The sequence below is a fragment of the Apium graveolens genome, chromosome 5, assembly GCF_009905375.1.
Source record: "Apium graveolens cultivar Ventura chromosome 5, ASM990537v1, whole genome shotgun sequence".
NCBI lineage: Eukaryota > Viridiplantae > Streptophyta > Magnoliopsida > Apiales > Apiaceae > Apium > Apium graveolens.
The window spans coordinates 180,611,208-180,683,296 of record NC_133651.1 but is presented as its reverse complement, the minus strand read 5'-3'; the positions used below and the strand labels follow the sequence as shown (position 1 = coordinate 180,683,296).

The 72,089-nt window shown below is 32.5% G+C and overlaps 2 protein-coding genes, 2 long non-coding RNA genes and 1 other non-coding gene across 7 annotated transcripts; 2 read left to right on the top strand and 3 right to left on the bottom strand.

The window, feature by feature from the left end:
- The first annotated feature begins 3,688 nt into the window (after positions 1-3,688).
- LOC141662831 (small nucleolar RNA R71) lies at positions 3,689-3,795 on the top strand. Its single transcript, XR_012550931.1, has one exon. It is a non-coding gene; the product is annotated as a small nucleolar RNA R71 (small nucleolar RNA).
- Positions 3,796-14,343: 10,548 nt separating this feature from the next.
- On the bottom strand, positions 14,344-20,386 carry LOC141724649 (uncharacterized). Of its 3 annotated transcripts, none has more exons than XM_074526861.1 (3): positions 18,997-20,386; positions 15,739-15,974; positions 14,344-15,077 (listed from the first exon to the last, which is right to left on the bottom strand). In XM_074526861.1, the coding sequence occupies exons 2-3, from the start codon at positions 15,877-15,879 to the stop codon at positions 14,634-14,636; spliced, it is 585 nt and encodes a 194-aa protein (XP_074382962.1). In that variant the 5' UTR covers positions 15,880-15,974; positions 18,997-20,386; the 3' UTR covers positions 14,344-14,633. The 3 variants fall into 3 exon arrangements, with proteins under 3 accessions (XP_074382962.1, XP_074382963.1, XP_074382961.1); XM_074526862.1 differs by having other exon boundaries at positions 15,739-15,931; XM_074526860.1 differs by having other exon boundaries at positions 15,739-20,386.
- A 20,734-nt stretch (positions 20,387-41,120) lies between these two features.
- LOC141724648 (uncharacterized) lies at positions 41,121-43,651 on the bottom strand. Its single transcript, XR_012576835.1, has 2 exons — positions 42,355-43,651; positions 41,121-42,260 (listed from the first exon to the last, which is right to left on the bottom strand). It is a non-coding gene; the product is annotated as an uncharacterized LOC141724648 (long non-coding RNA).
- Positions 43,652-59,138: 15,487 nt separating this feature from the next.
- LOC141724647 (uncharacterized) lies at positions 59,139-60,459 on the top strand. Its single transcript, XR_012576834.1, has 2 exons — positions 59,139-59,308; positions 60,239-60,459. It is a non-coding gene; the product is annotated as an uncharacterized LOC141724647 (long non-coding RNA).
- Positions 60,460-61,148: 689 nt separating this feature from the next.
- LOC141724646 (uncharacterized) lies at positions 61,149-65,228 on the bottom strand. The gene is made up of 5 exons (XM_074526859.1): positions 65,077-65,228; positions 63,661-64,539; positions 62,728-63,211; positions 61,661-62,646; positions 61,149-61,430 (listed from the first exon to the last, which is right to left on the bottom strand). Exons 2-4 carry the CDS (start codon positions 63,966-63,968, stop codon positions 61,678-61,680), a joined length of 1,761 nt encoding a protein of 586 aa, XP_074382960.1. The 5' UTR covers positions 63,969-64,539; positions 65,077-65,228; the 3' UTR covers positions 61,149-61,430; positions 61,661-61,677.
- Between the last annotated feature and the right edge of the window lie 6,861 nt (positions 65,229-72,089).

Below are 72,089 nucleotides of genomic sequence, written 5' to 3'. Positions count from 1 at the left end.
CTGCCGTCTTCTCACCACCATAGTGTCCACCATAAACTGTGGAGTGGCAGTCTCGTAATATCCCCTCTGTCTCACAGAATGTGATACATCTCCTGATGATCTGGTCAGCTCCCTGTCTAAACAAATACGGTTCATCCCACATATACCACTTGACCTCATGCAGAAACTTCTTCTTTTGAGTTGTGGCCAAATTAGGAGGCATTATATTGCTTACAAGATAATTCACAATATCTGCGAACCATGGCTCTTCCTCCTGAACTGCGAACAACTGCTCATCCGGAAAAGATTCGTTGATCAATGTCTTATCATGTGAAGTAGACTCGGGATTCTCCAATCTAGAGAGATGGTCAGCTACTTGATTCTCAGTACCTTTCTGATCCTTGATCTCTAACTCAAATTCCTATAGCAAGAGCACCCAACGATTGAGTCTCGGCTTCGAATCCTTCTTGGAAACCAAATAGCGAATGGCCACATGATCCGTGAACACTGTCACCTTTGTCCCAAGCAAATAAGATCAAAATTTTTCGAAACCAAAGACTATAGCCAAGAGCTCCTTCTCAGTAGTGGTGTAGTTCATTTGGGCCCCATTTAAGGTCTTGCTAGCATAGTAGACCACATGAAAGAGATTATTCTTGCGCTTCCCAAGAACTACGCCCACCACACAATCACTCACATCGCACATCATCTCAAAAGGCTCTGTCCAATCAGGTGCTGTAATAACTGGTGCAGTTATCAAACTCTTCTTGAGAGTCTCGAATGTCGTCAAGCAGTCATCATCAAATTTAAAAGGCACATCCTTCTCAAGCATGTTGCACAACGGCTTAGATATCTTCGAAAAGTCCTTGATGAAACGCCGATAAAAACCCGCATTACCAAGAAAACTACGGATTCCTTTCACAGAAATAGGTGGTAGAGATTTTCAATGACTCCCACCTTGGCTTTGTCCACCTCAAGACCCTTGCTAGAGACCTTATGCCCAAGAATAATGTCTTCACGCACCATAAAATGACATTTTTCCCAATCGAGCACCAAATTAGTTTCCACACACCTTTTGAGTACTACACGAAGATTATTCAAACATTCATCATACGAATGTCCAAAGACGGAGAAGTCGTCCATGAACACCTCGACATTATTTCCAATCATGTCAGAGAATATAGCCATCATACATCTCTGAAAAGTGGTCGGTGCGCCACATAACCCAAACGAAACTCTGCGAAAAGCAAATGTGCCAAATGGACAAGTGAAGGTAGTCTTTTCTTGATCCTCTGGTGCAATACAAATCTGATTATACCCTGAACAGCCATCCAAAAGACAACAATACTCATGACCGGCCAACCTGTCAAACATCTGATCAATAAACGGAAGAGGGAAGTGATCCTTCCTCGTGACCTTGTTCAACTTTCTGTAGTCCATGCATACCCTTCATCCTGTAACTGTTCGAGTGGGGATGAGCTCGTTCTTCTCATTTGCTACCACAGTGATACCTCCTTTCTTAGGTACACATTGCACGGGGCTCACCCAAGAACTGTCAGAATTAGGATAAATGATTCCTGCATCTAGCCACTTCAGAATTTCTTTCTTCACCACTTCTTTCATGATAGGATTAAGTCTGCGCTGTTGCTCAACAGTCGGCTTACTACCCTCTTCTAGCAGAATCTTATGAATGCAGTATGAAGGGCTGATCCCTTTGATGTCTGTTATAGTCCATCCGATAGCCGATTTAAATTCTCTCAAGATCCTTAAGAGCTTGTCCTCCTCACTACCTGAAAGGTTAGATGCAATAATAACAGGTAAAGTAAATGCATCACCTAAAAAAGCATACCTCAAGTGTTCAGGCAATGGTTTAAGCTCCAAGATAGGTGTTTCCTCAATAGATGGTTTGAGCTTTCCTTCAGCATTTTTGAGGTCAGAAGTACCAAGAGATTCAAATGGCATGTCTAGCTTTTGCCTCCAGGGAGAAGCATTTAGATATTGTAGTTGCTCATTGCCATCCTCATCATCACTGTCAAAATCCCCCACTAAGGCCTTCTCTAATGCATCAGACATTACCATATGATCAAGTTCTGAAGTAACCGCAGAATCAATCAAATCCACTTTTAAGCACTCCTCATCTTCTATAGGGAATTTCATTGCTTTGAATACATTGAATGTCACATCCTGATCCTGCACCCGCATTGTAAGTTCACCTTTCTGCACATCTATCAAGATACGGCCTGTAGCCAAGAAAGGTCTTCCCAAGATTATGGGAATCTTCTTATCTACCTCAAAATCCAGAATAACAAAGTCTGCAGGAAAGAAGAGCTTATCCACCTTTACTAGCACATCCTCCACTATGCCTCGTAGGTATGTAATAGAACGATCAGCCAATTATAGAGACATGTAGGTGGGTTTTGGATCAGGCAATTTCAACTTTTTAAAGATCGACAACGGCATCAGATTGATGCTTGCTCCCAAATCACAAAGGCATTTGTCAAAAGACAACTTGTCAATGGTGCAAGGAATAGTGAAGCTACCTGGATCTTTAAGCTTTGGAGGTAACTTTTGTTGTAGCACAGCACTGCATTCTTCTGTTAGAGCAACGGTCTCAAGGTCATCCAGTTTCACCTTCCTTGAAAGAATACTCTTCATAAATTTCGCATAACTAGGCATTTGCTCCAGAGCCTCAGCGAAAGGTATATTGATGTGAAGTTTCTTGAACACCTCCAGAAACTTACTGAACTACTTATCCAGCTTTTGTTTTTGCAATCTCTTAGGGAAAGGTATTGGAGGATAGAGCTGTTTCTCCCCTGTATTACCCTCAGGCAGAGTGTGTTCAACAGTAGTCTTCCTTGGTTCCGCCGCTTTCTCCTTTTGCTTAGCTTCTTCATCACCAGCTTCAGCTTCTCCTTCTTTTGCTTTTTCAGCATCAGCAACTTTTCCAGACCTTAAGGTAATAGCCTTGACTTGCTCTTTAGCTTCCTTCCTGCCTGGCACTTCAGTATCACTGGGAAGTGTGCCAGGTTGACGATTGAGCACTGCATTGGCTATTTGACCGATTTGATTTTCCAAGGTCTTGATGAAACCGCCTGACTTTTGCACAACAGCTTAAGTTCCTCAAAATTAGCACTAGAGGGTGGAGCTGCACCTCCTTGTTGAGGATATGATTGCCTTTGAACATAATGATGCGGTTGCTGGAATCCAGGTGGATTGAACTGTTTACTTACGCCTTGCTGATATGGTTGCTGAATAGCATTCTGATTATTACTCCAGCTGAAGTTTGGATGATTTCTATTGTTAGGATGATAAGTAGCTGGCACAGGCTACTGTTGCCGCTGATAATTGTTCACATACTGAAGATTTATTAACAAGAGAACACTGATCCGTAGCATGAGAACCTACACAAAGCTCACAAACCATAGATATCTGATTGACCCCATAGGTGGCTAGAGAGTCGACCTTCATAGACAGCGCTTGGAGCTGTGCTGCAATAGCTGTAGCTGCATCGACTTCCAGAATACATGCTACCTTCCCAGGTATCATCTTTTGAGTTGGGTTTTGATGCTCATTTACAGCCATAGTCTCAATAAGATTATAAGCCTCAGTATAGCTTTTGGCCCACAAGGCGCCTCCAGCTGTTGCATCGAGCATGGGCCGAGATTGGGCCCCCAAATCATTATAGAAACCAGTGATCACCATCCAATCAGGCATTCCATGATGTGGACACTTTGTCAACATCTCCTTATAGCGCTCTCAAACTTCGCACATAGATTCTGTAGGTTGCTGCGCAAACTGAGTAAGAGCACTCCTCATACCCGCAGTCTTCGCCATTGGATAAAACTTAACCAGAAACTTTTGCACAAGATCTTTCCAAGTAGTGATAGACCCAGCTGGTTCAGAATGTAACCAGTCCTTAGCTTTATCCCTCAGAGAGAATGGGAAAAGCCTCAGCTTAATAGCCTCATCAGTCACACCATTATATTTGAAAGTACTGCAGATCTCGACAAAATTCCTTATGTGCATGTTGGGGTCTTCAGTCGCAGCACCTCCGAAAGAAACAGAATTCTGCACCATCTGAATAGTGCTCGGCTTGATTTCAAAGTTATTGGCCTCAATAGCTGGGTGCATGATGCTAGACTGAATGTCATCAATTTTGGGCCGAGAAAAGTCCATAAGAGCTGGATCTTCCGGAACTATACGATCATCCATGATTACTGGCTCTTTCTGCTCACTTCCTGAATCCGAATCTTCAAAATCTATCTTCTTCGGAATATCAAGAACTTCGTCTGTCTCCTCAGCCGTATCTAAAGTCCTCTTGCGAGTACGAGAACGATTTTGCATAAACGCTCGCTAAAGTGCCTGAAACACAACCGGAAACAATAAGTAACACGTCTTAATCAATGAGTCCTAATGACCAATGATGGTAAGTACATAAACTAAACAAATACACCGAGTCCCCGACAGCGGCGCCAAAAACTTGTTAGGGGAAAATACGCGCTAAAATACACACGCAAGTATACGCATTCGCAAGTAATATAGAATACTTTCTAGTTCGTTCCCACAGAGACCCGGACTAATTATGTTCAATTAAACTCACTCACCAATGTATGATTACTTCTCAATGTTAAGACAATAAAACTTAGATTTGATTAACTAATTATTAACTACAATTAACTACGAGGATTAAGCACTTAATTAACACTTGAATTAACAATATTAAAACACTCATGAGATCACAACTTCATTACTACTTCCTTCAATAGCTATTGTTAATACCCTTAGCATGCAATAGTGATGATATTAATCGAATAACACGAAACTGATAAAAGCCAACTTTCATTGTACTAATACCATTCTACCAAGCATCCACAATTAAGATATAAGTTGAATAGACATTAATTATGTTGAGTCCCTATATGTCTACAGAAATTGACAACATAACGGTTTAAGCACAAGTTATTCCTTTTGATTACACAGGGCGAATAAAACGGTTAGAGTTACCCACTAATCATGCATACTCGTACATGAACCTATGCTAGCATGGCAAGTTCTAAATCTTAAGATCCGCCGTCGCTTCACAAGAGATTGACACCCTATCTTATATGTTCGCGACGCACATAAGACGAATACGCATAACCAATACTAGATATCATACAATCATCACACACTAAGGTATTAAACAACTAACTAAAGAATTCCATAGTAAATCCGCTACGACCCCATGATCACGATTAGCCCATGATAGCACTCATCATCATCATGGGTTCATCATGGGTTCATATGAAAACATGATAATAACATACGAGAATAATAACTAAAATTACTTATATTCAACCAGAGTACGTCACAAGAGTAAATAGGTTCAAAGTAAAGAAAACTAGCATCCAACGTTACAACGAAATAAAGAATCACAAGAAAATATGCTTCCTCTTCGTTGCGGTATGCTAAAACGGTCTTCTTCCTTATCTCCTCGCTCTTCGATTAATACTACGATCCAACCTCTGTGAAACGTCTCTGAAATCTACTTATATCGGAGTCCCATAAAGCCCAGCTAACTCAGAAGTTGGAAGTCAAACAGAAATAGGAGTCTAAAATATTAATTCTGAAAATCCGACCCTACGCGGTCGCTCAGCATTCCTGAGCGGGCGCTCAGCTTCCTGAGCGGGCGCTCAGCCCCCTTCTGGAAACTGATCCATTTTTCTTCCGTTTCTTCGCTGTAATCTGCTCCTATCTTGCCACTTGCAATGCTAAACACATGCCAAGGCTTATTATTGATGAAATCTCTCCTGAAATGTAATTAATACCCTGAAATGCACAAACACTAGAAAAATGCATCAAATACACAAAATACTTGATTTCAAGACACCAATTCAAGCTATTATAAGACGTTCTAAGTGGTATAAAATGCCACTTATCAATTGGTGATCTTGAGATAAGCAAAAGCTCAATTTCTAAGTTGAGATCAACCAACTATCAGCTTGGAGAAGACACTGAAGAGAAGGGAGAGTTGAAGAAAAAGCTTGTTAAAGTCCTACGAGATAAGGAGGAAGAAAGATTGAAAAACTTTATGGGAACAACTGTCAGTTGTCTGAAGATACTGAAGTAAGCTTTACTCCTTGTACATTTTATAGATTGGTTTTGGCATCATTGAGAATGGAATTTATGCTTCATTGTATTATGGATAAATTGTGGGAGATTGTTACATATTGAATTCTCAATGATCAGAAGAAGCTCAGGATCTGGTTGTTCAGGTGTCATCAGGATCTGATGTATCATCAGGATTTGGCATGTCATCAGCATTTGGATGTCATCAGTATTAAAGACAGTCAGCATTAGAGGATTTGTTATGTTCCTTATAATATGGAGCAGATATCCTTTACGTCTGAGTTATAGGACTTTATCTATTCAGTTTAAGATATGTATCAGTTTCAGTTAGCTTTTGATAATGCATATCTTAGATTGATTTATTGTAGTTGTGTAGTATATAAACACAGTTTAGGTCATCACTTAGTGAATCGATCTCGAGTATCATTCGACCTAGCAGCTCTCAAGAACATCAGTATTTCTTGAGAGGATTTTGTAACAGTTTTTATCAGAAATATAAAAGACTGTTATATTTTATTACTTGTTCGAAACATTTATACAATTGTATTCAACCCCCCTTAAATAATTGTATCTTCACTGGGCAACACAATATAAAATCATATAACAGTCCAAAAATTACGAAAAAAATGTCACAATTATCTATATTTTATTATGGGCATAGTAAAATTAACACACTTTTACTTTACCACATATCAACATCCACATAACAACACCAATCGTCAAATAATTTAACAAAAATCACATAATAATCATTTATCGATAACAATAATTACACGCTATGTCCCGGATATTACAGTGTCATTTTCAGTTGTTGGAACAGCTGGTTGTGGAGAAGAATCAGATGAAAGGTTTGGAAATCTGGAAGATAGGGTAACATTGTCCTCCTCTAAATCTGATTCTAATCCTGCAAGTACAAGTTTCCTCTTGACAAGTTTTGAAGGTTTAGAAGAATGAGGAACTTGAGATGCATCATCTATTGACTTAGCTACAATAAGATTTGTAGCTCTCTTAGCCAATTCTTTCTTTCTTTTTACAACAGGTGTCTTTTGGGAGATACCTGAGGTGGCTTCTGCTAGAGATTGTTGTGGTGGTTTAGTTTGTGTTTGGATTTATGTTTGGGTTATTGTGATGGGGTGAGCTACAGGGGGTTTCCAATAGAAATTTCCTACAGCTTAGCACTCTGGCTGTTAAGCAAACCATAAGTCTCAGGAAGCCTTGCTAAAAGCAAGTTCCTAGAAATCAATGGTAACCTCAAAGGAGCTACATTCAACCGCTTTTCATCTTGTGAAATTAAGTCAGAAAAATCATTTTTTATCAATTTAAACACTGACACTATTTGATTAGAGGGGATAGAGGTATCAGGGAAACAACATTGAAAATCAACTGACAGAATCTAGCATAGTATACTATATTTCTATCAGCATTTATCATATCACCAATAAAAGACAAGACTACTCTACCATCATCATAATGTGAACAATGAATTAGAGAGTACCCTATCTGTTGTGTCATGATGGGCAAGGCATAAAAGTCAAAGATTTGTTGTTGAAAGCCTTTGTGATGCAATCAAAGAAGAAACTCTATTCCTTGCTTAGCCTATTCTTTTTTAATTGACCGAGGTTCTTCAAATCCTTGTCATAGCCGATCTCAGTAAAGAATCTCCTCATTTCAATATCCCCCATCAATCTTGTGTAGGAGGTATGAGTAGACAACTGTAATGCATCCCTTACAGTTTGAGGAGTTACAATCATTGTCTTATTGTCAAATTCAAATACAAGGCTTGGAGATCCATTTGCTCCTCCATCATCATAGACTCCAGTCCTCCAGATAGCAAGCACCTGGTCACCAGAGATTGTGGGTGGAGCTGTGAGAGCAAACCCAATCTCACTGGATCTAAGAAAGTCCTGAAAGATGTGAAAATCAACATTCACACTGTTGTTATGCAGGATAGAAGAATAGTTATTAGTCACAAACTTTACACCACCATAATCAAATGATTTAGAAGCGGCAGGTGAAGTCGTAGTTAATTTTTCAAGAAATAAATTTTTGAACAGGATTTAGGGTTTCAGAGTTTATGGCTTGAGAAATGTAAAGTAGCAGAGAGAAAATAATTAAGATAAGTAAAGTTTTATCTGAAATCAATAATTGATCTTATATAACACATCATTCCACTAATTTAGTCACAATTCAGTTTAATGGGACACATGGCAATATACTATTGACTCTAAAAGTAATCATGTAAACGTGTGTTACTGCATGCACAATTCCCGAGAATAAAGTTTTGCATTAAATGAACGTGTTTCATATCCTTTCGTTAATGTGTAAACATCTGTTACCATGAAAAATTACCTACTTGTGGCTAACTTCAAACCTGTGATTACAAGACTGATTAAAGCAATATTCGAATATTGTAAAGATAGTCAATCAAATTTTGACCATTAATTATCAGTATTTAATCACTACTATCAGGATTTATCAGTCAACACTAGTTTGACCAATATCAGAATTTAACAACTACTGTCAGAATCTATTAGTCAAAGAAAATTTAACTAATATCAGAGCATATATGCATAATCAGTAGTTCAACAAGCAGCTTTCAGCTAAGGATCATAGAAGTTAACTGCATGTTATCATGGCATCAACATTTAGCACGATAATCAGTATCTAACAAGTACTGACACATAATAAGATACCATGTTTTAATTATCAGCAATTATGTCTTAATTATTAGAGCTTGATAAATGTCTTGATATCACTCCCAATTTATTAACCAATCTTGTAAAAGTAGCTTCACAGAGAGGCCTAGTGAATATATCTGTTACTTGCTGATCTGTTGGAACAAAGACCAATTCCACTGTACCTGCTTCCACATGTTCCTTTACGAAATGGTACCAGATGCTGATGTGTTTAGTTTGAATGCTGCACTGGATTTCCTGTCCTTGCAATAGCATTTTGATTATCACGATATATAGCAATAGAAGAATAATCTAACCCATTATCCAATAACCAATTCTTCATCCATAAAATTTGAGCACAACAGCTTCCTGCAACAATATATTCTGCTTCTACAGTTGATGTGAAAATTGACTTTTGTTTCTTACTATACCAAGAAAACAATCTGCCACCAAGAAGTTGGTAGCTTCCAGAAGTACTTTTCCTGTCTATTTTGCATCCTGCAAAATCAGCATCTGGATATCCAATTAGCTTAAACTTTGAATCCCTAGGATACCATAATCCCAGATTGATGGTGCTTTTGAGATACTTAAAAATTCTTTTCACAGCTAATAGATGAGGTTCTTTTGGATCAGTTTGGAACGTTGCACAGAAACAGGTAGCATACATGATATCAGGTCTACTAGCAGTCAAATATAGGAGTGAGTCAATCATACCTCTGTAGTTAGTTATATATATACTGAAGAACCATTATTTAAATCTAACTTGGTTGCAGTGGCCATGGGAGTTTATGCAGTTGAGCAGTCTTGCATTCCAAATCTTTTGAGAAAATTCCTAGTGTATTTGGATTGATTTATAAAGATCCCTTCATCAGTCTGTATAACTTATAACCCCAGAAAGTAACTCAATTCTCCCATCATACTCATTTGATACCTGGACTGTATTAGTTTTGCAAATCTCTCACATAGTTTATCATTGGTAGATCCAAAAATGATATCATCAACATATATCTGTATTAATAACAAGTCATTACCATGGTATTTATAAAAGAGAGTTTTATCAATTATACCTCTTGTGAAACCACTTTCTCGCAGAAATAGAACGAGTGTTTCATACCAGACCCTTGGAGTTTGCTTTCAATCATGCTCCCCACCATTTTAAGGGAGCACTAAAGGCAGTAGTACTGTTGATAAGGAAAAGGATGTATATTTAATTTACAGATGGCCCATACAGGAAACTAGAAGCAAGGCCAGCAATAAGATCAAACTAGTAGTCCATATTGAAATCTTTACACGAAAACAAAGCCATGAGAAAAAGAATGGATCAAGAAATTTACTAATGATAATAATTGTAATCAATCTATTAATCTAGCTTTGCACATACATAATCATATAATTATTGCAAACTAAATACCCTGATGCAGTGGAAATGTAACAGATAATACACCTTTTCGAGGAAATGGCAACACTTGTTCCTGCGTTGGTTTTAATTAATTCGGAAAAAGAATATACTTATGGTAATCCATGTAGATTTACAAATACGGTTTGAATACAGTTATGTTTTCCTATAATGTGAAATGACAAATGCGTAATTAGTAAGAGTTTTATGGTAATGATAACCAATACAAGTCCCATGCACGTGAAGATAATAATAGGAAAGGCAATAACATCTAGGCGAAAAGGTCTGTCTGAATGCCTTGTCATTTTGGTCCAGACCTTTCCACTCAAGTTGTAATGCCTACCTTGTCAGTATAAATATGGCTACTTTCATCGCTGCACTTAGTTTGTAAATAGAAGTTTTCACTGCATCTCCTATTAAGACCAAAAACAAGTTGACCGGCTTTGAGAGGTCAACATGGTGGAATGCTAGCTGCGTCATTTGTGTTGGGTATGTAGACATCGAGAACATAGTTCATTTTTAGCATATCTGGCCAATGCAAGCAACCTTGTTCTTGAGATACATGCATTTTTCTCCTTCCAGTTCAGCCAACATTGTGACCAACTTCATGGCCACTAATTCAATTCATTATAAGTTTGTTATTAGATTATTCATCGCAAGTACTGAATTGTAGGTTTGGTTATAGTAATATTGCAGGTAGATATACTATATAACTTGGATAAGTCATCCATCTATGCCTTTCAGCAATATACTATCGTTAATAACTTCACTTGTACAAGTAAAAATTATATCCAGACAAGATCAAAAGTAGTGTTTTTTCTACTGCAAAAATTGAAACCACCTGGTAAAAAAAAAAGGTACATATGCAAACGGTGGCCACAAACAGTAGACAAGCCTGGAAAACAGAACCTAACAGAGCTATGAAAGGTCCAATTTCTGCATTACCTGTTGATAAGGGAATTGGCAAATTTGTATACACTTCAATTAGTATGGCATTTTAACATTCTACAATGACCTACAGTGGAGGTTATGAGAAACCACATGCACAAGTATTAATCTGGTAACAGATTTCATGAATGACAGAATTCATCTCATCACGCGACCGGACCTACATGTTTATAGTAACTCATATAGAAACATATATAGCCAGAGAATTACGAAATGAATAGTAACAACTTTCAGAAATACTAAGGAGATGATAGTTGACTTTTGTCGTGTGGATCGAGGATAATTGGGGATTGGAATGGGGCTTTGGCATATCCACTGCGACAATACTAATCTCCATCCCAATCTTCCTCCTTGGTTCCAATAAATACAGACAGGAATAGAGTTCCTACAGGAAGTGCAATTACAGCAATACTCAAGGTATGGTTAACTTAATCAATTCAGTCAAGCTCTAAACACCACATATTTTATTTTTTCGTTACTTGAATGATATAGTATTATTTTTAACAGGTCAGCAGTTTACAACACTTGCATGTGCACAACTCCTTGTAAGTTGTAATGCAGTTATGAGTATTAAACCTGGTGAGGAAGAAGTATATCATGCCAGTGAACATGAAGCAGCTCAGATTCCAAGAGAAACGGAGTTCCTTAACAGAGCAGTGAATGATAGACCTGATTACCCAGCACTTGAGTGCACTGTCAAAGAAGTAGAGGAGGTTAAAGTAGTAGTTAAAATCCTCCCAATCTTTATTTCAACTATCATGCTCAACTGCTGCCTTGCTCAGCTTTCCACCTTTCCACCTTGGCAACATCTCTCTCTCAGCTCGGTGCTAGTATCTACAGTGAATCACATCACCAGTACCTTTGGACACACACCTTGCCTCTACGGCATAAACTTAAACGATTATCAACTTGACAGATTTTACTGGTTGATGGGTATACTAAGTGGCCTAAACTTCCTACATTATCCTTTTTTGGGCTAATCGCTACAAGTACAGATCAACTATATCAGAATAGTATAATAAACCATCTTCCTAGGCATGCGAATTTAGTTATATGCATCTTTTGATTATGGTGGGACGTCCCTTGATTGTTAATATAATCCTAGATGAATTATATTGTATAATCTCTTGTGAATTACCTTTGAGGAATACCCATCCTCAGTGTATCAAGTGCATTAGCACTATGAATAAAAATGTTAATATTACTTACTGTGGAACTCTCCACATTCCAATAGTTTCGCACATCTATAGTTCCTGCAAGACTTTACGTCCTAAATATGATCATAACATAAGCTATATATATGGTATACCCCTGATTAATCACGGTCCTAAGAATGTTATGTTACTGATTTTGGATGCGTAGGTCTACCAAACCTTACATATTAGTGAGAACCACTTAATGAATACTATACTTTACTTTTTAACTTGAAAGGCTAACCAGCAGTTTGAGGACTGGAGGCTTTAACCCCAACTCACACCCACACATCCTTTCATCAACTGAAGCTTGAACCCTTGACTTGTTGCTACCAAAGAGAAGAGAGATATTGATGCAGGATAGTAACTAAATAACAGAGAAAACAGTAAAAAGAAAGTTTGGGTGATTTTTTAAGTGCCGAAAAACCATTTTCAACCAGTGTTGAGATTCCGAATCAAAACAATCTAACTAAGAGGCAAAATCTCACCAAGAGCAACAACAATAAAATTTGTCCACAACTTGAGAAATTACGGGGGACATAAGGGGAAAACATCTCCGTTCTCATTTCATGTTATATGACAAGCTTTAAAAAGCTAAATGTACTAGTTCAACCCAATGAATCTTTTAGTTGCAACAAGCACAAGGCAATACAGTTGGTTTGAAGTGATTCTGAACAAGGGGCATTATGGACATACAAGATGGCAGTAATGTCATATCAAATGCTATACACTAAACACCAATTGCTATAACATTATGTTGAGTGAAACTAACATTAATATATACGAATGGTAAAAGATAAGAAAAAGTTTGTCAACATGGATGGGGGGGTGTAAACGTGGGCAACACATAAATGTAGCTTGGACTGAGTTTAGAGAAATGTGGAGAGAATTCAACGAGAGCAGTGATAGTGTGATCGTGATTGATTATGATTAGCTAGGCATCAAAGTATATGTAGGAATCAGCATTTAATTGGAAGTGATTATGGTTAAACATGATCAAAATTATTGACGAAAACAAAGAAAAAAGTATGCAAATGAAGGTTGTATTGCCTCTCCTTTTGTTTTACAAGGATGACCATTGGTTGCCATTGTCAATCACATGATCATATAAATAGATGATTTACTTTCATTAACTGATATATCTCAAAAATCAAACAAATCAGATTCTAAGTAAATCAATGTATGAATGAAATACTAATCTAATACATTGGAGCAAAAACAGATACCAATTAGTATTAAACTTCCATTCTGCATATAAGCTGAAGAATCTTTAATTCAGTTAGCTTTGAGAAAATACAGTTACATACAGGTCGATATCCAGCATTCATGGACTGCCGCCCCCCACAACTTGAATGCCAACAAATATAATCATGCATCACTAGTCGCTACCCCTGGCACTTGTTGTACATACTACTTCCCACAGTTTCATGTTTAATAAGGAACATAATTTTGTTGAATTGCCACCAATCATGTTTGTCATTCGGGTTCCATGTTCCAGTCATACGAGGGATTCTACTAATATGTTATTTTCTGTAGACTAGTATACCTTTCAGCAATGTATTCCATCAATTCAATGGCGCCAAAATACTCAATGTTGATCGATAATCAACAAGCTGGCCTTGGATTCACGATCAACAAACAGCATGCATACAGATGCCTTTGCTTAAGCTCATAAGCCACATTTGATGATTTTCAATTGCCCTTAACCTGTGTATTGTTTTTGCTGTTATATCATTACAAAAGTTGTATGCGGATGGTGTATTCTACAGGCTTTTTCTTTTTTTTATAGCTTCAATTTTTTTGGAGGGGTTCAATACTTCAATAAATTAAATACCATTTTAAATTAGTCTAGGTATCAGAATCAGATTACACTTATATACATTCAAGAGGACAATTCTAGTAAGATACTAGAATACAAACACACAAGTTTTTTGTCTCCCATAGTAAAACTAATGATCAGCAACCGAAAAAACAAGTAAACTTGGAACAACAAAAGCCATCTGCAGCTATATGTAATAGGGAGTTTATATACCAAAAGGTTGCTCACTTTCCATAAAATTCTAACTTTCTTTATCAGTTAAAGATGAAAGTAGTTGTATATGTAAATATCTCAACTTGCCTAGTGCAGTATACAAGGAAATAGAGAACTACAAAGATATAGCAAACGAAGACAAAAGACAGGATGAAGGTTTTTTCACTGCACTTGCAGCTGTACATAAAATGGTTAACTAAAGAAAATGCACAATATGTGATATAATACATACTCATACCATCAAATAATCACATGTGAACTTGACATTTCTAGTGACTTCATGTTCGGGTTTAGCTCTAGAGCATTTAATCCGCCTCTTGCAATCCTTCTAAAACCAATGACCCAACAAACAACCCAACTGCCCCAACTCCAAGCGTTGCCGCAATGACATCTTGTAATACTACAAGAGCAGTTGAATCATCTGGTATTAATACAATAGCAAGAAGGGCTAATGCAAAAGCTGGCAGTGCAGCTGAGGCCAAGGCTGCAGGTGAGGCCGTTGCAAACGTTTCCAGCAAGGTCAGCAGTCCAAGGTCCTCAGCTTTAGACAACAATCCCAACTTCTCAATGGATGATAGAGTGACTCCTAGATCCTCAGCTTTTGACAGTAGACCTGCCTTCTCAACGTTGCTGAGGACTTTCTGCTTCTCTATTTTCTTGAAGACATCAACTTCAACTTGTTCACTACCTTCGTAAAATAATCCTGCACCAAACCATTGCTTGCTCCAGTTCTTATCATATTTGTTTACCTGCACCAGTGTGAATAAAATACAGTTTCACTTAAGAAATAGTAATTCATGGTACATAGCCACCTAAGTAATGCCGTATGGGTGAATTGAGTAGAATCTTTAAGGAAAAAGAAAATGACACAAGAGAATGACTAAAACAATTCTCAAGTCCCAAAAACCGATCTTACAGATCATTTGCCCACAGAATTGAACATGTTCCATGCTTAACTGTCATCTAACATCAAATTTGTTATGATGGGCTACAAGGAATGAAATACATGCCTATTAGAAACAGCTAGCGGGAATACAATTCTACAGGCATATAAACTTAAACTTTATCAAGCATTTAGAAGAGCAAATGTACACAGTACATAAGCAGCAAAAGAAGACTACAACCACCAACATCATTAATCTCAGTGCACAGGACTTCCGCATCAAAGGCATAACAAGTTGACGTTTGAAAGTAGTTTGATAATTGTTATCGACGTACCATTACGACATTATTTCTAAAATTCACATTAGCTTATATATTCCGAAAAATATACCAATTTTGTATCTGGTGGGTTGTACCATCCGGCACACATGCTACTATTATTACAAAACTAAAAACTACATGCTTAACAAATCATTACACCCTTAACTCAATATTTTACTTCCATAAACAAAGTACTTGTGCATATACCTTCTTTTGAGGTGCCATGGCAAGAAATCTTGGCGCCTGTTTGGCTGTGGGAACAACCCGAAACTTGGAAGAAAACAAAGACTGGTCTGCATTTCTTAGAGAAGCAATGGAATAGGCAGCTGCCATTGTTGTTGCAGCCATAAATGGTGATTAATTTTTTCTTCTAAAGGCTATTTTTTTCTCTTTGTGATATCTGTTAGTATCATATCAACCAATCAATATGTTCGCATCTCTATCTGCAACATATTTATAACATACACTTATATTACATTTACCCTTTTTTTCATTTTGTAAATTTACATTTACGTACCTGTACTTTGAATAATTTGCTACATTAGTGTATTTTTTAGTGAAGTACAGTGCGTGTGTGTATAAATAGGCACGTAGGGGTGAGCAAAACCGAAATAGAACTAAAAAACCGAATTAAATAGTGAAATTTAGGTTCGGTTCAATCCAAAAAATTTTAAATTTTCGGTCTATTTAGTACTGACCGAATTAAAATTTGGTTCGGTTCGGTCTGGTCCTTAATAAAAAAATTCGATCAGGACCAAATAGACCGAATTATATATTATTTATTTTTATTATATATATTTTATAACTTATTTATTAACTAATTTGTATATTTTTATTTATTTGAATATATTATTTCATATATTTTTTTTAAAAAAAATAGGGAACGGACTGAATGAACAGTACCGAACGGACCGAAATATTTCGATTCAGTCCGGTCCATAATATAAAGTGATTAATGGATAAAAGAAGCCAATGGATATTCAGTTAATGGATATTTATAGATGGATGCAAATCAACGGATGATTAATCAATGGATATCTAAAAGTATCAATTGATCTTCATCAACGGATAAAGTCTATCAAAGCAATCAACGGATAAAAGAGCAGTCGATGGATATCCATATATTCATTGATAACATAAGGAATCAACGGATAAGCTATCTATCGATGGATGAAAGCAAAGATTATCAATTGATAAGTTTCACAATAATTATTAATTTATTAGGGTTTCCTAATTTGGTTAAAGACAAGATGGATGAAATCTTTGCAGAGACTTATTTCAATGGAAGACAGTTTAGGTCAAAGACTGTGAAACTTTTCAAGAAACACAGTTTTCAAGGAAAGAAACATGAAAAAGACCTTTCAAGAAAAAGTCAAGGCAAATGAAGAGCTGTGAAATCAACTAATTCTATTCTTAAACAAACATTGTAATATGTGAGTGATCAATTGATATAATAGAATTAGATTATGTACTAGTATAAATATCTAGTACCGTGTAACTAGAATAGGGTAAAGAAAAATATCAATCGGTAGACAACCTAAAGCACCTTAGCAGATAGAATATTGTAAACATTTATCATTCGTCATTTTATTTTTGTAAGCAGCTTGGTTATTAGACCAAGATTACTTGAAATCAATAAATTAACTTGTTAGTGGAACAACAAACCACTAGTAATTTTTAATTGTTTGTCTTTCATATTTGATATCCTATTTTTATCTTTATGTTATCTCTGTTCTGGATTAATAAACACTCAAACACTTTTAAAATGATCAACTTACATCATACAAATTCAAGGTAAATGAAGAAGATGAGTTCACAAACGAATTTTCTTTTCACAATGATTGTCTATTGGTTGGTGTTGATGAGGTAGTGACCAAAAATATTGATCAAGCTCAAGATTTAAAAAAGAGAAAGTTGCTCAAGAAAAGGAGGGGAAGAGAAAGATTGAGAGCTAAGGATGTTGAGGAGAAAATTGGCACAGATTGGAACGTGGCCGGACAGTTTTTTAAGAAGAAAGAGATTACATTGCAAGAAAACAACAACAGAGAAGTTATGGACACTGTCGGTGAGTTAAGAGGTCAAATTCCAAAAATTCATGATTTCTACGAAATTTTGATGCGGAGGTTTTTAGTGTGTCTGTGAGTGCACAGAGAAGTGGATGGAGGATGTATATCAATTTTAAAAATAAAGGAGTTCTGATGATGTCAACAAAAGCTTTTGTAAAGACGAACATAGTTGAGTTGTATGTCCTACAGAGGAAAGTAATCAAATGAGGAGAAAAGATCAATGAACTGATGATGGACTACATTGTAGACATAATGATAATCATTAGTGTAGAAGCATTTCTTGATCCTCTAGTTGTGAAGTACTACAAGACTTTAATTTTACATAATTTAATGTTGATTGAAGAGAGCCTTGAGAGAAGTCATCTTGAATTCATGAAGAAGGGATGCTCAGAGGCAAACCTAACAGAACGCCAAGTGATGTAGCTACAGCAGAGGTGATCTATGTATTCAGATTGAATCATGCAGTAGATATTTCACAGACTTATCTTAAGAAAGAATCCGGATTCTATTTTAAATTAGTTCTTGTAACAGGGGCAAATGAAAATCTAGTTCTTGAAACTGTTCTAGATAATGAACCATGCATTAAAAAAGAATAAGGAGGAGCTAGTGTAATGTTACAAGAAAATGAATGGTCAGTAAATAAATGTACTAATTAGTAGATTCAACAGGAGTAATTCAAAAGCAATTAGAAAGGTACTTTTAATAATCAAGAAATCTACAAAGAAAGATGACAAGATTACAATCAAGCCTATCACTGAGATCTACAATGAGAAAAAAAATCAAAAACTGTAAACAACATTACAAGAGTCCAACATTTTCCGAAGAGGATTTCTGTGTTTGTGTTTGCAAAGAAGGTGTCGCTTGTGTTTGAAGGTATAACAAAGATCAACGGTATGTCTTATCTCAAAGAATTTTTAAAGAAACTTAAAGATTCACCTCCAGTCAACACTCTTGAAGTTGAAGCAAGAGATTTAGTGAAAGCAAGATTGAATCAGAAGAAATAAGAACTCATAAAGGCCCTAGAAGAGAATGCTCAGGCAAGGGAAGAAAGAAGAAGACAGTAAAATAGAAGAAAATAAAATATATATCTTCAGACTAGAGGAACAATAATTTTTTTTTTAATTGTCTAGATTTTAGAGAATCTGGAAAAGTATATTTAATCCAGAACTCAGTCTTTATTACTTATTATCTTTAACATTTACTTTTTCTTATTGTCAATTGAGTTATCATGTATAGATTTGTTTGTCGAACTCTATCAACCAAATAGGGGAGATTTTAAAGCATAATGTAATATAAAAAGTAATCATGCCAAACGATAACTCAACTCTTAATGAAACTCAGTCGGTAACAAAGAATACGAAGCACATGAATTCAGAAGAACAAAAGATAGGATACATACATGCATCACTAAAGGGAATCAAACTTTGAAATCTTCAGTGTTGTCACAGAAGGAAGTTTATTAACATGTTCGAGCCTCTATGAAGAATAAAAGTTTAAAAGATTTCAGTGTCAGAGAAATATGGTGGTACAAGTATAAATATTACAGGATCTTAGTGAACAGAAGAAAAGAAACAGTCGAGGCAATGTCAATAGATATTAAATGAGAGTGAAGGGAATTCAACTCAGGATTTGTTGTATGTGAACTAGACCAGTGCATTAGACGTCAGTGCGACAAGAAAATAATTATCTTTTACAATACAAGGCTGCAAATAGAACCAATGTCATAAAAAAAATATACTATAAAGATTCAAGCGACAAAGGCACTTAAATTAATTGCTACTTGGTGGATTTCTCTAATGGCATTTTTGAGGCTTGAAGTGCGCATACCCCATTTTTGAGGCTTGAAGTGCGCATACCCTGTATCTCTACAAGGGAAGTGCACCTCATTAATAGGATGTGAAATTAAAGTCTTTTGACTTGAAGTGCGCCCGCACAAGGGTGTTTTATGAGCAAGCGTGCCTCAGGTCAATATGTGATTATTTATTATGTATGCATAGTTGAAGTACGCCCTCTCAATTCTTCACCAAGAGAAGCACACCTCACAAGTGGTTTGAAAGGGTAAAGGACTTGAAGTGCACCTTACCAAGGGTTTCCCCTGTGTAGGCGCACTTCATGTGTAGTTGATTAATACTAAGGCAATTTAAGGTATGAAGCGCGCCCATACAAAACTATAGACTGAGTAGGCACACCTCATACTATATTTAATTACATGAAGTGCGATTCTATAAGGAGTACAATGGGAAAGCACACGGCAACACTTGTTCATTTAAAATTTAATCAATTTCATTTGATTAAGAAGTCTACACTACACAAGGAATTCAACAGAAGCAAATACTGTTGGAAATTATCACAATCGCAACGATGGCAGTTATATTCACAAAATAAAATACGACAATACAAGAATCAAGGCAATTAACACCAATTAACGAAACAAACGATGAATGGCGAAACCAAACACAAACTCAGTAACGATAAAATAACAAGAGAGAGAGAAAAGAATGGCTTAGCTATCACTGTCGCTTTAATACAGTAATATAAACAGCTGAGTTGCCAGCCCTCGAAAAGACTTCACTGTTCTTGAAGAGTTTATCGCCCCACCTATCTGTGTTGGGATGCCGGGATATCACTTGCAGAATAAAACAGCTCAGTGCAATTCCGTCACAGCCCGGTAAAGCACAATGGCGACCACACCTCAATTCGCCCTGAAAATCTATGTATATACGCTATGTGTATGTGTGGGAGAGAGATGGGTTTTAGAGAGATGGAGATGGCTGCTCTTTATTTTTCCCTTTTACCCTTGGCTCAAAACAATGTAACTGATAATATATATTATATCTTATTAAATATAAAATATAATATTTCTTCTCAAAATAAAGTAGAAATTAGATTAAATATTATATTATATTTCTGATTTATTAATATTAATATTCAGAATATAATTAGAGTTAACACATCAGAATTTAATCTGAAATTAAACTCATATATTCATATTAATATTATTTAAATCAATATAATATAAATATTTAAATAACATATTTCAACCAAGCAACTTTGTCTTCATTTCTTTATTAATTTCACTAAGAAATTTCCTTAGACTATCCATGAAAGTTTATGTCCTCGTAATGAGGAAAAACCTCCAACCAATAGATTTCGGAAATTACATCAAGTACCTGAAAAAAATAGGCCTTAAACTTTCCAATTTCTAACAATCCCCCACAAATCCATAACAGAAATGCATATTGAATTTCAATCATAACATGTTTTTCAGAGTTGGTACCCTTCTGAGTTTGAACCCTCCTTGGTCCTCTACTTCAAAGGTCACCGGATCTAGATGGAATATTTCACCTTGAATCTCTATCCGTTTTGTGTAACCACTCTCCATAGATGATGACATGTCAAAGGCTATGGTGATGATCTACGGCTTTGAGACGTTAATGGTCGTGTCTCGATCCTATTCGTCGAATGCTTCGAGGAATAACCTTTTCCTCTAATTGCGACCTCACAATAACATTCGCTTAGCTGGGCATCTTCAGAGATGTACTGCTACCATCTCGTCATAACGACTTGACCCCATTTAGAGTTCTAAAACTCTTGTTATACTTGCAGTATCATACCTTATAGGTTTTCAGGGGATAGACTCCAGATACATAAGTATCAATCTATTTTAAGGTATAACTAACTCACCCTTACGACTTGTTAATATCACATTGAATACACTTCGAGGGATCTCCTCTCATGTGTATTGGGTTCCCGTCGTAGATGAATCATGATGGGTTATCAGTCTCATCCCCAACCTCGACTTAAGGACTACAGCATGCTCAAGCCCTTTAGTCAAAGGATCAGCTATATTATCTTGAGTTCCAAAAAACTCTATAGCTATGATCCTATCAGACACTAAACCCCTTATAGACTTTAATCTAACTTGGATGTGCCTCTTTGTCTTTGCGTTATACTTTCTACTGCTGATCTTGTCGATAGTTGTACGACTATCACAATGAACAGCAATAGCGGGAAGTGATTTGCTTACTACAGGTATAACCATTCAGCCTCTGTCCCCATGGCATCTAATGCACACAACTCAGCCTCAAAAATAGACCAAGTTACTATAGTTTGTATAGTAGACTTCCAGGATACTGCTCCACCCGCTAAGGTAAACATATATCCGGTCACTCCATTTGAGCCAGACTTCTTAGCTATCCAACTTGCATCACTATACCCCTCAAGCACACCAGGAAATCTCCTGGAGTGCAATCCAAGGCATATGGTACCTTTCAGATATCTAAGAACTCTATCAAGTGCCTCCCAATGAGTCTTGTTCGGACAACTTGTATATCTTGCCAACTTAGACACAGAGTATGAAATATCTGGTCTAGTACAGTTAGCAAGATACTGCAAACTCCCAATAATTTGAGAATACCTTAACTGAGACACGGGTACCCCGACTTATTCTTGACAAGTGTAACTTTTGAATCATATGGTATGCTCGAGATTCTACAATTTGAATAACCATATTTCTCAGGTATAGATTTCTCTATATAATGAGATTGTGACAAGGTTATTCCATCAGCTGATTGAGTCAACTTGATACCAAGAATCACACTAGCATCACCCATATCCTTCATTTCAAAGTGACTTTTCAAAAAACTTTTTGTCTCGTTAATAATCTCAATATTGGTTCCAAACAACAATATGTCATCCACATACAGGCACAAAATAACATTATCATTACCTTTAACCTTGTAGTAGACACACTTGTCACTTTCATTAACTACAAAATCAAAAGCTAAAACAGTTTCATCAAACTTTTTATGCCAGTCTCTAGGTGCTTGTCACAAACCATAGATGGACTTGACTAATTTACAAACTTTTCGTTCATTACCAGATGCAACAAATCCCTCAGGATGATCCATATAAATATCCTCCTCAAGTTCACCATGAAGAAAAGCTGTCTTTACATCCATTTGATGGATGATAAGACCATGTACGGAAGCCAATGCTACAAGCATTCTAATTGTTGTCATTCTAGCAACTGGATAATAAGTATCAAAATAGTCAATGCCTTCTCTTTGCTTAAAGCATTTAGCTATCAGCCTAGGCTTGTACTTATCTATTGAGCCATCTGATCTCAATTTCCTCTTAAAGATTCATTTACATCCAATAGTAGTACACCCAGGAGGGAGGTCAACTAATTCTCATGTCCCGTTAGAGACAATAGAATCCATTTCACTCTTTATAGCGCCTTTCCAATGCCTTGATTCTGCGGAATCCATGGCTTGTTGGAAAGTCAAAGGTTCATCCTCGACATTGTAAGTGATAAAATCACTTCCAAAGTCCTTGACAACCTTAGCACGCTTACTCCTTCTAGGTTCCTCTACATAATTATGAGCAAAGCTACTGCCAGGATCTACCCCCATATTTGTCATCATTTCCACATGATCTGGAATGGAACTCGATGTGCGAGTAGGATCATCTTCAGAATTACTCTGAGGTATACCATCCTTCATAGGAAATACTTCCTCAAATAAAGCTGCATCACGAAATTCAACTATAGTGTTAGCCACAATACCATTTATGTCAGATTTTAAAATTAAAAATCTCATAGCGGTTGAGGTTTCAGTATAGCCCAGAAAGATAGTATCAACAGTCTTGGGTCCTAGTTTCTTTCTCTTGTGTTCAGGTATAAGGACCTTTGCAAGGCACCCCCACACACGAAGATATTTTAAACTAGTTTTCCTGCCTCTCCATAATTCATATGGAGTCTTTTTCATGTGTTTCAGAGGGACTCTATTTAGAATATGGCAAGCCGTATTCAAAGACTCTCCCCACATGTACTTAGGCAATCCAGAATTAAGAAGCATACTGTTGATCATATCTTTAAAAGTTCTGTTCTTTCGTTCTGCCATCCCATTAGACTCAGGTGTGTATGGTGGAGTTACCTCATGAACTATACCACTGCTTTTGCAAAATTCATCAAACGAGGTACTCGTATACTCACCACCTCTATCGGATCTCAATCTTTTAAGTACTTTACTAGTTTGTGTTTCAGCTTCGGTTTTGAATATAATAAATTTTTCAAGTGCTTCATCTTTATGCTTAAGCAAATAAACATAACAATATCTACTACAATCATCTATAAAGGTAATAAAATAGCGTTTATTATCTTTAGTCAATATGCCATTAAACTCACATATATCAGTGTGTACTGAATCCAATATTTTAGAATCCCTTACAATATTATGAAAGGGTTTTCTTATTTGTTTAGCCATCACACATACTTGACACTTAGATTTTCTTATCAATGGCATGTTTTCGAATCAACTCTAAATTCATCATATTTTTTAGAACACCAAAATTTAAATGACCAAGACGAGAGTGTCATAAATCAAATGATTCAACACAATTAACAGAAGGTGCAACACTTTCATTAATTAAACCACCATGTAAAGGTTCAACATTAATTAAAAATAAACCATCAGACATCTCTTCCATATATAATAACACAACAAGGGGATAATTTTTTGAGATTAAAAAGTCTCATTGAAAAGACTAAACTACCCCTATTTTTAATATTTATATAAAAGTTGTATTTTGTGAGAATCGAACTCGGGTTGCTTCATTCTTCTATACAATCTCATACCATCACATCATATTGTCACATGTGCTTTTTATCATACACATAATATGTAAGTGTGCTAAAGGAATATTTTATTTAACCTTAAAGATAGCTACTTGAATTCCGCAAAAAAAATGATAGTTACTTAAATATTTGTACAATTAATTTTAAAGAACTGAATTCCAGATATAAAGTTAGGCATAATACATAAATGGGTTATTATTTTATTTATTATTATTATTTAGTTTGAAAATATATCTCATATATTTTTAACAATTTTTTATTATAAAAAGTAATTAAAATGTATATATATAATTTTAAAGAAAATATTGAAAATAGAATCGCCTATATATAAATAATCTAGATTGGTATTAAATATTTAGATAAGTTCGAATTATAATGAGTCAATGAATTTTAGTTTATTTTGAATTTGAAATCAGAATTTGGCTCATTGTTCAAAAAATACTCGAAATTTGACTATATGACTAGCCGAAAAACATTGTCACATTCTACGTTTAGTAAATTTAAATTACAAGTTCGACGAGAATATCTTACAAATAATGTGAAATTTTTTGATATCTTATATTATTATAAATTAATGTGTTTGAGGTATTTATAGGATCAAGTCAATTGATTATTTGTATTAAAATTACTAACTTTACTGATAGCGCAATAGTGTTTTGGGACTTGTCCCGATTTTAAAAATATTAGAAATTTGATATGAGATCTCACGAGATTTGTTAAAACTACGATGATATATTAAATCGATTTATTTTTCATTTTTCACTTTAAAAAAACTAGCATTTTAAAAAGAATTCTTTTAGATAAACAATATTTATTGATCAAGATAATATTGTACAAATATTTTGAATTATTCAAATAAAAGTTATATCTATACAATATTGTAGCATTTGATTCAATACATTTTATACTATTTAAAAAATATATATATTTGTTCAATAATTTGAAGGAATTAACCAGTTCAACTAATATTTATAAAAGTTTATTGAATTGAAAAATATTTAATTTTAGGAAAACAGTATACAATATTATCAAATTATTATATGAAGAAATATTAGAGTTGTAATGAAAGAAACTTAAAAATAGTTTAAATAACAATATAATTACAATATCCTTCAAATTCTTGAAAAAAATCATGAACATCAATAATAAGTCTTACAATATATAATTTATTTTTATATTAAATGATTGATACTCGGTAGCGTAAAAAACAGATATGGATTGTTTGTCAGTGATAATGTGAACACGCCCAGAAGTAAACTTCAAGTCCACGTTTCATATTCCATGCACTTGTGCAGCACTTGCATTCCTCATCGTCACTGTCTTCCCATGAGTCTGTTGATAAGATACAAATAGAGTTTTATCAGCACATATGTGCACATTAGCTCCAGTATCAACCAACCATTTATGAGACAGATAAGTGGATAATAATACAGGCTTGTAGGTAACATACTCATCATCGGTTTCAGAAGCAATAGCTTCACCAACAACCATGTTAGCTACAGGCCCAGCAGTGGTTCCAAGTCCAAGCACGGTATTAGTTTGAGCTACCACATCAGATTTCTTTGATTTCTTATTTGGGCAATCTTTGCTCCAATGACCAACCTGCCTACAAGACCAACAAGGTTTGTTTGCCTTCGGTTTCTTAGCCTTGTTCTTGTCTGTACCAGGTTTAGTGTTACTCTTCTTATTGCTAGACTTTCTTTTCTGTCCAGCCGTTACCACATTCACCTTCGGATTCCCACCTTCAACAGGCACCACATGTCCCTGTTTGGACTTGTGTTGTTCCTGTACAGAGATGTCTAACATCAGGTTTGTCCAGGTGATCTCTCCCTTTTGTCTTTTTAGGGATAAAGCAAATTCCTCCCAAGACTTAGGGAGCTTTTCAATCACATACATAACCTTAAACTTTTCAGGAAGATCCATACCAGACTCCTTCAAAGCATGTACCAACATCTCAAATTCATGCACCTGCTCTGTCATGGATTTTGTATCCACCAGTTTGAAATCAAAGAATCTAGCCACAGAATACTTTTCCAGACCCTGAGAGTCAGTATTACGTGTCTGGTCCAGCTTCTCCCACAACAACTTAGCATTGTAGGCATTTGATGAATAAACATCAAACAGAGTGTTCGCTAAGGCTGCCAATATTGCAGCTCTAGCTACCCCATCTTTTTCAGCCCATATAGCATAAGTCGTCACAGTTTCAGCCTTTCCTTGATCAACAACTGGCGGATCATACTGTACCACCGGCCATAGACCCTTTATCGTTAACCACAATTTCATCTTTTTCTGCCATCGAGAAAAACCAACACCCCCATTGAATTTCTCAGGCATGCCTGATTAATCAATGGGTTGTGAAAAACGGTACGTAGTCCAATCAATGGTGGGTACGGTAACACCATCAGCAGCGGTAGCAGAACCAATAGGAATCTCAGTTTCATTAACCATCTTGAAAAAACGTAATTAACAGAATATAACAATAATCTCTTCAAGACTGTTGGAAATTATCACAATCGCAACGATGGCAGTTATATTCACAAAATAAAATACGACAATACAAGAATCAAGGCAATTAACACCAATTAACGAAACAAACGATGAATGGCGAAACCATACACAAACTCAGTAACGGTAAAATAACGAGAGAGAGAAAAGAATGGCTTAGCTATCACTATCGCTTTAATACAGTAACATAAACAGCTGAGTCGTCAAGCCCTAAAAAAGACTTGACTGTTCTTCAAGAGATTATCGCCCCACCTATCTATGTTGGGATGCCGCGATATCACTTCCAGGATAAAACAGCTCAGTGCAATTCCGTCACAGCCCGGTAAAGCACAACGGCGACCACACCTCAATTCGCCCTGAAAATCTATGTATATACGCTATGTGTATGTGTGGGACAGAGATGGGTTTTAGAGAGATGGAGATGGCTGCTCTTTGTTTTTCACCTTTGGTTCAGAGAATGTAACCCTTTTACCATTGGCTCAAAATAATGTAACTGATAATATATATTATATCTTATTAAATATAAAATATAATATATCTTCTCAAAATAAAGTAGAAATTAGATTAAATATTATATTATATTTCTGATTTATTAATATTAATATTCAGAATATAATTAGAGTTAACACATCAGAATTTAATCTGAAATTAAACTCATATATTCATATTAATATTATTTAAATCAATATAATATAAATATTTAAATAATATATTTCAACCAAGCAACTTTGCCTCCATTTCTCTATGGATTTCACTAAGAAATTTTCTTAGATATACATGAAAGTTTAAGTCCTCGTAATGAGAAAAACCTCCAACTAATAGATTTCGGAAATTATATCAAGTACCTGAAAAAAATAGGCCTTAGACTTTCCAATTTCTAAGAAATACAGTTGGTCATTTTCAATACATCCATACAAACTTACGAGAAGCCATTAAAGCAAGCCATATATTGTATTTCTTGATATTCACTGCAGCTAATTCTTTAGATTAGAGTGGAGTATCTCAAGGATTTATTAAAATAAATATATTTCCCCTAACTGATTGTGTTTGTTTACAAATTAGCTAAAAATTTACCGACATCATATTCAACCCTCTTCTATGATGATTTGAGATCTAATAGAATTCTCTCGAAATCCTTGTTGATCCCTTTCTTTATGCCTTTATTTTTCTCTCTGCTGCACTACGATTTTGAGCTTATTACTCACGATTCCTTTGTGATTCATCTGGATTCAGAGTTTCTCTCTAAAAAATTGAGAATCTTAATGGTTTTAATCAATGTTTCATCTCATTCAATTTGTTCGTGTATGTATAAAAATATATATTATTTTGGGTTACTTTTGTCTTCGTGAGTGGTATCTGAGTTATCAGTCTGTCTTCTTTATTTTTGATGTTATCCACGATTTTTTTTCGAGGAGAGCAGTTACTCGATGCTTTTTTTATAGCGGCGTGCAAATAGTCGTGGTCACTGAAAACTTCATCCAACTATTAAAAAAATCAAATTGTTGTGTGAACGGTCATTGTCATTGACTCTCTATTTATATTCAAATAAAAGTTTAATAAATAATTTTTTTTATAAATTTATTCTACCATTTCTCTTCAAAATTTAGGATCTAATTCATTCGCAAACTCTTCAGCTAAATTTGGCGTTCAAACTTGATTTACATATTGATTCAAAAAAAAACTTCGTTTTTCTATTCTAATCAAATTTATGGGTTTTTAAAAAAAATTAATAAAATTTATAGTGAAATTACACGTTTTAAAATTAATGAGGAAAAAATCATATTCCCAAACGTTTTTTAAATTTAAGTAATAAAACAAAATTACCTAAAACTATACTCCTTATGATGCGAAATGTAAAATCATTAACTTTTTTTACTTAAATTTATCTACTTATAATTAATGTCGTAAAAAGTGGGAATCAAACTTAATCAATAGAGACCATGGATTAATCTAATAATCAGGAATTAATTGGATCATTAATTGAAACTAATTTAATATTATTTCAAAATAAAAATTATTAATAATATATGTAATTATTTTATTATTTATATTATACATATATAATTATTATACTTTTATACAAATAAAATTAAAATATATAGCATTATTAAAGTAAATATAAATTTTAAGATCTAATTTTTGAATTGGGGTTAATATGAGAAAAAATTTGATAATCTTCATGATATAACCGTTTAAAATAGTAATTACGTATATAGGAATAACATTTTTTTTTAAATTTATTCAATTTTAAAATTTATTCAATTTTATTATTTTTCTACATATTTTTCAATTTTTTTACCGATGAAGCCGATTTTTGACTGATTAACTCGATTTTTGACCAATTAATCCAATTTTGACCGATTTTTCAAAAAAAAAAATGATCAATCAACCGATTTTTATAAAATTAATATGGTTGCCCTTCGAACAACGATTAATTCCAATTAATCACTGACTTTTAAAACATTGTTTATAATTATTATTTTTCCCTTTTTTTTCTTAAATAAAAAGATATTGCCATATTGCTTGAAACATGAGAAGTTCTAATATCAGAAGGTAAATCCGATATGTATAATCGCTTGAGCTCAGGTAAAATTTATTCTACCAAATTACATGAACTAAGAAAATTAAAAAATTTTGATATGATATATATGAAGTATCAAGTATGTTATCTTGTTAAAAGTATCTCCAACGCTAATATAAAATTTATGTGACATATATTATACCTAATATCTAAAATAGATGCAGGGTCGGCCCTTGAGGGGCTCAAGTCAAAATTAAATTATGTGGCCCTTACAAATTAAAAAATTAAGCAAAATATATTTATTGAAAACTATAAATGCACTAATAAGAGAAACAACAAACTCTTTATCCCAACTAATCTTATTATCTTACTTATATATAACACAATTTGCATAAATGTAAAATAATAAATACACATGTATACTATCGATAAATTATTTGGGGTCCTTTGATTGTAGGGGGCCCTAGGCAGAGGACTAGTCGGCCTAGGCCACCCACGTTAGTAATAATTTTAGATCACATAAATATAGCACGCTACATATATTGAGTTTGATATTATTATTTAAATAAATTCATGTCATCTCCCACTTAAAATATCTTCAAATCATGTCATAACCCTAACCCTAACACTTAGCTCTAACCCTCTTTTATATATTATTATTTATTTATACATGTGACATATTAGTTTAAATTATATTTAAAATATTTAAAATATATAAGACACTTTTTAAATATATAATATTATAATATAAGAATAATATCATATTTATTTTTGTATTATTTTTATTTTTATTTAAAAATATTAATTTTAAATAATAGTAGGTGTAAAAGTATTATTTTATTATTAACCAAATTTATAAAAATACTAATATTCTAATATAATAAAATATGTTTTAGTTATATGTTTTATAATATATAAATGTAAGTAATTGTGTTTGTTAATTTATTTGAATTTATTGAATTTATATATATATATATATATGAAAATAATAATAAAATGATATATTTAAAAATATAGCTAATAAATATACATAATAACATTGGAGCGTAAACCTTACGGATTCAATAAAATTTTAAATAATGACATTTTAGCTAAGAGTTTTAACCTTTACCGTTGGAGATGCTCTTATATGCCAATATATTTGTTGATAGTTTTTTATTAGATCTTCTTTATTATATGAAATATTTGTTGATAATTTTCTATTAATATGTTACACGTGTACACACACAAGTGGGGGTTTTTGAAAAACAACCTCTTGATTCGTTTGAATGAGGGTAAGGGTGCGTATATCATATCTTCCCAGACCCTTTAAGCGGAATATGTCGGGTATTTCTGGTTTGGTTAGGGTATTTTGTATCAGATTAGCAAAAAAATTATATTCAAAACTCAAAAGATAGTAACAAAGTTTTTATTAATCGTAGAGCTAGCCTAATGTCGTAGTAACAATGCAATCTTGAATCTCTCTCATTTCTTCCCGCCGGCTCTAATCTTGCAATCCATTTTCGAGCTCCTCACGCCTCTCTCTCTTTATCTCTCTCTTAAAGTTTTAATCTTCTGAATATTATTATGTGTGTATATATATATATATGAGGGGGCTTGATCTAAAACAAACGTTTGCTATGTAACATTAAGTAACAAATGTTTTTTTATCACAATTGGATCAAGCACGTACGGTTGAGATTAAAACTTTTTTTTTAACGAGCCTCGGTTAATAAGCGAGACCCGCTACACGGACCTCGGTTATTAAGCGAGGCTCGGTCGAGCCTCTCTTATTATATTTAATTAATTCAAATGTAATAAATTTGAATTTAATTAATTTCGAATTTAATTTTAATTTCCTAAAATTAATTTTTATTTCTATTTTAAATTCCATTTCCCCTAATTTTTCCTAAATCTATAAGCTTAATTTCCAATTTCCCTAATTTCCTCTATTTCTCAAACCCTAATTTTTACTTTTCCTAATTCCCTAACCCTAAATTCAAATTCAATTTCTAATATCATTACAACAACATAATATTCGAATCATATACTACAACACAATAACATATTAACAAATTAAAATCTTATATTCGAAGGAAAATTCAAATCATATATTCGATTTTTTTAATCATATACATACAATAATACACACAATAACTCAATAAGATGCATACCTTTTACTATGATTTTTGGATTGAAGTTTTAGATATATTTGATAGCTGGAAGCTGACTGCAATCGCCGAAATAAGAAGTAAGATATATATTTGCTGTGTTGCTGTGTATGTTGCGTTTGTCGACGGGTCTCGCTTAATAACCGAGGCTCGTACGAGTCTCGTTTATTAACTGAGGCTCGATCGGGTCTTAGTTAAAAAGAGAGGCCCATACGGGTCTCGGTTATTAAGCGAGACCCGTCTTAAAAAAAATTCTAATCTTAACCGTCCACGGTATCATCCAACAGCTGCAGAATGATTTGTTGTCTAAGCGGTCCACAACAAACGGAGCGGTCCACAACAAACGGTTGCTGTGGATCCGCCCCCATATATGAATATCAAGAACTACAAATCCATGTACTACATATCTTTATTTTTAACTATGGAGCATTGGTAGTAACAAAGAGAGGATGCATGTTTATATAGGATGTGGTATTTTATAACACTAGAAAAGGGTTTATAGGAAAATGCAGATCAATACTTTATTTTTTGTGTATATAAACGATCCAGAAATTGGTTCCCCCAGAAATTGGTATCAGAGCCAGTAATAGGCGGGAAATGGACAGTAAAACACTGTAGCAAAAGTAGCCGCGAATAGTAGACAGTGAATAGTAACTAATGAATAGTAAAAGGTACATGAATAGTAAAAATGAAATAAAATTTGAAGGTTAAATGAGACCTCCGACAAGAATAAATAGAGAAAGAAATAAAAGATATAAATCTAAAATAATAGCAACTCTATTAATTTTATTTATAGTAGAAAACAAAGTAACACAACAGATGTGTAAGAAAATTTTATACAGACAATTAATCTGACTTATGGAAGATTTAAGGATACGATCAATTCAGTATATAGCTGATAAAGAACCAACATATAATAGGCTAATAAATCAACATATTGAAAGTTGTAAGATAAGCATGCAAATAATAAATGAAAAATTAGATATTATAGCTATATTACAAACAATATTGGAAGAAAGAGATGAAAAAATTAGGAGACTAGAGGAAGAAAAACTTTTATTAAAACGAGAAAAATTTATTAAAGAAACTAATTTAGAAATCTAAATAAAAGACTTAAAAGAAGTATTAACTGAACAATATAGATTAATAGACGATTTAAGACAAAAAATTAAAAAATGAATTGGACAGATCCAAATGCAATAACTAGAAATAATAGAAAACTAAAGCAATTAATAAAAAATCAAGAAAAATTAGAAATAGATCTGGAAAAATTACTAGAAAGAAAAAATAAAATAACATGGACAAGAGAGAATAACGAAGAAATTATGAGAATTTACCAACAAGTTGGAAATATGATAATAACATTTAGAAATGATAAATTAAGAATACAAGGATTTAAAAGAATAATTTTAACAAATAATATAACTGGATAAAATATAGATGGATAAAATGTCATTAGAAGAAATAAGTGAAAAACAAGATATATATTATCAAATGGATGAATACGAAGGAGGAACATCACAAACCCTAAGTTTTAAACTAGATATATATAATCAAATTCAAAGTGAAACAGAAGAATTAACAATAAAAAAGATATTCAAGACATCATATTTTGAAAGAAATAAGGAAGTTAGGTATATAGCCCAAAAACATGAGAATGTAATAGATATAGATATAATAAATGGAAAAACAAGAATAAATTTAATAACAGATGGATTAATAAAAAGAGAATTATCCAAATTAAAACAAAAGGAAGCAAATAAACTAAAAAATATATATTTTGGAGCATTAGAATTTACAATAAAAGCATATTTTCAGAAAAATATCGATACTCGTATACAGATATATGTATTGGATGATAGAATAATAGGAAATATACAAGATTCATTAATAGCGGTAATAAAAGGAAACTTGATATATCAGAAATTAAAATTTATAATACAACCCGATTTCAGTATATCACTAAGGGATGAAAATAAAGAAAGATCTTTAATATTATACTATAAGTTAGATGGAATAAAAATACAAAAATGAAGTAAAGTTATTAGTATAGAAACCAAAATGGTTTACGCTATGACTGGAAACCATCACGTAAAGAAACAAACGGAATTAGGAATAATAGTACCAAAGTTATATAATGATATATTAGAAAAAATTGAACATAAAGAAGAATCTCAAATAACAATCCCAGAAAAAATTATAATAGATTTTAGTAATAGACAAATGATTCCAAGGCAAAGAATTAAACCAATATTAGAAGGATCTAGATTAAGTTTTAGAAAAGAACAAAACCCTATAAGATTAATTAGATCAATGAGTATGACGAGTAGAAAGATAGATTTAATAAAAATAGATACTGATAGTTTGAAAATAAAAATAATAATATTTGACGAAACAATAACAAGAGACTGTATAGCAGAAATTAATACCGGAGCTACCAAAAGTTTTATTCATATAAGCAAGGTAAATGAAGAAAATTGTAAATGGATAGAACCTCAGACTTACAGATATGCAGAAAATGATAGAGAAATATTTATTACTAAATGTACTAATTTAAAGTTTAAAATATTAGACTTGGAATATAATATAAATATAGGAGTAATAGAATATGATAGTTCGAGTGAATTATTATTAGGAAGCGACTTCTTAAAAATGATAAATTATAAAATTAATAATAATGGAATAAAGATAGTAGATCAAGGAAAAGAAAGATTTATAGAAAAACTATGAATATACAAGAAAAATTAAGGAATAAGAAAGAAAAGTTAAAGAAAATACAGAGTATGTTAGAAAGCGAAATAGATTCACAAATAAAATACTTAGAATATAAGGAAAGACAAACAAAGTTAGAAAATGATATTAAGAAATTAGAAGAACAAAGTAAAAATACTAGTAAATATTGGATAGATGTTGGAAATGGTTGGAAGAAGCGAATCAACAAATAATAAAATGTCAGACTCAGAATTTATAAAAAAATTATGGGAAGAATTAATAGTTAAGGAAAAACTAAATGCAATAATGAGATTGGTAGAAAAACAAGATAATCAAGAAAATTTGAGACAAATAATAAGAGAAGAGTTAACAAGCTTATGGAATAATTCTGAAATACCTACTTTAAAAATGATACTAGACAAGTTAATAAAATTAGAAGAAGGAAAACAAAAAATTATACCAGAAAAAGAAATTACAAATAAGCCAGAACTAAAAGCCATAAATGCATGGAGAAGAGTTAATGAGCCAATGATGATAGATATAAGTAAAATGAAACCTAATATATCTGAACCAATAGGAAAGGTATTAGATAATTTGGGACAACTTAGTAAAAAAGGAAAGTTCTAATGGAAACTAAAGAACAAAAAGAATACAACGTGATAACATTTTTAAAGAATCATGGAAAAGAAATTTTAGAAAGAGAAAAATATAAGTATGAACCATTAAAAAAGGAAACAACTAGTGAAAACAAAGCTGAGTTTAAGATTGATACAACTGTGATAGAATATTTAAAGTCAAAATTAGAACAACAAAAGGAAGAAGTAGAAGAAATAATGACGGAGAATAAAAAACTACGATTAAATACTAATGAAGAATGGTTAGAAAAATATAAAAAATATAAAAATAAATATAAAGAAACTAAAAAGGAACTAAAAGAGGTAAAAAGAGATTTAAGACAAACAAAAAAGGAATTAAATGAAAAAACAGAAGAAAATAAAAAAGAAATAGAAATATTGAAAAGGCAATTAAATAAGTTAAAAGTAAAAAAAAAGATACAAGTGAAGTTTCTAGTACTGTATCTACAAATAATAATACAAGTACTAGTGAATCGTAACAAGATAATTTAGGAAAAACGGTGAATATAATAGAAGAATATAACAGTAGTTATGAGGAAAATTCTGAAATGGAAATAGAAAATAAAAATATAATAGAAGCTTTAGAAAGAATGAAAAAAGTAAATGCAGTAATAAAACAAGAATCGAATAGTGACCAAGAAGATAAAAATAATTATACTGATATAGAAACTGAAGCAATAAAAAATGAGGAGATGGATAACTACCCAGAAGAAGAAGTAACCGACCATAATATGGAAGTTATAACAAGATATAGGAACACGATACCAAAACACATACCAATAGGACAACATAATGAATTTAAATAATTTATAGGATCAATGTCACAAGGCGTAAACTTAAATGGATACTTTTTAGACTTAGATAATGTATATGAAGAACAAGAAATTAGCAGGAGAATAACTGATTGGAATTTAGGAATGTATATAGCATTAATGAATTCCACTCATACAGATGAGTTAGAATATACTTATAACTTGATCTCAAAAACGTTAATTGGAAAGGTAGCATATTGGATAGAATCCATAGAATATCAGTTAAAAACTGAAGTACTAAGGTATGCAACGGATTGGAAATCAATGTTACAAATATTTGATATGATATGAAAAAGAGAATTCCTAGGAGAACCTTGGATAGTAGCTAGAGACCAAGTTCTGATAGAAAGAAAAATAGAAATAATAATGAATCTAAATAACATGAAATGCTGTAAAATTAACAAGTTACCAGAATATACTATAAGTTTTACTAAATTCTTTTATGAAGCTAGATTCTTACCCGAAGAAGGACATATATATCAACAATTATATTATGATCATTTACCAGAACCTTATAATACTGAGATAACTAATGAATATAATAAGTTAGAACCTCGTGAGAACACTCTGGGTGAAAGAATAAGAGTACTAAGAGGATATCTAATGAGAAAATGTGAAGAATATAGGGTACAACAGAAGGTTAAAAAGGATAAAAAACTAGGATTAAGAGAAATATGTGGATTCACTGAAAGAAGACTAGTATTTGGATGTGAAGATAAAAAAACCCTATAGGAACTATAAGAAGAGGTATAATAAGAAAAAATCATATGATAAGTACAAAAACAAACAAAATAGAAATAATTATCCTTATAAATACAACAGATATAAGAGAAAAAGATTTAGGAAATTTAGAAATATACCAGAAAATAGGAGAAGATATAAAAATAAGAGAAAGTTTAGAAGAAAACCTTTTAAAAAGAAAGATATAAGTGAATGTAAATGTTGGAATTGTAATGAAAAAGGACATTATGCTAATAAATGTCCTAAACTGAAAGAAAAGAAAGTAAAATATATAAATACATCACAATTCATAATGGAAATAGAACAAATTAAAGAAGATGACAATAGATGGTATGAATATGAAGAGTTTTATATTAGTGAAACTGATAATGAAATAAACTTTATAAATTATGAATCATCTAGTGAAAATAATTGGGAGGAATGGTAGCAATATACATAGAAGCAGATGTAGAATATAAAAAATATAAATTCCTAAAACAAAAAATATTTATAGATAGTGGAGCAGATCTATGTCTAGTAAAAAAGGAAGTTTTAGCTTCATATAGATGGGAAAAATCTAATGCACATAGAACTAGGGTATCAGGATTTAATGAACAAAAGAAGGAATTAGATGTAATAGCAGAAAACATGAGAATAAAGCTAAATAAAACATTATTCAGTCTACCTATTGTATATCAGAATAAGATGAAGCAATCTATATTATTAGGAAATAACTTCTTAGATTATTTTAAAACACATATAGTAACTTCAAATACCCTATCATTACAAACTCCGTGTAATAAGTGGATAGTATTAAAAAGAATTATGCCAATAAGTACTATATGAATAAATAATCTAAGAATAGAAAGAAATAATAATCTACAAGAATTAACTGAAAAATATAATAATTTATTAAAATCCAACTTCGGAGAAAATCCCATGAGTTTATGGGATAAGGAAAAGATATATGCTGAAATAAAATTATTAAACCCTAATGATATAATAAGATCTAAACCTATAAGGTATAGCCCTTCAGACCAAAAAGAATTTGATAATCAAACCAATGAATTATTAAAATTAAAATTAATACAAGAAAGTAAAAGTCCATATAGCAGCCCGGCTTTTCTTGTAAGAAAACATAATGAACAGAAAAGGGGAAAAGCCCGTATGGTAATAGACTATAGAGAATTAAATAAGAAAACTATATTTGATGGATATTTCTTACCATATAAAAGAAATCTTATAAATAGACTAGAAAATAAGAAATGGTTTAGTAAATTCGATTGTAAAAGTGGATTTTGGCAAATAAAATTAACCAAAGAATCAAGGCCTTTAACAGCCTTTAGTGCTCCGCAAGGACATTATGAATGGATAGTATTACCCTTTGGATTAAAAAATGCGCCACAAATATTTCAACGAAGAATGGACCAAATCTTTAGAAAATTAAAAGATTTCTGCATAGTATATGTAGACGATATATTAATATATAGTGAAACTCTAGAAGAGCATATAAAACATTTAGAGCAATTTATAAAAACAATAAACCAGCATGGAATATTATTATCTGAAAAGAAATCTGAAATCTTTAAGAATAAGATAGAATATTTAGGATACAAAATAGATAAAGAAGGTATACAATTACAAGATCATGTAGTAACAAAGATTGTAAATTTTAAAGATAAATTAGAAAATAAAAAAGAGGTACAACAGCTTTTAGGAATAGTAAATTATGCCTCAGATCATATTAAAGACTTACCTAAATTAAGAAAACCATTACAGGAACTAACAAAAAATAAACCTTTTGAATGGACAAAAGAACATGAAAATTGTATAAAAATTCTTAAGGAAAAGGTGAAAGATTTACCAAAACACAGAATACCCATAGAAACAGATCATTTAGAATTATATACTGATGCTAGCGATATATGATGGGGAGCAGTCCTAATAGCATATGAGAAGGATGACATAGATAAGAAAAGCCACATATATGCGGATATGCAGGAGGAACTTGGAAACCTAATGAATCAAACTACCACATAAATGAAAAAGAACTATTAGCTGTAAAATATGAGATTAAGAAGTTTCATTATCATTTATTGCCTGTTAAATTTGTAGTAAGAACAGATAATACTCAAGTAAAAGCCTTTATTACTAATAAAATAGAATTATTACCAGAATTAAATAAAAGAATAAAATGGCAATCTTTTTTTCTGTTGTTATGATTTTGTAATAAAAAATATATCAGGAACAAAAAATGTGTTAGCTGACTATCTTAGTAGAGAAAATAAACAATGAAAATAGAATATACTAGCAGACAAGCTCAACCATGGAAAATAATATCGGGATCTTTAATAATATGGACTACTACTTCAGAAGCTGTAGAATTCATAAAAAAATTTGCTCTCGAAGGATTAGATGAAAATAATACAGAAAAACTAGAAGAAGCATATAAAGGATTTCTAGAAATAGAAAAACACATTGGTTATTATTTCACTCCTAATAGAAGGTATATTGATGAGTTATTAATATCAATTATTAGAAAATTAAATGCCATTGAATGTCATGCATTTTGTTTTTGTAAAGGGAAAATTTAATTGTTTGTTGTTCTTAGCAGGATATGGAAAATTTTGAGAAATATATCACTGATGTCACTTCTCATATATCAACCAATAATGAGAAAATCACCAAACTCCAAAAGGAGATAGAAACCCAACATTTTCTGAAACAAATTATGGAAGCTATAAAAGACAAAACAACTCTACAAGCTTCAGTTGCAATCCCTACAATAAAACCTATAACATTTTCATCAAAGCTTGCAACCATGCCATCACCTTCAACCAACATATCAACTACTCTGTCAAATTTATCAATGAGTGATAGGCTGAAACACTCACCTGAGATAGTGAAAACATATGAGCAAATGATGAAATATTATGATTATAAATCTAACCCTGATGTTTGCAGACTGACAAAATCTACAAAATATCCCAGATATATTTGTTGTGAAAATGCAAAACCTGACATAGTCTATAACCTGTTTATACATGGTTTTGTTGACAAGATCTTAACAAATGAAACCATGTATTGTATATCAAAACTACCAAGTATAATTGTCAAATCCATGGAAGCTATGGTACGGGAAATGGGAGCAGGCTCATACGGAATACAAGTTTTTGATGCATTAACTGATCTAGTTGGAAAACCCATAATAATATGTCAACTATTTAAATTGGGAAGGAATATGGTAGATATTGTGGGAGAAACCAAAAGCTTGAAATTGCCAAATCCCTGTGATATTAACAAATTCCAGGAATGGTTATGTGAAAAACGAGCCATTGGTCTAGCTACCCTCAGGTCCAAAATACAAGATATACTATGAGCTCGGAAAGTTATAATCATTTCTGAAAGCCATGGTGGAGGTTTCACCGAAAGTATAATAACCTTATATTATGATAATACTATACAAAATTCAGGTACTATGGCATTAGAGATAATGCTTGAAAAATAGAAAACCTAAAATATAATCATGCAAAACATACTACTGAATATTATCAAAGAATAACAGGTCCTAGAAAGAGACCTATTATCAGTCTAAAAGATAATGATAAAGGGAATTCTGATCCCTTTGCATGATACAAAAATGGTGTGATACACCAAAACACTGTAAATTGAATGGTGAAAACCAAAAAATATGAAAGAGCTATATTACTAGAAGATAAAAGATTCCTTTCAACAACAAAATATCAAGGAAAAATGACAAAAATGGAAAAAGAAGAAAAGGAAAAGCAGATTCCCTGAAAAAGATGACAGATCCTGCAAGATATCATGGCAGACACAGAAGATAAAGATGAAGAAAATATGAAGAGACGACAAAAGAAGAAATGGCAGACAAAGAAAATAAAAGATTCGTGGAAAAAACCTACAAAAGAGAATTATTAGTAATTATGTAAAAGAAACCGGTTATCCCGGTAATCTGTAACCATATAGAAGGACTACTATAAATAAGTCCATGCATATGATGTAAAGGATATCAAAAAAATTTCTGAAGTTCAATTCTCTCTTTGAATATGTCTGGCTAAACTTCTTCACTCTCTATAAACTCTACTAAGAATATATCATAATAATAGAAAAGATTATTTTATATGTATCATATACAATCAGGATTAATTCCGGAAAACAATACCTTGAGAAATAACAATATGGAAGAGACCGTGTGAGGACTCCTGCATCCAGCCAAGAATATCCAAAGGAGCTTGGAGAGCGTTGAGGATAATAGGGCAAGGGTGAGTTGAGACTTCCGGTGACCAGAAAGCTATTGTAAGAGGTAAAAATTCTGATTTAAATCTTATTGTGTATGATAGCATTATAAAATAATGTTCTCTAAGATTATGATGTTTAATTAGTATGAGGTTATAGGGATGATTTCATTTAAAATAATGAATTCGTTTTTGTCTACTGCTTACTACATGCAAATATTAATCGATATGAATATGTATTTTAATGCGTCTTCCCTCTTTAGGGTTGTGAGGTATATAAACGATCCAGAAATTGGTTCCCCCAGAAATTGGATGTCATTTTATAAGTAGTTGTTCATATCTTGATTGTTTTTTTGTTTGAATTAACTAGTTTGTTGCTCATGGGGATTGTTTTTTAGTTTTCTTAGCCGTGTGAGTGCATAGAGTTTCATGATCAATATACTGACAATTTAAGCAGGCTTACATATCAATCTATTATCTATTATATATTACTGTATTTATATATTTAATAGAGCAACATGAGTCATTACAATAGAATATAATTCAGAACAATCCTCTGGGGAGAAATAAGAACCTCTAGCAATGTAGTGGGCGACCTTATTTGCAGATCGTTTAATTAATGTAAAGTTATATTATGTCTAGACTTTAAGCTATTTCAATAGTCTTCAACAAGCAGACCAAAACGAGATGGTATGAACAGAGTACTATTAATAGCTTGGATGCAAACCAGACTATCCGATTCCATAACAACATTTGACCAAGAGTGACCATCGATCCAACTCAACGGCTCCTTAATCCCAATAATTTCAGCAATCTATGGTTGAACACTTCCAATCTTGCCCGCCATGAAAGCCTGCAACATTCAAATATCACTACCGCGAGCCAAGCAACCCATACATCTACCTTAAATATTGCTCCATCAACATTAACTTTGATCTGATTAGTAACCTGTGTAGTCCAACGCTCTATCTCCTTGCCTCCATCCAAATGTAGGGACAAGGAAATACCTTTTCTAAATTGAGCATATGTTAGACCCCCAATTATCATGACCTATCATATAAAGCCAACTTATTGAAAGATAAGAAAATCAAAACTTACCATAGGCATGCAAAGAAAAGAAATCTTGTAGTTACATAATTAGTGGGTCAACTTATTGATTATCTGGGACAAGATAACTTGTGGTAATTGATAAGAATAAATGGGGAATTAGATATTATTCAGGAAAATATTCTCTGCATGATTCGGGGGATTAGATTTTGGAAAATAAAGTTTTTAATTTAGCATTTGTTAGTAATATAGTTATTGAGTTATATCTACAAGTGTTATCATAGCAGAGAAGCTCCGCCTTGATGGTATAGTACCGTCTAATATAATTCTGGTGTAGCATCAGAAGATATCTTAACTTTATCCGTCCTATTCCAATAAACATTATTAATTATCTTGGTCATCTAGTTAGAGTATCTAGATACATAGAAATTGGTATCATGATATCAAGGCAGTTTGTGCAGTAGATGGTCAATACCAGAATGCAGGGAAGAGGGGACAATGTCGAGAAAGAGGTAAAGTTGTTACATGACTTGTTATAGAAGGAGAATCTGGAGCGCAATAATCAGTTCGAGTATTAGAAGGAAAATTATCGGAGATATCTTCTATCCATCATATGCTTGTGAGCCTGAAAGAAAAGCTTACGGTAACCGATAGTTAGTCAACTGAACCTGCATCACAATTTAAAGAACATCAGGATGAAAGGGTGTCATCCACTATAATAAAGCCACTATTGTATCAGGAATATGATGAATTCCAACTTGCCGTCAAGAAGGTGGAACTTCCGAACTTTAACGGGGACGGTCCGATAGGATGGGTGTATCGAGCTGAACAATATTTTGAAGTTCAATAGGATGAACTAGCACCAGAACTAATGAGAAGATTTGGAGGATAGAAGGCTGGCAACGCATACGATAAATTGGTGAAGCTTCATCAAGAATCTACAGTTGAAGAATATATTGAAGCATTTGAATATGTGGCAAACATGATTCAAGGTCTTCCAGAATAGGCATATATGGGAAATTTTATTAACGGGTTGAAGGACAACATTAAAAGGAGGTTGCACGTACATGATCCACAAGAGTTAGTCCACACTATGGAGTTGGCAAGAGACATTGAGGATGAGTTAGGTGAAGAAATCCAATTCAGGTCGGTAGTTAGATTGGGAGACCTATATGCCCTTCAAATCCAATCCCACCCAAGGCGAGGTACATGGTGATAGAGCCAACTGCAGCATCAGTACACAAAGGTGACACACAAGTGAAGTCCGGGATATAATTGCCAGCAATGGTAGCATCATCAAACCATCAGCATTATCGAAGTAATAGGGGAAATTTGAACATATCCCCGACTAAAATAAGAGCCCGACATGCGAGAAATCAATATTTTAGTTGTGAAGGCCAATTCTCACCAGGCCATGTTTGCCCGAATGCCTGTCTAAGAGTTATGATTGCTGTTGAGAATCCAGAAGATGAGTTACTAACGGATGAGGTTGCAGAAGATGGCATTACTATGCTAATATTCCACACAGAATGTCAAATAATGGAGTTGCATCTATACTCTATAGCAGGCATTACACGACCAAGCACTATGAAGATTCAAGGATTTGTATGAAAATATCCATTTGTAATCCTTATTGATAGTTGCGCTAGTAATAATTTTATTTCAGCTGATCTAGTAAAAAGAATGAGTTTACCAGTGACTCCAACGAAAGAATTTGGAGTGAAATTAGGTGATGGACATACAGTACTTTGTACAGCTTATGTAGAGCAGTGGTTGTGACTATTGAAGACCTAAAAATTACAACTGATTTTTACCCATTCCAGTTAGGAGGGGTAGATCTAATTCTGGGGATTGCTTGGCTAGAAACATTGGGAGATGTCAAAGTAAATTGGCAGAAATTGAAAATGACATTTGCTGCAGGTGGGTCTTTACGATGATTACAAGGCAATCCAGCTCTAACTACATCACCAGCATCTTTGAAGACCATTCTCAATACCTCAGAGGTTGATTTTTGTTTCATGTTATGGGCCACATCTATTGTAGAACCAAATAGCTTAGAAAGTCAGCACTGGAGTGAACAACAAAAGCAATCACTAAATCTGGTCTTAGAACACTATGCTGCTGTTTTTCAGGAACCAAATTGTTTACCTCCTTAAAGAGATCGGTCACATGCTATTATATTGAAGTCAGGTGTTACAGCTGTAAATGTGCAGCCTTATAGATATGCTCACAGCTACAAAAATGAGATTGAACGCTTAGTACACGAGATGTTGAGTGTTGGAATCATTCAACCGAGTAGAAGTCCTTTCACTAGTCCGGTCATTCTGGTAAAAAAAAAGGATGAGAGGTAGCGATTCTTGGTCGATTATTGTGCTCTCAACGATGCGACTGTTCCAGATAAGTATCCAATTCCAGTCATAGATGAATTATTAGATGAACTCAATGGTGCCCGTTATTTTTCCAAAATTGATCTTAAAGCCAGGCATCATCAGATCCGCATTCATTCTGAAGAAATACTAAAAACTTCATTTCGCACTCATAATGGCCATTACGAATTTTTAGTGTTACCATTTGGACTTACAAATGGCTGACTACCTTTCAATCAATAATGAATGATTTATTTAAGCCTTACTTGCGAAAATTCGTGTTAGGTCTCAAATCATCACAGAGGGGGTGAATGTGATGTGGTTAATTTTCGAATTTAATTGCGGATAGTTTAGTGTTTATTTTGGTGGCTTGAGTATGTATTATAAATAGACACAAATCAAACACAAGATTCAGAGAAATATAATTGTATTAATAAATCCCAGAGGTGCTACACTCTAACATGAAATAGATTAGTTACAATAAAAATCATTCAATATTACAACAACTTGGTTGGTGGTGGTTATGATCGTCTTTAATGGAGCTCCCTACTTGTGTGTTGAAAATTGATGAAGATACTGAACTGAATGAATTCAATTTCCTTTTAGTGCTGCTGCCTTGTTGAATTACATGGCTTGATGTAAACCAAGTATATAATTTAGCATTTTGTTAGTATGATTAATTTGGGGGCGCTTGTACTCTTGTACCACTGTATAGGCGCTCAATAGAGTGTTGGGGCCGCCTATACTCTCATTTTCTTGTGTATGCGCCACTTAGATATATTCTGTAATATGTCAAGATTTTGGGGGCGTTTGCACTAGGTCCGTGTAGGCGCCTTAACCAAATATAAAATAACATTTAGGGGCACCTATACACTAACATACCTAGTGTAGACGACCTTAAGTGCCAACAAAAACTTAGATAACAATACAAAAAACTCTTGGAGGGGCCACAAGAGTATTACTTTGTGTAGGCGCCCTCAAGCTAGTCTATTACAATAAAATGACTCTAAGTAAAGTTTATGGGTGCCCATACATTGCATTTACGCTTGGGGGTGCCCAATAGCACTTAAACAAATTCATGATTTATTTTCTATACATAATTGACTTTGTTTGACTTGAATCTTGACCTTGACCTTGACCTTGAATTTCTTGAGCTTAAATTTGACTTGGAAATACCTTTTAATATTTACTTTGATTTATTTCTATGTTTAATGTAATCAACTTTAGTTCAATGTATTCTTTAGAATTTGTAAGATAATTCTTTTCTAATATAATGACGTTTAGTGCACTGGTCTGGTTCACAAACGACTAACATAGAATTGATTTTTCTTTGCCTTATATAATGATAGTAGACCTATTCCAAATTAATTCCATTGCTTCTCTTCACTGAAATCCTTTGATACTGAATACTTGAATCATTGTTGTTCCTTGTCATAGATAGACTTTTGAACATTTATTAATCACTGAGGGCTAAACATATTAATGAACTTCTATCGGTGATTCTTCACAAGTCTTCATTCTTTAAATCTCTAAACTGATTCAGTATTTTATCCCATCTTCTTTTATTCTGGAATTCTGTGCTTCGTGATTATTATTATTATTATTATTATTATTATTATTATTATTATTATTATTATTATTATTATTATTATTATTATTATTATTATTATTATTATTATTATAATTATTATTATTTGTCTTTATTTACTGTTTGAGTTATCGTTACCACTATCACATGTTACGTTACATTATTCTTTACAATCTCCCCCCTATTTGCTTTATACATTTCGATAAGCAAATCTTGAAAGATAACTCAATTGTTAACAGAAAAAATAAGGGAAAATGAATTTTTTCGTCACCCAACTTATGGTGTTTTTAGAAACTTACCACTCAACTATAATTTTTTTTTATTTTACTCACTAATGTTAGGTTCGGATTTTTTTTAGTCACTAACGTTAGGTTCGGATTTGATTATTAGTATTTTGTCAATTTTCTATAGCATTATTAAAATATATTGATAACTAGTACAAAAAATGTCATATGTGTCTTATAAGAAAGCTTAAATGTGTCTGAGTTTGCTAGATGCATATGGAGGAGTCGTGTAATGTCTGAATTATATACGTATGTTATAGGAAGGACTCATATTGTTGTTTTAAATATCTGGTCAGAATATATGTATATACATTGTAAACAGACGCATTAAATCAGTTCATATACGTCTGTTACTTTTTAGGTGGGGTACTAAGCTCAAAACCAAAATTATTAGGAAGAGCCATCGCAATCCGTACTAAAATTATTGGAAAATAAAAAAATAAAAAATTTAATATAATCAAATTAGCAAACTGATCATAAAGTACTTATAAAAAAATAAAAAATTACATATCAATATTTTATCAAACGACACTTTCAAAAACCCAATGAAATCACCAATCACAACTCCTTCATACAACTCTTACCGACCCAAAATCAAAACTATAAACTCATACATTCTAATAGAATTGTGAAACAAGTATATATATAAACACAAAAATATAATAATGTTGTAATAATGTGAATTTGGTATTAAATCAAACAACTCTCACAAGATATTTATCTTACAAACATAGTTTTATAACTTACTTTTAAGATTTTTTTTTGTATATAAAAATTTAAACGTTAAATTATTATTTAGAAGAAAAAAAATTAAAAATAATTTATGAAACTACATCTTTTAGGAGAAATGCTTGTCAAACTCTCATCACCAAGGTAAACGTCTTGAGGGACATATGGAGTACTATATATAAAGACATAGAAATATATCAAATCATTAAAATATTACAGACTGCTACTGTATTTTAATAATGCTACTAAAAATTGACATAATGCTAATAATCAAATCCAAACATAACGTTAGTGACTAAAAACAAATACGAACCTAACATTAGTGAGTAAAAGAAAAAAAATAATAGTAATCAAATCCAAACCTAACGTTAGTGACTAAAAACAAATACGAACATTAGTGAGTAAAAGAAAAAAAATAATAGTTAAATGGTAAGTTCCTAAAAACACGATAAGTTGGATGACGAAAAAATCCATTTTCCCAAAAATAAAGTGCGGAGATAGTAAATAATAATAAGCACTGAGTTCTGGATTCTATATACATTTCCAGATTCCTTACAAACATTTCGACAAGTAGAAAATTTTCATTGTTCCTTTATCCTGAACATATCTATCAAGTTCTTCTGCTTTGCTATTTTTTTCTTTGATCCCTTTCCTTTGCATCTTCTTCCTAAGTCTTTTTGGGTTTCTCTTTTCTCAATCACCCTTGTTTTCACTAAATCCCTCGCTTCAAATTCTAATGCATTCTCCAGAGGAGGATCTTTAAGTTTATTTAGAAGTTCTTCAAGATATTGAACACTATTAATCTTCGTTATTCCTTCAAAATATAGAGAAGTCTTGTTTATAAATACAAACACATATATTCTTTTTGGATCATCTTGTACTCGTTTGGTGTTATTTACAATTTCTGACATCCTATTTCCATTATAGATTTTTGTGATTGGCTCAATAGTGATCTTGTCAGATTTACAAGTGGACCTCTTGATCAGTTTGAGAATTGATTCCGAGATGTTTTTTTGAAGTGCTTTAGTGCCATTCTGTTTGGTTGACCATTGGCTTTCTTGAAACAAAATGCTAACTCTTCTTCATCAATTTTCTTGATGTATGGTTGAGGGTGATTGATAGGTTCACGAATGAGATGTCTATATGGTCCCGTGACAAGAATTGGGGTGAAGTAAAATCTGGTTTATTTCGGTAGATAAGAATCTAAAATAGCCGCAACCTTATTCAGTCTAAAAGTATAAATTAACTCAGCAACCTTTTGATCTTCCTTTGTTCTGTTTGGATTGCCTCTAAGCTTAGATTCTGCATACTTCATGAATTTCGAATAACTTCCCTCAAGGCACTCGTCAGTCAACGTCAGAATATGCAAAGTCGAAGGCTTGTAATACTTGGCAACTGGAAGTTTCTATGCCAATGATTTTTATTTTTTCTTCAATAAAGTCCCCATTAGCTCATTCACCTTATGACCTCCTTTAACCACCTTCCTGAATAGCACATACAACTTTACAATATTTATTTTGTTTAACGCTTTTGTTGGCATCATTCGAGCTCCCTTGTCACTCAGATTAATGAACAATCTGTTAGTATTGGTGTCCTTGAGACAATACTTTTTAGTGTTTTATTGAAAACATTTTATGGATTATGTTTACTTAATTATTTAATTAATATTTATTATGTCTTTATTTACTATGTTATAAATTGAAAGCATAATAAATGTTCTTGGAATATTAATACGCATTATATATCTCTAAGTATGTGACTTAAAAATAAGATTATATGAATAGTATTATTTATATTCCTTAAATTTCCTAGTCAAGTATTATTATGAGAGGATAATAATAATGCAATAAGACTAGTATGTTTGTTGACAGATGACCACATCTCATTGGTCATAGGTATGGTGATACTAAAGTCAAGAACATAAGTGCATGTCACAATACATGACACTGGAAAGACCCACTGTGAGATTCTACATGTTAATTAGTGTCATAAGAAATTCTCACTGTGATAATGATGTAATGATCCTTTGCCTTAAAATCATTATATTTGACCCTCAGGGTCTAGAAGATGTTTCAAAAAGGAAATTTTGAATGAGAAAAGTATTTGATGTTTATAAGGAAGCTATCAACAAATAAGAAGGAATTGCATTCTTTATCAAATGGTAATTATTCTTTACTTGTTTAGCTGATAGGTAACTCTATATAAACAAACCTATGTAATTTATTTTAAAGTCGAGGTCATTGAGAGCATAGGTTATAGAGAGCTGTTGTGTAAAATACAGAGAAGGTGTTAGGGTTCTTCTACACCTTAGGGGAGATTGTTTATACATCAATAAAACAAACTTGATTATTTCATCTTTGTGTTTTTATTGTGTTAACTGTGTTCTTATTATTTATTGTTAATTGCAAAAATTTTGAAAAAGACATAATACAAGTATTCAACCCCCCTTCTACTTGTGTATCTAGGATAACAAGTGATATCAAAGCCTGAACTAATTATTTTAATTAGTTAATCGATCAAGAAAGATTTCTGGAAACAAGGATGGGAACACAAAAATACCTATACTTAAGATAAGTGAATATATGCACCGGAGAGTCAAGATGTTGCATCATCTGGAAGCAACAGACCCTGACTATATTGATATGATCAAGGAAGGACCTTATGTGCCTACAAAAATTGTTCCACAATCTATGAAGGATGGAGAAGTTATTGAGGAACATATTGAGGACAAGACTAAAGCAGAGTGGACCAAAGAAGATAAGGAGAATGTACTGAAAGATGCTAAAGCGAAGAATATTCTCTTTAATAGTCTTGATTCTGTACTAACAAATTCTGTGATCTCCTGTTAATCCTCCAAAGAGATGTGGGATAAACTTGAAATTCATTGTGAAGGTACAAAGGATGTCAAGAAGAATGTCAGGTCTCTACTAATTCAAGAGTATGAGTACTTTGAGGCAAAATCTAATAACACTATCAAAGAACTTTACGATAGATTCATAAAACTCCTGATTGAGATGACTATTTTTGGTAAAGTGTATGATAGTGAAGAAACTAACACAAAATTCATCAGGGCACTTTCAGAAGAATGGGACAATAAGACTACAACAATGAGAGGAGTTAGAGATTTAGATGAAATATCTCTGGAAGAACTGTATGGTAGACTGAAAACATATGATATGGAGATGCAACAAAGAAAAAGTAAAAAGGTTGCTAAGGCTAAAAGTGTTGCTCTAATTATGGAGTCTACAAAGGAACAAAACTCAAAAGTGGAAGAGAAGAAGGTTGAGAAATCTAAGATCAAGAACAAGCGTGTTGAACATTCAAGTCTACAGATATGACTCTGACTCTGAAGGTGAGATGGATATGGAAGAAATGATGGTAATGTTTGCTAGAAATTTTAAGAAGATGAAATTCAGCAAGAAACAGAAAAATTTAGCAAAAGACCATTTGTCAAGAAAGAAGATGGTAAAGAAGAAAAGAGTAAGAGCACAATCATCTAACTTGACGAGGCAAAAGTCAAGTGCTTCAACTGTGGAATATTGTAACATACTCTTGTGTCATATATAAATAAGAGTAGTAGCATAGATGAAAAAATACATATTAAAAATCAAAGAATCAATTGTTCAACATTCAAGCATTTATAAGAACAATTAATTCATTCTATCTTTGTAATAACAACTAAGTTTTAGACCTAGATATTTTTGAGCAAAATATAATTCACCGGTGAAATATCAAACCACCATTAATTTTTAAATATCTTTGTGTTATATTGTTCGATTTTCTCTCTTGTTTTACTTAAACAGTTTCCACATTAAACAAACAATAAATTATTCCCTTGAGTAGGAAAATTTGTAGTTTGTATTCAACCCCTGCAAACAATTTTGATCTTGTTCATAAAAGGCATTAGTTAAATAACAGAGTTGTGTGGGAAGAGTGAGAGTTCAGTTAATATGATTTTTTGCATGTTAATGAGACTAATATGATTGTAGGTCTTAGCATGTGTCTAATTTAATGTTAGATGTAGATGAGAGGAGAAGTGTGAAATTGGAACAATAGAGAAGGCGAGACCCGCGCTTAAAAATAAGTTGTGCACACGGAAAAAATCGGCTCAGATTGCTCTTTTACATATATAATAGATGACATTAAATTGAGTCAAATTTGTGATCAATAAGTTAAATTTAAACTCAACTGGTCATGAAATTAATACATTTATTAATGTTTGAGAACTTTTATTTAAAGTGATATTCAAATAAGGTTTAGGATAAATAATATATAATATTATATTTAGAAACATAAATTTTATTTTAAATGATAAATTTGTATGACAAAATATGAGTTATCATTTGAAATTCTTAGATTTGTATTGATATTTGAAACTTTTGAATTTCAAATAAATTACATATACAACTTCTTTAATTATTTGAATATATTTGTTCTATTAAATCAAAATTTTCAAATGAAATTCATATTTTAAATAGATAATAAAATAATTTAAAAATTGATGAAATCTTAATTTTGAGTATTCACTAATATTATTCTTTAGTTAATAACATTCAATTATATAATAACTTTTAGTATTAATTTATACTACAACAGTAAATTATCGTGAATTGCACAAAATTAAATTTCATTTTTTCACACAAAAAAAAGTTTTTTTTCAAAAACACATAAGGGTAGAATTTTTTAAAATGTATTTTGTAAAAATACAATTTCTTTAAAAATTTGTAAAAATACCATTTTTTATTTTTTATTTTTAATAAAAATACAATTTATAATTTTGCGATCGTATTTGCAACTAAATCAACCACAAATATATATTAAATTTTTTAATTATAATAATATTTGATTGCATAATATGTTGATTAATAAATGGCAGTAGTTTTTTTAGAGAAATAAATGGTAGTAGTTAAATCAAATGCAGCCAAAAATAATTTTAATTATTTTTTAGAAAAAAAAATTACATATAATTGTAAACCAAATTTTTATAAATATTTTTAGAATATAGTAAAATCGCAAAAAACTAAAAAAACGTATATTTGATAAATTTCCAAAAAAAAAGTCACTTTTTCGAAAATCAAATATTTCTATCTTTTGAAGTACTAAACTTAAAAAAGAAATACATTTACTACATTTAAAAAGAATATTCTAGTATCCCATCTATTTATAAAAAATAGTAAAATAAAAGAAAAAGTGAAATAGCAATCGAACCTCCATCAATACAAAGTTACAAAGACAACTACCTACAAACACAGAGCGAGAGAAGAGTACACCACTGTCACCATCACCGATCGATCCTCTCCGACTTCAATCATCTCTCTCTCCCTGTTATTATATACACACACATGTATCTCTATCTCCCTCCACAATCAACACAGTAAGTTCTCTTTAAACATCTCTCTCCCCCTCTCTCTTTCTCCCCCTTCTCTCTTTTCAATCTCTCTCTCTCCTTTCTCTCTCTCTCCCACATATATATATTTCTGTGAATATACAATTAGTTTGTGTATCTATGTATTGATTGTATGAGACTGTTTAAGTAGTAATTTAAGGGTGAGGAAATAACCATTATTTCAACTACAGTAACAAGAATACCAATTCTCGGGGAAGAGTGGTGAAAATACCGGATGGATTACGCATTCTGCAATAGGGTATCAAGTAATACACATATATATGTTGGGTTACAATCAATACACATATATATTTTGGGTAATAGAAGAACATTAATTTAATATTTGCGTATTAAATTTAGATAACAATACAAAAAACTCTTGGAGGCGCCACAAGAGTATTACTTTGTGTAGGCGCCCTCAAGCTAGTCTATTACAATAAAATGACTCTAAGTAAAGTTTATGGGTGCCCATACATTGCATTTACGCTTGGGGGTGCCCAATAGCACTTAAACAAATTCATGATTTATTTTCTATACATAATTGACTTTGTTTGACTTGAATCTTGACCTTGACCTTGACCTTGAATTTCTTGAGCTTGAATTTGACTTGGAAATACCTTTTAATATTTACTTTGATTTATTTCTATGTTTAATGTAATCAACTTTAGTTCAATGTATTCTTTAGAATTTGTAAGATAATTCTTTTCTAATATACTGACATTTAGTGCACTGGTCTGGTTCACAAACGACTAACATAGAATTGATTTTTCTTTGCCTTATATAATGCTAGTAGACCTATTCCAAATTAATTCCATTGCTTCTCTTCACTGAAATCCTTTGATACTGAATACTTGAATCATTGTTGTTCCTTGTCATAGATAGACTTCTGAACATTTATTAATCACTGAGGGCTAAACATATTAATGAACTTCTATCGGTGATTCTTCACAAGTCTTCATTCTTTAAATCTCTAAACTGATTCAGTATTTTATCCCATCTTCTTTTATTCTGGAATTTTGTGCTTCGTGATTATTATTATTATTATTATTATTATTATTATTATTATTATTATTATTATTATTATTTGTCTTTATTTACTGTTTGAGTTATCGTTACCACTATCACATGTTATGTTACATTATTCTTTACAATCTCCCCCCTATTTGCTTTATACATTTCGATAAGCAAATCTTGAAAGATAACTCAATTGTTAACAGAAAAAATAAGGGAAAATGAATTTTTTCGTCACCCAACTTATGGTGTTTTTAGAAACTTACCACTCAACTATAATTTTTTTTGTTTTACTCACTAATGATAGGTTCGGATTTTTTTAGTCACTAACGTTAGGTTCGGATTTGATTATTAGTATTTTGTCAATTTTCTATAGCATTATTAAAATATATTGATAACTAGTACAAAAAATGTCATATGTGTCTTATAAGAAAGCTTAAATGTGTCTGAGTTTGCTAGATGCATATGGAGGAGTCGTGTAATGTCTGAATTATATACGTATATTATAGGAAGGACTCATATTGTTGTTTTAAACATCTGGTCAGAATATATGTATATACATTGTAAACAGACGCATTAAATCAGTTCATATACGTCTGTTACTTTTTAGGTGGGGTACTAAGCTCAAAACCAAAATTATTAGGAAGAGCCATCGCAATCCGTACTAAAATTATTGGAAAATAAAAAAATAAAAAATTTAATATAATCAAATTAGCAAACTGATCATAAAGTACTTATAAAAAAATAAAAAATTACATATCAATATTTTACCAAACGACACTTTCAAAAACCCAATGAAATCACCAATCACAACTCCTTCATACAACTCTTACCGACCCAAAATCAAAACTATAAACTCATACATTCTAATAGAATTGTGAAACAAGTATATATATAAACACAAAAATATAATAATGTTGTAATAATGTGAATTTGGTATTAAATCAAACAACTCTCTCAAGATATTTATCTTACAAACATAGTTTTATAACTTACTTTTAAGATTTTTTTTTGTATATAAAAATTTAAACGTTAAATTATTATTTAGAAGAAAAAAAATTAAAAATAATTTATGAAACTACATCTTTTAGGAGAAATGCTTGTCAAACTCTCATCACCAAGGTAAACGTCTTGAGGGACATATGGAGTACTATATATAAAGACATAGAAATATATCAAATCATTAAAATATTACAGACTGCTACTGTATTTTAATAATGCTACTAAAAATTGACATAATGCTAATAATCAAATCCAAACATAACGTTAGTGACTAAAAACAAATACGAACCTAACATTAGTGAGTAAAAGAAAAAAAATAATAGTAATCAAATCCAAACCTAACGTTAGTGACTAAAAACAAATACGAACATTAGTGAGTAAAAGAAAAAAAATAATAGTTAAATGGTAAGTTCCTAAAAACACGATAAGTTGGATGACAAAAAATCCATTTTCCCAAAAATAAAGTGCGGAGATAGTAAATAATAATAAGCACTGAGTTCTGGATTCTATATACATTTCCAGATTCCTTACAAACATTTCGACAAGTACAAAATTTTCATTGTTCCTTTATCCTGAACATATCTATCAAGTTCTTCTGCTTTGCTATTTTTTTCTTTGATCCCTTTCCTTTGCATCTTCTTCCTAAGTCTTTTTGGGTTTCTCTTTTCTCAATCACCCTTGTTTTCACTAAATCCCTCGCTTCAAATTCTAATGCATTCTCCAGAGGAGGATCTTTAAGTTTATTTAGAAGTTCTTCAAGATATTGAACACTATTAATCTTCGTTATTCCTTCAAAATATAGAGAAGTCTTATTTATAAATACAAACACATATATTCTTTTTGGATCATCTTGTACTCGTTTGGTGTTATTTACAATTTCTGACATCCTATTTCCATTATAGATTTTTGTGATTGGCTCAATAGTGATCTTGTCAGATTTACAAGTGGACCTCTTGATCAGTTTGAGAATTGATTCCGAGATGTTTTTTTGAAGTGCTTTAGTGCCATTCTGTTTGGTTGACCATTGGATTTCTTGAAACAAAATGCTAACTCTTCTTCATCAATTTTCTTGATGTATGGTTGAGGGTGATTGATAGGTTCACGAATGAGATGTCTATATGGTCCCGTGACAAGAATTGGGGTGAAGTAAAATCTGGTTTATTTCGGTAGATAAGAATCTAAAATAGCCGCAACCTTATTCAGTCTAAAAGTATAAATTAACTCAGCAACCTTTTGATCTTCCTTTGTTCTGTTTGGATTGCCTCTAAGCTTAGATTCTGCATACTTCATGAATTTCGAATAACTTCCCTCAAGGCACTCGTCAGTCAACGTCAGAATATGCAAAGTCGAAGGCTTGTAATACTTGGCAACTGGAAGTTTCTATGCCAATGATTTTTATTTTTTCTTCAATAAAGTCCCCATTAGCTCATTCACCTTATGACCTCCTTTAACCACCTTCCTGAATAGCACATACAACTTTACAATATTTATTTTGTTTAACGCTTTTGTTGGCATCATTCGAGCTCCCTTGTCACTCAGATTAATGAACAATCTGTTAGTATTGGTGTCCTTGAGACAATACTTTTTAGTGTTTTATTGAAAACATTTTATGGATTATGTTTACTTAATTATTTAATTAATATTTATTATGTCTTTATTTACTATGTTATAAATTGAAAGCATAATAAATGTTCTTGGAATATTAATACGCATTATATATCTTTAAGTATGTGACTTAAAAATGAGATTATATGAATAGTATTATTTATATTCCTTAAATTTCCTAGTCAAGTATTATTATGAGAGGATAATAATAATGCAATAAGACTAGTATGTTTGTTGACAGATGACCACATCTCATTGGTCATAGGTATGGTGATACTAAAGTCAAGAACATAAGTGCATGTCACAATACATGACACTGGAAAGACCCACTGTGAGATTCTACATGTTAATTAGTGTCATAAGAAATTCTCACTGTGATAATGATGTAATGATCCTTTGCCTTGAAATCATTATATTTGACCCTCAGGGTCTAGAAGATGTTTCAAAAAGGAAATTTTGAATGAGAAAAGTATTTGATGTTTATAAGGAAGCTATCAACAAATAAGAAGGAATTGCATTCTTTATCAAATGGTAATTATTCTTTACTTGTTTAGCTGATAGGTAACTCTATATAAACAAACCTATGTAATTTATTTTAAAGTCGAGGTCATTGAGAGCATAGGTTATAGAGAGCTGTTGTGTAAAATACAGAGAAGGTGTTAGGGTTCTTCTACACCTTAGGGGAGATTGTTTATACATCAATAAAACAAACTTGATTATTTCATCTTTGTGTTTTTATTGTGTTAACTGTGTTCTTATTATTTATTGTTAATTGCAAAAATTTTGAAAAAGACATAATACAAGTATTCAACCCCCCTTCTACTTGTTTATCTAGGATAACAAGTGATATCAAAGCCTGAACTAATTATTTTAATTAGTTAATCGATCAAGAAAGATTTCTGGAAACAAGGATGGGAACACAAAAATACCTATACTTAAGATAAGTGAATATATGCACCGGAGAGTCAAGATGTTGCATCATCTGGAAGCAACAGACCCTGACTATATTGATATGATCAAGGAAGGACCTTATGTGCCTACAAAAATTGTTCCACAATCTATGAAGGATGGAGAAGTTATTGAGGAACATATTGAGGACAAGACTAAAGCAGAGTGGACCAAAGAAGATAAGGAGAATGTACTGAAAGATGCTAAAGTGAAGAATATTCTCTTTAATAGTCTTGATTCTGTACTAACAAATTCTGTGATCTCCTGTTAATCCTCCAAAGAGATGTGGGATAAACTTGAAATTCATTGTGAAGGTACAAAGGATGTCAAGAAGAATGTCAGGTCTCTACTAATTCAAGAGTATGAGTACTTTGAGGCAAAATCTAATAACACTATCAAAGAACTTTACGATAGATTCATAAAACTCCTGAATGAGATGACTATTTTTGGTAAAGTGTATGATAGTGAAGAAACTAACACAAAATTCATCAGGGCACTTTCAGAAGAATGGGACAATAAGACTACAACAATGAGAGGAGTTAGAGATTTAGATGAAATATCTCTGGAAGAACTGTATGGTAGACTGAAAACATATGATATGGAGATGCAACAAAGAAAAAGTAAAAAGGTTGCTAAGGCTAAAAGTGTTGCTCTAATTATGGAGTCTACAAAGGAACAAAACTCAAAAGTGGAAGAGAAGAAGGTTGAGAAATCTAAGATCAAGAACAAGCGTGTTGAACATTCAAGTCTACAGATATGACTCTGACTCTGAAGGTGAGATGGATATGGAAGAAATAATGGTAATGTTTGCTAGAAATTTTAAGAAGATGAAATTCAGCAAGAAACAGAAAAATTTAGCAAAAGACCATTTGTCAAGAAAGAAGATGGTAAAGAAGAAAAGAGTAAGAGCACAATCATCTAACTTGACGAGGCAAAAGTCAAGTGCTTCAACTGTGGAATATTGTAACATACTCTTGTGTCATATATAAATAAGAGTAGTAGCATAGATGAAAAAATACATATTAAAAATCAAAGAATCAATTGTTCAACATTCAAGCATTTATAAGAACAATTAATTCATTCTATCTTTGTAATAACAACTAAGTTTTAGACCTAGATATTTTTGAGCAAAATATAATTCACCGGTGAAATATCAAACCACCATTAATTTTTAAATATCTTTGTGTTATATTGTTCGATTTTCTCTCTTGTTTTACTTAAACAGTTTCCACATTAAACAAACAATAAATTATTCCCTTGAGTAGGAAAATTTGTAGTTTGTATTCAACCCCTGCAAACAATTTTGATCTTGTTCATAAAAGGCATTAGTTAAATAACAGAGTTGTGTGGGAAGAGTGAGAGTTCAGTTAATATGATTTTTTGCATGTTAATGAGACTAATATGATTGTAGGTCTTAGCATGTGTCTAATTTAATGTTAGATGTAGATGAGAGGAGAAGTGTGAAATTGGAACAATAGAGAAGGCGAGACCCGCGCTTAAAAATAAGTTGTGCACACGGAAAAAATCGGCTCAGATTGCTCTTTTACATATATAATAGATGACATTAAATTGAGTCAAATTTGTGATCAATAAGTTAAATTTAAACTCAACTGGTCATGAAATTAATACATTTATTAATGTTTGAGAACTTTTATTTAAAGTGATATTCAAATAAGGTTTAGGATAAATAATATATAATATTATATTTAGAAACATAAATTTTATTTTAAATGATAAATTTGTATGACAAAATATGAGTTATCATTTGAAATTCTTAGATTTGTATTGATATTTGAAACTTTTGAATTTCAAATAAATTACATATACAACTTCTTTAATTATTTGAATATATTTGTTCTATTAAATCAAAATTTTCAAATGAAATTCATATTTTAAATAGATAATAAAATAATTTAAAAATTGATGAAATCTTAATTTTGAGTATTCACTAATATTATTCTTTAGTTAATAACATTCAATTATATAATAACTTTTAGTATTAATTTATACTACAACAGTAAATTATCGTGAATTGCACAAAATTAAATTTCATTTTTTCACACAAAAAAAAGTTTTTTTTCAAAAACACACAAGGGTAGAATTTTTTAAAAAGTATTTTGTAAAAATACAATTTCTTTAAAAATTTGTAAAAATACCATTTTTTATTTTTTATTTTTAATAAAAATACAATTTATAATTTTGCGATCGTATTTGCAACTAAATCAACCACAAATATATATTAAATTTTTTTAATTATAATAATATTTGATTGCATAATATGTTGATTAATAAATGGCAGTAGTTTTTTTAGAGAAATAAATGGTAGTAGTTAAATCAAATGCAGCCAAAATAATTTTAATTATTTTTTAGAAAAAAAAATTACATATAATTGTAAACCAAATTTTTATAAATATTTTTAGAATATAGTAAAATCGCAAAAAACTAAAAAAACGTATATTTGATAAATTTCCAAAAAAAAAGTCACTTTTTCGAAAATCAAATATTTCTATCTTTTGAAGTACTAAACTTAAAAAAGAAATACATTTACTACATTTAAAAAGAATATTCTATAATCCCATCTATTTATAAAAAATAGTAAAATAAAAGAAAAAGTGAAATAGCAATCGAACCTCCATCAATACAAAGTTACAAAGACAACTACCTACAAACACAGAGCGAGAGAAGAGTACACCACTGTCACCATCATCGATCGATCCTCTCCGACTTCAATCATCTCTCTCTCCCTGTTATTATATACACACACATGTATCTCTATCTCCCTCCACAATCAACACCAGTAAGTTCTCTTTAAACATCTCTCTCCCCCTCTCTCTTTCTCCCCCTTCTCTCTTTTCAATCTCTCTCTCCTTTCTCTCTCTCTCCCACATATATATATTTCTGTGAATATACAATTAGTTTGTGTATCTATATATTGATTGTATGAGATTGTTTAAGTAGTAATTTAAGGGTGAAGGGGGAAATAACCATTATTTCAACTACAGTAACAAGAATACCAATTCTCGGGGAAGAGTGGTGAAAATACCGAATGGATTACGCATTCTGCAATAGGGTATCAAGTAATACACATATATATGTTGGGTTACAATCAATACACATATATATTTTGGGTAATAGAAGAACATTAATTTTTAAAAAAATGAGTATAACTAATACGCAACTGAAGAGTGGGTATCGTGTAATATTATATTCCTTAAAAATTTAATACGCAAAACTAATTTAGGTATCCTTTAAAAATTATATGCAGCATTCTGGGTTCAACTAAATACGCATATACAGTTTGGGTGATTAGTAAATTTTGAAAAATGAATATAACTAATACGCAATTGAAGAATAGGTATCACTTAATATTAGATTACTTAAAAACTGAATACGCAAAAATAATCTGGGTATCCTTAAAAATTATTTGCATAAAATTTTGGGTTGAATTGAATACGCATACACAGTTTGCGTAATTTTTATGTACTTTAAAAATAATAAATATAACTAATACGCATTTACAGATTGGGTCAACCAATATGTTGAACATCGTTAATTTTTTTAAAAAATGAACTAACCTCACATGATACGCATCCAATAATTGGGTAAAACAGTTATCATTCTATATTACGCATTACATATTTAGGTATTATAATTCAATAATAATAATAATAAAGTTTGTTAAAGATGCGCAGTTACAGTATGGGTAACATTGATATGGTTGTGTTAGTAAATCTATCATAGGTATGGTGATCATATTTACTTCGGGTTCATGATCCTTGATCCTCGCATGAGACGGACAGTAGATTTGGCATATCGACTTGCTCAGAAATAGTTCCTTCTTTACCCAAATTTTTTCTATTTCTGCAATTTACACATATGTATGAACTCTATGTGGAGACTTCAGGCATGTTTGATTGTCAGTCTTGACTTATATATCTTTTCCAAATATTTTGATCTTATTGTCTAATCTTCAACATACATTTCAAAGTTTCCGTGTTTTAATGATGTAAATGATAACTGACCAGGAAACACAAAATAATTTTTTTCTTAAAAAAAAATATTGGTTACAGACATATAATTTTGTTCTTAGCCCTTAACTAGTTCATAGTACAACTAAAGATGGCTTTGGTTCAGTATCATATGGCAAAACAAAGAATATATAAGCAAAGAAAGGGTCTGGACTTTGGTATTGTTTAAAAGTTGGGTATTCAAGGGAATTTCCACACTGCAAAAGTTTTCCAAGATCATATTTACACTAGTTATTATACCATACTCTAAATGTCAGCAGACGCAAATCAAAAGGTTTTTTCTCTTGATATTTTATTAAGAGATCCGATATTTGCACGTCCTTTAACAAATACAAAAGACGGAACTCTGCGGGAAGCATTTGGATGTTCTGCGGGAAGTATTTGGATGCTTTGCATCTTGAATGTTGCTCTGAAATTACAAATTAGGAATTGAATGATATGCTACGAAAACTCCCCTTTAATCTTTGGTATCAGGTCTCAGTTAATCGTATTTACTAGTGATGGACTACCAAAATTGAGGCAACCCCTCACTCTTAATTTAGCAAAATTTGCAATAGGGTAACCGTAAACAGAGATATAAAATAAATTACACCATGCCAGTTACGTAAATATGAGAAGATATGCATCCATAAAACTAGAAACATCAGTATCTAGAAATTGTTATTGAAACTAAAATGTACCCGATGCGATACACCACAAAAAGAAGGAATTTAAGATACCATGTATTTTTTCCAGGTATTAACATATTTTCCATTACCATTGTCTAATTAGAAAAATAATCTAATTGCTATCTTCCGTTGTTTTGATCCCTGGTCATACTGCTGCGCTGCATCACTATTTTCATCACTATTTCAAAAGGCATGTAGAATGTTGCAAGGCTCACTCAAAAATCTGCATTCAAATAAAAATTATAAAAAATATGGTTACAATAACCAAACTTGACGACTTCACAAACTCTATAAATGTACTTACATGAACAATATAAAACTAATCTCTAGGAAACCACGAGTAATATACTACTTGTTTTTCTTCCTTCACAATCAATAGATAATTAAAATTGTATATACGAAAATGATGGCAGCAATACAGTAATTTAAAAACTAGACTTGATCATAACTAACCGAAGCCTTTGATATTGTTAATAACCATCTGTCTCGCATTTTGGACCTTTCTTTTTCCGAGGTCGCAACTGTATAGCATGTTCATGTTCCAGATGTTGATGTTCTTCTGGTATTGGAGGCCACTCTTCTTTTTCTTCTTGGGGTTGTTGGTCCACTGGAAAATTTTCTTGCTGAATAGGGAGGGGCTGCTCGATCTCAACAGGTCGGGGCTGTTGTTCCTCAATAGGTGGGGGTTGTTGCTTTTCAACCGCTGGCAGTTGTTGCTCAATCAGTTCATGCATGTGTTCATTATCAACAGACGGGGGTTGTTCAATTATTTGTTCTTCATGCACTAGTGGTTGAAAATCTTCAGGGCACGATAAGTTGAAAGAGGGATGCACATGCATTGGTTCTACTCGATTGTCTTCTTTCTCGTTTGTGAGCATTCTTGTTATTTGTTGATCATCTTGTACTAGTGGCACTGTAGACAACAAGTTTGAAGTAGGATGCGGCAGTGGTGTAGGATAAACATAAGTAGTTTCCTCACGTGATTGCGACCAATCCGGTATTAAATCAAAGTTGGGAAACCACGACGACCAATCCGGTATTAAATCAAAGTTGGGAAACCACGACATAGGTGTACGATCAATACCTCTATTATCCATCTCATGAACCTCCACATGATGCTCAATACTTGCTGCTGTCTCTTTCAAATGAACACATCTGGCATCATTTATATTATCATTTCTCACATCATCAGTATGAATTCTACATTTTTTTGTAGCATTAACTTCTCCACGACCCCCTTTATGACCAACCCTTTTCAGTTTCACTTCTACAGGTTCTTTATCGATAAGTGTGTCATCAGCAGAAAAATCTAGACGAAGCCCACGACTATACTGAGACTCTAATACCCGTCTGCCATGTTTAGAAATAATATCAATAGTGTTGTAATCTCCACTTACCACACGACTGGCAATAGAGGATATATGATTAAGTATATTAAACTGAAATAAAAAAACATGCATTAGTTAAAGTCAGTTACTACAAACATACCTAAAACACACATGATAGTAAATTGTACTTACCAGATGTGATTGTGCAGCAGCAACACGTGTATGATATGGACAAGTGATATTGGCATACCAGTCAGCATAATCATCAGTTATACCGAGACCTATGTTACCAATAGGGTTGACAGATTGCAAGCGGTTATTCCACAAAAGAATATGCTCTTTATGCTTATCACGCCAATCAATTTCAGTCTTGCCTTTCAAATTCATCTTGTGTAAATCAGTAGAATAGATGGTAGGAGGTGATGGTATATCCTGGACTATGTTAAATTGACGCAAGCACCTATCAGGTTCATGTGGCTCTATTATATGAAAACATATTATTGGACCCTTGTAACACCAAATTTCACTACCTTCTTGACAAATATTGGATAATTTGTCAAGTACATCAGCATATGGCAACCATATGAAGTGATCTGGCACTAGAACATCAAGTGAAAGGCGATCAATATACACAACATGAGAACTGGAATTAGCATATGACTTGGGAGCGCACCACCTAGTAAACAAATACATCCACGATTAAACAAGAGAAGAAAATTCGAAAGACATAAGGATATGCTTATTCCAAGTATTCAAGACATTTAAAGAGCTAGATATTTCTAAACCCCAATTAGGGAGACGGTGAACCCTAAATTGTTAAATTAAGTAAAAATAAAATTAAACGATGGTTCCTAGGGTTTAGGGCCTCCCTAAACCCTAGATTTTATTAGGGTTTAGGGTTTAGGATTTAGGGCCTAAACCCTAAACCCTAATTCGATGTACAATTTAATACACGACATAGCATTTAAATTAATATGTTCTCAGTCAAGTATATAAATTTATTTCTAGTCAACTACTGTGTTTTCTGATAAATTCGAGAATAAAGGCACTTACATTATTACCTCAATCCAAAATAACGATCTACGCAATAAAATAACGATCTACACAATAAAAATACATTATTACCTCAATCCAAATGGCCCGGGAAGATCACCCCATATATCTCCATTGTCCACATATGGACCACGAGAAACTGGAGCAAGGGTAGGTAGTCTCGTCCATGCCCATAGCTGCAATAACAACACACAACCAGCAATTTCTTCCGTTCCTTTTTTGCAAGCCTTGCACATTTCTCTGTAGAGGAACGCAAGGACACCAGAACCCCAAGATAATGTTTTACAACGATCAAAATTCTGTATCAAAAGCAGAAACATACAATGAACTTGCGATCCTTGATGATCGGTGAATAATATACCACCGATTAGTTGCAACATATAAGATTGTGTATATCGGATGAGCTCGTCCTCATTTGCATCATCTGAAAGTGTAAGGAATAATTTCGCCAACCAATTCAACTTTAGCCTTCCGCCATCTATATCTTACTTTCCGGGAGCATTACCAAAAACATTCTCAATAAGATTATTCCAACCACCTTTGAATTCTGTTGAACCGCTAACTACACCACCATCAACACGTAATCCAAGAATCACGCTGACATCCTGTAAAGTAATAGTGCATTTTCCGGTAGGTAAATGGAATGTGTGTCTCTGGCCTCCAACGTTCAACTAATGCTGTAACTAAACTCCAATCCGTTTGGATGCGTGTCAGTCTCGCAACTCCATCAAAGCCCACATCTGTGAGCAATGGAACCATCCGAGGATGCAACGAAGGAAATCTATTACTGTTAAGGTTACGAACCCTTGTTCTTAACACATTGCCACCACCAACATTCCATATAGTAGACGACCTGTGTTCAGATTGTAAATACAATATGGAGGTGTCTCTTGGCCCAGGCTTCAACTCGAAACTGTCAACATTTATCTCATCCATGATCTCATCCATGTTCTGTTGGCAAAAATAATCAAAATAATTTGTCAACACGGAACTTAGTAGTAAAACATTGGTACTGTGAAATCCATTAAGCAAACGTAAGTCTACATAAATAAAATTAATTGCAGCTCAACCTATCATATTTATTAGATTATAAATTATGAAGAGCGGAAACTATGCCATATTATTTATAAGTTTTGTAGTGTCATCAATGAATTATAATAGTTTAGCACAATAAGCCAAGGTACAAGTTACAAAGAGCACAGATTAATATAATTTCGTCTAAACTATAATACAAATTTTATACATTAATGAAGTAATAGAAAACATATTGTAATCGGCTACGATCGGTATAACCAAAATTTGAACATCTTTGAGAAAAACAATATGTAAAAATGATAGGAATGCTAAATCAGGAACCAAACATACACAAGTACAAAAATCACTTACATGACTACTTATTCATACAATTAATCAAGCACATTAAGTATAAACAAACATACTGAACTAGATAAATTTATATAACTTATAAGCTTATGAAGGAAAATTTACAAGTTCAATAATCATATGAGGAGTTGAAATTGAATGACAAGAGTATCCAGAAAAGATCAATCAGCATTTCGTCGTCTTAATTAAAGGGGGGAGAATAATGATGTATCATGTATAGTGAAGAAAGAAAATAAACAGATGTGGGTTTGCAAGTGGGTTTGGATCGGGTGGGAAATACGCATATGTGTAAGGGGTAGTTTTAGTACGCAAGTTTGTACTGGGTATTAAAAAGGGTATTTTCAACACTTAACCCGGGCAATCGGTATTCTCCTTTTTTCTAATTAAAAAATCGTTATTTTTTTTTCATTTTTGCTAACAATTTGAGCAGTATTATAAAGATCCAAATTAATAAAAACTAAAGGCGATTTATTTCAAATTATTTGAAAGGCATATGTCATAGCCTATTTGTTTATTCGAGGATTTAACTCAACTCAAATAAGGATGTAACAAGTAAATAGTGGTTCTATCGTCAGAGAGATCACTCAAAGTAACATATGTCAAAGGATTAAGTAACATTGTTCGTCTACAGACTTGAGGACTTAATTCACTGGAAGAAGCTCAAGAAATTGATCAAGCCTCAGTGATATAAATCAAGATTGTGGATTTAATCAAGTGACAGAGATCTCGTCAGGGTATCAATTAATTTCAAGGATTTAGTCTGAAGAAAATCAAGAGTATCAAAGTCAAGGCATGAAGAAACGTCACAGAAGTTAGTCACTCATGAACCAGACAGTACATCGAGTGTCAATATTGAAGTGGTGGAATTGATTCATAATTGACAGTGATTTTCAGAAGATTTTCAGAAGAATGGTTGCTGCTCAAGATTAGTATTAATTCTCTATTAATTAATTAAGTCATATAATTTAATTAAGAGAATAAATTAAATATGTAAAGATTAATTTATTGATTGATTAATTAATTCAGAATTATTATTTGATTAAAAACTGTTTTAATCCAGCAAGACTATCTTTTGTATTAGCAAGACAATCAATATGACAATCAATAGTCATACCGAAAGTCATGCTAGTTCATTTAGATTGTCTTGCCGAAAGTTCTATCAGTTCAATGGATAGTCCTACCGAAAGTCCTACCAGTTAAAAGGATTGTCATGCTAAGCTAAAAGGATTGTCTTGCCAGTTAAATCAAGGACTGATTTAATATAAAAGAACTGAAGCTGATTTTCAACAGAAGCAGTGCATTGAATATCAAACACAGAAGAACACAGAACAGAGAAAAACAGCAGAGAACTTATTCCAAATTCACAGATCATTTATTTCTAGTATTTATTGTTAAATCTAATCCAATAGAAATCCTTTTCTTGTTCTTGTGTAACTATCTAGCGGATCAAAATCCCTAGAACTTAATCTCAAATTGCATTTAGCATTTGATCCTTTTTATTACAAAAATAGAAAAGGTTCATATCGAATTTATTCTAGATTTGGAATAATTTATTTGAGATTAATCCCTTGTAAACGATAACATTGTTAAAACACCTTTCAAGTTTAATAATAGTTTTATTTAACTTGAATTTTGTTTCACTTTTTTATTCCGCATTTTATTCGATTAAACGGTATTGTTTGTATTCAACCCCCCTTCTACAAACATATTGAGACCTAACATTATTTGTATTTTACATTCCTTTGATTTGCTATTATTTTGTTTAAAATTCATTATTTTAAATTATAATTAAAATTTGATAAATTAAATATCCCAGAACACATGAATTTTATTCATTTCTCAAGATAAATTTATATAATATTGTGATAAAAAATATATATTAAGAATATTATCTTAATGTAAATTACTAATTTATTGAGTTCTCATTTGAGCAACTCTCTATATATATATAGGGGCAAATTTAAGAGAGACTCTATAGTGGTAAAAGATCCAAAAGACTATTTATCTAGTGATTGATTTGACGGTTAAAATTCATATATTAATTTATTATTATAAATATTATATACTAAAAATAGAGAAAATGACAATATTAAAAATATAAAAATACATATTACTTACAGTTAACTATCATTTATGTTATAAATTAAAAACAAATTTCATTTACAATAACAAATAAATACATATCTTATTATAATATATGGTAAGAAGTAAATTAATGTAATTCGATCAATTATATAAAACATATTATAAATTTATATCTCAATTAAATACAAGTTATTATAAATTCATATCATTAATTTTTGGCTATCTATTATCTATATTAAGAAATAATTTATATAATTCTAAGTTCTGAATATGTAGCGGATCAAAATTCCTAGAACTTAATCTCAAATTGCATTTAGCATTTGATCCTTTTTATTACAAAAATAGAAAAAGTTCATGTCGAATTTATTCTAGATTTGGAATAATTTATTTGAGATTAATCCCTTGTAAATGATACCATTGTTAAAACACCTTTTAAGTTTAATAATAGTTTTATTTAACTTGAATTTTGTTTCACTTTTTTATTCCGCTTTTTATTCGATTAAACGGTATTGTTTGTATTCAACCCCTTCTACAAACATATTGAGACCTAACAATTGGCATCAGAGCCTTCTGATTAACGAACAAATCAAGATCCTAGACTTTTGTGATTCTTTCACTCCTTGAATTTTTATTTACTCAAAAAAATCATAATGTCTACACAAAAAGTTGGAACCGTTAAAATTCCACTATTTGATAAAGAAAATAATGTTATGTGGAAGAAGAAGATGCTATTGTTTTTACAAGTTGCAAATCCCAAATATCTGGAAGTGTTAAAGAAGGGTCCAAAAATTCCGATGGTTATTGAACCAGAGGTAATAGAAGATGATTTGGTGATTACCAAAGCTAGAACTTATGTAAAAGATCCTGAGGATTTTTCTCCTGCTGAAAAAGAAGAAGCCTCCCTGGATGCTAGCCTTCAATTAATTTTAGTAGATTCCCTTGATCCCTTGATGAATAGACATGTGATGAACTGTAAAGATTCCAAACACATCTGGGAAACTATTGAGGTGATTAATGAAGGCACAGAGGAAGTTAGGGAGAACAAGTTAGAAATCTTAACCTCTGAGTATGAATACTTTAAATCCAATCCAGGAGAAGGAATCACTGAAGTATTTGAGAGGTACAATGCACTGATCAACAACCTGAACATTAATGGTAAATACTATTCAATCAGGGAGGTCAACAAAAAGTTCCTTTTAACACTGCCAACTCATCTCGAACATAGAATCACTGCCATAAGAGAAGCAAGAGATCTGAGTGAGATTTCTTTGGAAAGGCTCTATGGTGTGTTAAAGACCTATGAGTTGGAGCAGATTCAGCAGAAGGAAGTCTACGGGAAAGGAAGAGTGGTCAGCACGTCTACTGCTCTAGTAGCTGAAGAACAACAACAACCACAACAACAACAACAATCTCAACAGTCAGAAAGAATGGTACAGTCTTCCAAGGCTGAAGAAAATGTGATAGTAGCAGAATTTGATCCTCCTACTACAAATTAATCAGGAGATGATTTTTATTCCTTGGAAGAACTGGAGCAATTGGAAGATGAGTCAATGGCCCTGATTGTCAAGAGATTCTCCAATGTCAGATTTAAGGGGAATCCCAAGTTCAAGTACAAGTCCAACTACAACAGATTCCAGAAAGGTGGATCTTCATCCTCTAACACCAGCAGTGGTGGGTACAAAACAGGGATGGTTGATCGAAGCACCATTGGATGCTTCAACTGCAATGAGTTGGGACTCTTTGCCACAGAATGCAGGAAGCCAAAACAATTTAGGAAGAACTCTTATGATTCTAATCAGAAGAGTAAAGCTGAAAGGGCTTACCTGGCAAAGGAAAGAAGCTGGGATGATACTGACAGTGAAGATAAAGAAGTTGGGAATCTTGCTCTCATGGCTAGTGATGCAAACACCCCATCGTCAAGAAAAGAGGTAAAATTTACTAATGCTGAATTAGTTTATCATCTAGGAGGTTCCTTAGATTGTGCTCGTCGTGATAATGAAATGTTAAATCAATAAATCAAAGACCTTGAGAAAGAGGTCAATGAATTAAGACTTGTGCACATTAATCAAGATAAATAAAAAGAACAAGTATCTTTTCTAGAGAATAGAGTTGACTGTTATAGACAACTCGAAACTATTCTCGAAGACAAGATCACCGGTCTTGAGACTAAGGTCAAAGCTTACTTTAATTCTTGCTCTAAGGCTAAAGAGTTCTACAATAAGCAAGCTATTAATCAAACATCTGGAGTAGGTTATGATTATAATGTTGCTATTGGAGAATTAGGCATAAACTCCCCTCCTCATGTCTGTGCTAAAGGTAGGGAAGTACCACATGTGCTTAAGGGTGTTGATGAACCCCTCTATAAAAAATCAATTACTGAACCATTTGATGAGACCTTATTTATTATTCAAGAAGAAATCTGTGCTGAAGATCTTGCTAATGAGAAAGTTGTTTCCAAGTCAAGTGTGTCAAAGGTTCCAGTCAAAGTTGTGAAAGCAACCGAGACTAACTCAGACACACATGAGTAGGATAACAAAAATGTCATATTTACCATGCATAAGTTGCCTGTTGTTAATCCCTCTCATAAAGCATGTTGTGTTCCTGATTGTATGTCTTGTGCTTTTAATTTGATGTATGCTTATTTTAATGGTAAGCATGTTTCTAATGATAAGACTACTCCTCGTCAGCATGTGAATAATAGGAAGCATGATAGGTCTAAGACTGCTAGTCCTCTTAAAGCTAGAAAGGAGACATTTGTGCCTAAGCCTAAACAGAAATTTGTTAAGGCTGTTTACAAGGTCAAATTTCCAGTCATTGAGAAAGTTGAGAACATTAAAGTTAAGAATGTTGTTTTGCCTGATAAAGGCCAATTTTACAAGTATGCCGGACCCAACCAAGCTTGGGTTCCGAAGAAGGTCTAATCCATTTGTATTGCAGGGCATTAAACATGTACAACCGGTAGTGTGGATTCTTGACAGCGGATCGTCGAGACATATGACCGGAGATAGAGCCCTGCTATCAAATGTGGTTGAGAAAGCTGGCCCAGTGGTTACCTTTGGAGATAACAACAAAGGTTTAACTGAGGGATATGGCTGTTTGCTAGCTGGAAATGTTATCATTGAAAATGTGTATGTTGTGCAAGGACTTGAACACAATCTGCTTAGCATTAATCAGTTCTGTGACAACGGCTACAATGTTTTATTCGACAAGCTGAAGTGTCAGATTCTGTACAAGAAAAATGAAAAACCCTCCTTGATGGGAATCCGGAAAGGAAATCTGTTCATAGCTGACATGAATTCTGGAAGCAATCCTAAAGTCAATTGTTTCTATTCAAAGGCATCATCAGATGAGAGTTGGCTATGGCACAAGAGACTTTCCCATCTCAATTTTAAAACAATGAATTCTCTTATCAAAAGAGAATTGGTCAGAGGTCTGCCTCAGCTGGAATTCTCCCCAGAAGGACTGTGTGAGGCTTGCCAGAAAGGAAAGTCAAAGAAAGCAAGTCACAGAGGCACTGACACATCCTCCATAACTGGTGTTCTGCAATTATTGCACATGGATTTATTTGGACCAGTTAATGTTCTTTCGATGTCAAAGAAGTGTTACTGTCTTGTGATAGTTGATGACTATTCCAAATATACGTGGGTTTTATTCCTTCACTCTAAGGATGAAACACCATAAGTAGTGATTGATCATATCAAGTTGATCGAGTTAGATTCTAATGTCCCTGTTAGAGCAATAAGGTCAGATAATGGAACAGAATTCAAGAATTCACTTCTCAATGGATTGTGTACAGACAAAGGGATTACCAGACAATTTTCAGCTCCTAGAACCCCTCAGCAAAATGGAGTGGTAGAAAGGAAGAATCGTACATTGATTGAAGCTGCAAGAACGATGTTAAGTGAATCAGGTCTTCCAATGTACTTTTGGGCTGAAGCTGTCAATACTGCATGTTATACTCAGAATTGAACTCTAATCAACAAAGACTTCATGAAAACTCCTTATGAGATTATGAATGAACAGAAACCTTCTATCAAATACTTTCATGTATTTGGTGCCAGATGCTTCGTGCTCAAGGATGGAGATGATCGTCGTGGTAAATTCGAGGCAAAGGCATATGAGGGTATTTTTGTTGGATATGGAAGAAGATCATACAGGGTGTATATCATTGATCAACACAAAGTAACTAAAAGTGTAAATGTTACATTTGATGACACTAAACTCCCTAGTATCCAAACTGAAGTTTGATGATATGTCAGATTCAGAATCAGAACATGATCAAGAACCTGAGGTTGTTGTTGGTGAAGAACCTGTTAATGATGATGATACTCAAGGTAATGGTGAAGGAAACATTGGCAACAATGGAGATACCACTGCTACTGACGAAGAATCATCAAGTCAATCTGACAACAACTCAGGGGGAGATGTTGAAGGATTAACTAGTATGACACAACATCCCAATGAGTTTCAGGTGAATCATCAAGATCAAATATTCCAAGACAGACTGTCTGGAATAAAGCTCATCCTTTTGAGTTGATTATTGGTGATCCAGATGTTGGAGTCAGAACTAGACGTGCTACTCAAAATGAATGTCTATTCCCAGGATTTCTTTCTGAGATTGAACCTAAGAAGATTGAAGAAGCACTGACCGATCCAGATTGGGTGATTGCTATGCAAGATGAACTCAATTAGTTTGAACATCAACAAGTCTGGAAACTGGTACCTAGACCTACACACAAGAAAACTGTTGGTACTCGGTGGGTATTCAAGAATAAACTAGATGAAGATGGTGTGGTTACAAGAAACAAAGCAAGACTGGTAGCTAAAGGATACTCTCAAGCTGAAGGCATTGATTATGATGAAACCTATGCTCCAGTGGCTAAACTAAAGGCCATCAGGATATTTCTAGCATTCGCAGCATTCTCTAACTTTAAAGTTTATCAAATGGATGTCAAGAGTGCCTTTCTGAATGGAAAGCTGGATGAAGAGGTGTATGTAGAGCAACCTCCTGGTTTTGAAGATCCAGATCATTT

Excerpts from the sequence above, each read along its gene's own strand:
- LOC141724649 (XM_074526860.1), bottom strand. The coding sequence starts at position 15,879 with ATGGCTGCAACAACAATGGCAGCTGCCTATTCCATTGCTTCTCTAAGA. Across the intron at positions 15,078-15,738 it reads CCATGGCACCTCAAAAGAAG|GTAAACAAATATGATAAGAA; the intron begins GTATATGCACAA and ends ACACTGGTGCAG.
- LOC141724646 (XM_074526859.1), bottom strand. The coding sequence starts at position 63,968 with ATGTTGCAACTAATCGGTGGTATATTATTCACCGATCATCAAGGATCG. Across the intron at positions 63,212-63,660 it reads CCCGGGCCATTTGGATTGAG|GTGGTGCGCTCCCAAGTCAT; the intron begins GTAATAATGTAT and ends TTTGTTTACTAG. Across the intron at positions 62,647-62,727 it reads CTGCTGCACAATCACATCTG|TTTAATATACTTAATCATAT; the intron begins GTAAGTACAATT and ends TTTTTATTTCAG.